Raw genomic sequence first — 72,089 nt, forward strand, 5'->3', positions numbered from 1 at the left:
GTGTGATGGTATATAAGGTATGTACTGTTTATGTCTCATTCAGCCTGATGATAGTGTAAATACACTGAAATGTTGCTGCACTTGGTGTGTGAAGGTATATAAGGTATGTACTGTTTATGTCTCATTCAGCCTGATGATAGTGTGAATACACTGAAACGTTGCTGCACGTGGTATGTGAAGGTATATAAGGTATGTACTGTTTATGTCTCATTCAGCCTGATGATAGTGTGAATACACTGAAATGTTGCTGCACGTGGTGTGTGATGGTATATAAGGTATGTACTGTTTATGTCTCATTCAGCCTGATGATAGTGTGAATATACTGAAACGTTGCTGCACCTGCTGTGTGTGAAGGTATATAAGGTATGTACTGTTTATTTCTCATTCAGCCTGATGATAGTGTGAATACACTGAAACGTTGCTGCACCTGGTGTGTGAAGGTATATAAGGTATGTACTGTTTATGTCTCATTCAGCCTGATGATAGTGTGAATACACTGAAACGTTGCTGCACCTGGTGTGTGATGGTATATAAGGTATGTACTGTTTATGTCTCATTCAGCCTGATGATAGTGTGAATACACTGAAATGTTGCTACACTTGGTGTGTGAAGGTATATAAGGTATGTACTGTTTATGTCTCATTCAGCCTGATGATAGTGTGAATACACTGAAACGTTGCTGCACCTGGTATGTGAAGGTATATAAGGTATGTACTGTTTATGTCTCATTCAGCCTGATGATAGTGTGAATACACTGAAACGTTGCTGCACCTGGTATGTGAAGGTATATAAGGTATGTACTGTTTATGTCTCATTCAGCCTGATGATAGTGAAACGTTGCTGCACCTGGTGTGTGAAGGTATATAAGGTATGTACTGTTTATGTCTCATTCAGCCTGATGATAGTGTGAATATACTGAAACGTTGCTGCACTTGGTGTGTGAAGGTATATAAGGTTTGTACTGTTTATGTCTCATTCAGCCTGATGATAGTGTGAATACACTGAAACTTTGTTGCACCTGCTGTGTGTGAAGGTATATAAGGTTTGTACTGTTTATGTCTCATTCAGCCTGATGATAGTGTGAATACACTGAAACGTTGCTGCACCTGGTGTGTGAAGGTATATACGGTATGTACTGTTTATGTCTCATTCAGCCTGATGATAGTGTGAATACACTGAAACGTTGCTGCACCTGCTGTGTGTGAAGGTATATAAGGTTTGTACTGTTTATGTCTCATTCAGCCTGATGATAGTGTGAATACACTGAAACTTTGTTGCACCTGCTGTGTGTGAAGGTATATAAGGTTTGTACTGTTTATGTCTCATTCAGCCTGATGATAGTGTAAATACACTGAAACGTTGCTGCACCTGGTGTGTGAAGGTATATACGGTATGTACTGTTTATGTCTCATTCAGCCTGATGATAGTGTGAATACACTGAAATGTTGCTACACCGGCTGTGTGTGAAGGTATATAAGGTTTGTACTGTTTATGTCTCATTCAGCCTGATGATAGTGTGAATACACTGAAACTTTGTTGCACCGGCTGTGTGTGAAGGTATATAAGGTTTGTACTGTTTATGTCTCATTCAGCCTGATGATAGTGTGAATACACTGAAACGTTGCTGCACCTGGTGTGTGAAGGTATATAAGGTTTGTACTGTTTATGTCTCATTCAGCCTGATGATAGTGTGAATACACTGAAACGTTGCTGCACCTGGTGTGTGAAGGTATATACGGTATGTACTGTTTATGTCTCATTCAGCCTGATGATAGTGTGAATACACTGAAACGTTGGTGGACTTTGGGCCTAATTCAGTCCTGGTCGCACTCAGGCTATTTTTAGCACTGCTGCGACCAGGTAATCGCCGCCTACAGGGGAGGGGGGATTCGCTGTGCAGGGCTGCGCTCACTTGTGCAGTCAGCTGCACAAACAAAAGGACTTACCCACCCGCTGCGATGAACCAGGACGGAGCTGACGCCAGGATCCCTCCCTGTAAACAGCCGGACACGCCTGCGTTCACATGGACACTCCCTAAAAACGGTCAGTTGACGCCCACAAATGGCCTCTTCCTGTCAATCTTCTAGCGATCGCCGGTGTGATCGCTTTCTTTGTTAGATCCGTCGCTCCCTGGCCACTTATGCGCAGGCGCACATTAGACCTGATCGCACCGCTGCAAAAAAAAAACATCAGCGTGCGATCAGGTGTAAGGGACCCCCTTTGTCTTATGTGGTTATTTTGCCAAGTGCCGCACCTTTGGTAACTATATATATATATATATATATATATATATATATATATACATATACTGTGAATTGGCAGCCCTGTAGTGTGATGTCCCAATACGTCTAATGGCTATAGTGGGATACATGTGATTTGGTGACACTGGCATGCAGACGTATGAGAAGAATAAACACGCTGCTTTAGCCGATGTCCCCATACACATGATCACTAACACAGCTTACACTAACATGATCACTAACACGGATCACTAACACAGCTTACAGTAACATTATCACTAACACAGCTTACACTAACATGATCACTAACACGGATCACTAACACAGCTTACACTAACATTATCACTAACACAGCTTACACTAACATTATCACTAACACAGCTTACACTAACATGGATCACTAACACAGCTTACACTAACATGATCACTAACACGGATCACTAACACAGCTTACACTAACATGATCACTAACACGGATCACTAACACAGCTTACACTAACATGATCACTAACACGGATCACTAACACAGCTTACACTAACATGATCTCTAACACGGATCACTAACACAGCTTACACTAACATTATCACTAACACATCTTACACTAACATGATCTCTAACACGGATCACTAACACAGCTTACACTAACATGTTCACTAACACAGCTTACACTAACATGATCACTAACACGGAACACTAACACAGCTTACACTAACATGATCACTAACACGGATAACTAACACAGCTTACACTAACATGATCACTAACACGGATCACTAACACAGCTTACACTAACATGATCTCTAACACAACTGACACTCAGCTGTATACACCATATAACACGGGTAACAATAAACACTGCCTGTACAAGTCAGGCGCTTTAATGAGCCCGTGGAGCAATCCATCCATTCAGACCGCTATGTGTTATTTATTAGCCATTACGTAAACCTGTGATGAAGACGAGCCATAGTTAGTCTTATTGGTGAGGTGAAATGTCTTCAATGTCGGCGAGGCTGCGGCAGGATAACAATTGCGCTGTATCAGGCCCAGTCTGAGCGGCCGTGAGGGCTGACGGGATGCCCCAACCTACTATACTTGCTGGCAATAAATCAATCAAAACTTAGGTCAGATTCCCAAATGTGTAAAACATCTGACAGTGTGTATCATGTGTACGACCGATGGATATACACTTTGGGGCTGACGCATAGGTGGCCTCAGAGAGATTTCTTGCAAGGCACGTGGCGCTAATTGCTGTAGTATTCCCTACACTTCGGCACCATTAGGTGATGCTGTTGTTAGTTTATTGCTAACCAGGCCTGGCCAACCTGTGGCTCTACAGCTGTTGTGAAACTACACATCCCAGCATGCCCTGCCAGAGGTTCAACATTCCCTAACAGCTAAACTGTTGCAGGGCATGCTGGGAATTGTAGTTTCACAACATCTGGAAAGCCACAGTTTGGCTAGGCCTGCTCTAAACCCTTTGATAAATTGACGCGTTTCGGGCCAGGAATGTGGACGACCTCCTCAGGTAGTCCTTATACCAGTCCTCATTGGTGGCATCAATAACTTTATCCTTTCCAGTCAGACACTGCTAAGTGCTTTGTACTTGTACGTTATGGGCTATATACAGAGACATACGTTTATTCCCCCCCAATGTATTCATTTTCACACCCCTATCACACTAGAGATTTACGGGCTGGCTTTCATATCTCACACATGCTATAAGAGACACACTGACGCAATTTAGTGTTTAATTCTCTGTTTATTCAGACACAAGTGTGGCCCTGGGTGACACCACAGGTGGTTATCAGTGACACCGGACACTCAGCTGCTCTCACAGAACAAGTTGTTGCAAGCCACCGTCAAAGAGGCCACCAGGATGACAAACTCCTGGAAGTCCACCTCTCCGTCCCCATTCTCATCCAGTTCCTTCATGATCTTGTCCACAGACGAAGCATCTTTCTGGGTCTGCAGGGGAAGATAGATGGTTAGACGACAACAACCGAACCGTCATTATCTACCTCTTCAGGTTACAGTGTACTGAGCCCCAAGCGTTCAGACATATAGTACCCATGGCTAGAAACAAGAGACAGACGTATCAGATCTGGATTCATGAGCTACAGCCGGAGCAATACTGAATTTTCCTATACATCAGTTGCTTCAAGTTCAAATCACCGGAATAACTCATTGTAGTATTTTTACATGAAATCGCCTGTTGAACACTCAGAGACGTTCTGTTGCTGCCATTTGACAGATTTTTAATAACATCTTTGTTAACAACACTGATATTGGTGAAAAGCAAACTGAACTGTAATGATTGTTTCCATGGTAAAAGGTGTTACAAGGGTGAGTCAGTTTTCCGCAAAATATATGGCAGCCGCAGAGTCTGATTCTGTATCTTTGACAGGCAATTTTGGGCAAATGATCTATTTAAATTATTAATAGTTACTCCAGTAAGTAGTAGTACTCAGCCTAACCATTATTTTTTTACAGATTTAGGGGTATATGCAATAGCGGGCGAATTGGCAAAAAAGGCGAATTCCGGGCCGTTTTCGCCTCCAAAAATCAATTCGCCTATGCAGTGCAGTCATTTTTCGCAAAAAAACGGCCCGTCAAAATTCGCCTTTTCTCAATTCGCCTTTTTCCGAATTCGCCTTTTCTGCAATGGTACAGATGCTGCAATTCGCCTCCAGCATATTCAATTCAAGTTTGGAAATTCGCCTGCAGTGCTTTTAGACAGCAAATTCGCGATTTTCACTCCGCCACACTTTGGAGGGTGAAAACAAATAAAAAAATTTTAAACATGTTTTTTTTGGTGTTTTTTTTTTTAGGAATAGCAGATCTATTTATATTAGAAGGGATTAGGTTTTTTTTTTTTTTTTGGGGGGAGGCACAAATATTATTTATATATTTTTTAAAATATTATTTTTATTTTTTTTATTTTTTTATTGCTGGAACGGTAAAATCAGAACAAAAAATGGCGTGGGGTCCCCCCTCCAAAGCATAACCAGCCTCGGGCTCATTGAGCTGGTCCTGGTTCTAAAAATGCGGGGAAAAAATTGACAGGGGATCCCCCGTATTTTTAAAACCAGCACCGGGCTCTGCGCCTGATGCTGGTGCCAAAAATACGGGGGACAAAACGAGTAGGGGTCCCCCGTATTTTAAACACCAGCATCGGGCTCCACTAGCTGGACAGATAATGCCACAGCCGGGGGTCACTTTTATGCCGTGCCCTGCGGCCGTGGCATCAAATATCCAACTAGTCACCCCTGGCCGGGGTACCCTGGGGGAGTGGGGACCCCTTCAATCAAGGGGTCCCCCCCCCCCAGCCACCCAAGGGCCAGGGGTGAAGCCCGAGGCTGTCCCCCCCCATCCAATGGGCTGCGGATGGGGGGGCTGATAGCCTTTGTGATAAAAAAAAAGATATTGTTTTTTCCATTAGTACTACAAGTCCCAGCAAGCCTCCCCCGCAAGCTGGTACTTGGAGAACCACAAGTACCAGCATGCGGGAGAAAAACGGGCCCGCTGGTACCTGTAGTACTACTGGGAAAAAAATACCCAAATAAAAACAGGACACACACACCTTGATAGTAAAACTTTATTTCATACGCCGACACACACATACTTACCTGTGTTGACACGCCGACTGCAACGATCTCCGACGATCCGAGGGTACCTGTCAAAAAATTATACTCACCTTCCAGCGTCCGTCCAGAGGTCCAGGTCCAGAGGTAAATCCACGTACTTTGTAAAATAAAAAAACGATCACCGAGCCATACCGGACTAGAAAGGGGTCCAATGTTTTCACATTACACTCCTTTCTCCCGAATGCCGGGACATCACGTGACTCCTGTCACTGATGTCCCTTCAGCCAATCAGGAAGCGCTACTGCCGTGGCGCTCACCTGATTGGCTGGACGCCGTCTGTACTCTGACAGCGCCTCGCAAAGCCGCTCCATTACTTTCAATGGTGGGAACTTAGCGGCTAGCGGTGGGGTCACCCGCCGGTCAGCCGCTGACCGGCGGGTGACCTCACCGCTAGCCGCTAAGTTCCCACCATTGAATATAATGGAGGGAGCAGTGCGATGCGCTGTCACAGCGAGCAGCCAATCAGGTGAGCGCAACGAAGTTGCGCTTCCTGATTGGCTTAGAGACCTGTCAGTGACAACTGTCACTGACAGATCTTAATCGTGGAAAGGTGTCCCATGTGTCAGCATGGGACACCTTTCAGTCCGTTTTTGGTGCGGGTAAATGCGTTTTCTTTTTTTGCCAAGTCCGTGGATTTATCTCTGGAGCCTGGTTAAGGTGAGTATATTGAACTTTGCTTTTCAGGTACCCCGGGATTCTACATGGAGAAGAGGACCGATGTCGGCGTGTGAACATAGGTAAGTATGTGTGTGTCGGCGTATGAAATAAAGTTTTACTATCAAGGTGTGTGTGTCCTGTTTTTATTTGGGTATTTTTTCCCCAGTAGTACTACAGGTACCAGCGGGCCCGTTTTTCTCCCGCATGCTGGTACTTGTGGTTCTCCAAGTACCAGCTTGCGGGGGAGGCTTGCTGGGACTTGTAGTACTAATGGAAAAAACAATATCTTTTTTTTTATCACAAAGGCTATCAGCCCCCCCATCCGCAGCCCATTGGATGGGGGGGGACAGCCTCGGGCTTCACCCCTGGCCCTTGGGTGGCTGGGGGGGGGGGACCCCTTGATTGAAGGGGTCCCCACTCCCCCAGGGTACCCCGGCCAGGGGTGACTAGTTGGATATTTGATGCCACGGCCGCAGGGCACGGCATAAAAGTGACCCCCCGGCTGTGGCATTATCTGTCCAGCTAGTGGAGCCCGATGCTGGTGTTTAAAATACGGGGGACCCCTACTCGTTTTGTCCCCCGTATTTTTGGCACCAGCATCAGGCGCAGAGCCCGGTGCTGGTTTTAAAAATACGGGGGATCCCTGGCCGATTTTTCCCCGCATTTTTAGAACCAGGACCAGCTCGATGAGCCCGAGGCTGGTTATGCTTTGGAGGGGGGACCCCACGCCATTTTTTTTTCGGGTTTTTCCCCGTTTTTTCCCGTTTTTAAAAATCGCGGCAAAATCCGCCAAATCGGCCGATTTTCGCCCGCGACCCTGGCGAATCCGTTTTTCATTGCATATGGTGAATTCCGGAAGCCACCTTCCGGAATTCACCTGGCGAATTTGGTCGAATTGAAAAAACGGCGATAATTGCCGCGATTTCGCCCGCTATTGCATATACCCCTTAACCTTTAATAATAGGATTTTACATTTGCAGGGAGAGTTAGATTTGGGTGGGTTATATTGTTTCTGTGCAGGGTAAATACTGGCTGCTTTATTTTTACACTGCAATTTAGATTTCAGTTTGAACACACCCCACCCAGATCTAATGGGCCCTACACACTGGCAGATAAAACAGAACGATATGAACATTCTCGTTCATAAATGAAAGAGAACGTGTTCATATCGTTCTGTGTGCAGGCACCAATGATTAACGATGCGCGGCTCCGCGCTCGTTAATCGTTGGTGCCCCGTCGCTTATGCATGCAGACCAATATGGACGAGATTGTCCATATTAGCGTGCAGTGCTATGGAGCCGGGTGACGGGGGGAGTAAAGAAACGTAACTCCCCCCGTCACCTCCCCCTCGCCGCCAGGTCGCCCGTCAGCCGTATCCGCCGTCGGGCAGCTCGGCGGCGGAACGGTATGTGTGTAGGGCCCATAACTCTCTCTGCACATGTTATATCTGCCCCACCTGCAGTACACATGGTTTTGCCCATTTGCTAACACATTTGCTGCTGCAATCAGATCTGAATTAGGCCCCAAGTCACCAAGTGTCAGTGTGCCATGGTCCAGGACCCCAAGTGTCAGTGTGCCATGGTCCAGGACCCCAAGTGTCAGTGTGCCATGGTCCAGGACCCCAAGTGTCAGTGTGCCATGGTCCAGGACCCCAAGTGTCAGTGTGCCATGGTCCAGGACCCCAAGTGTCAGTGTGCCATGGTCCAGGACCCCAAGTGTCAGTGTGCCATGGTCCAGGACCCCAAATGCAAGTGTTCTGTATCCTAGCTCCCTAAAGTTCTACTGTGCTATGTTATGGGACCCTAAGTGTCAGTGTGCCATGTTCTGAGACCCCAAATGTTAGTGTGCCATGTTCCGGGACCCCAAGTGCAAGTGTTGTGTATTCTAGCTCCCCAAAGTGCTACCGTGTCATGTTCTGAGACCCCAAGTGTCAGTGTACCATGTTCCAAGACCCCAAGTGTAAGTGTTTTGTATTCTATTTTCCAAAAGTGCTACGTTCTGGGAACCCAAGTATCAGTGTGGCATGTTCTGGGACCCCAAGTGCAAGTGTGCCATGTTCTGGGACCCCAAGTGTCAGTGTGCCATGTTCTGGGACCCCAAGTGTCAGTGTGCCATGTTCTGAGACCCCCAAGTGCAAGTGTTCCATATTCTAGCTCCCCAAAGTGCTACTGTGCCATGTTCTGGAAACACACGTTCTAGTGTGCTGTGTTCTGGGGCCCCAAGTGGTAGTGTTCCATGTTCTTTGGGCCTCAAGTGCTACTGTGCCATGTTCTGGGACCCCAAGTGTCAATGTGCCATATTTTGGACCTCAGGTTATACTGTGCCAAGTGCTAGTATGCTGTGGTCTGAAACCTCAAGTGCTACTGTTCTGTGTTTTGGACTCCGAGTTCTTGTGTGCCATTTTCGAGCTCCCTCAAGTGCTATCGTGCCATGTTCTGGGACCTCAAATGTGAGGGCTCAAGATTGAATTGTTAAGAAAACTGACACTAGAGAAACTCCCAAAAATAGTTCCCACATTCCAGCTTGTGGTCCAGACCTCCAATTTGGTCCTGACTGCTTTAGATGATGCACCATATATGTATTGTATATCACCCCACTGGCATACGTGTGCCCATGTACATGCAAGTGGTCCCTCACCTCCAGATACTCCCCCAGCTCGTTCTGCAGTAGATCTCTCAGCTCTCTCCTGCTCAGCTTGTGCTTATCTCCCTCCCGAGCTGAGTACGTGTGGAAGACAGAGATCAGTGTGTCCATGGCTCCTTCCAGCTGGGATGACATCTCTAGGTGGTTTGGTCAATAGGCAACAAAAGATGGAACCTTGAACTCTTATATCTAGTAAGAATAAGAAAGAGAAGATCAGATAGGCTCAAATGGCGATCACAATTCTGTACGCCTCCGACGATCGGAAATCATAAGTGAATTATCTCCCTGTATGTATACATCCGCACTGCCATCGTCACTAGTAACGGAACTTACACCCCCAGAGCCATGTGCCCAGGGTGACAGCACTGCTCACAGACCCCTAGTTATGGATCTGCACCTACTCCATGCTTGATGCAGAAGATGCAACTTAATATGTCATCCATTCTGCATATGGAGGACTCAAAGAAAGTCAGTTCTCTGGCTACATGGCCACGGGAGACTGCTCTTACATGTGAACACTCCATTGCCACCCTGTAACACACATTCACCCATTTGTTAGAAGCCTCTGAGATGCAAATACGCGCACAGATTGCTAATAATTACAATATGCAGCCACATTCAGACTTGCGGAGGTTAGAAAATAGGCAAGAGCACAAGATGAAGATGGTGGGATAGAGATGAGAAAGTTTTGGTATAAGATGGTTGGATAGAGATGGGAAGGTCTGGGTATTAGGAGGACGTGGTGAGATGGGAATGTTTCTGTATAAGGAGAACAGAGTAGAGATGGGACGGTCTCGGTATAAGATGGTGGGATAGAGATGAGAAAAGTCTCAGTATAAGATGTGGGATAGAGATGGGAAGGTGTTGGTATTAGGAGGATGGGGTGAGATGGAAATGTTTCTATACAAGAAGGATAAACTACAGATGGGAAGGTCTCGTGTGACAGAAATGGGACTGTCTCACTATAAGAGGGTGGGATAGAGATGGGAAAATCTTAGTATAAGAGGGTAGAACAGTGATGGGAAGATCTCGGTATAAGATGGTGAGACAGAGATGGGATTGTCTCAGTATAAGAGGATGGGACACTGATGGGAAGGTCTTGGTATAACATAGTGACACTGAGATGGGAAGATCTGGACATAAGGTGTTGGGATAGGGATGGGAAGGTCTCGGTGTAAGATAGTGGGATAGAGATGGGAAGGCCTTGCATAAGAAGGTGGAATAAAGATAAATCTCGGTATAAGATATAATGTCTCAGTACAAGGTCTCGGTATAAAATAGTGAGATAAAAATGGGAAGGTCTGGGTATAAGATGGTGGGACAGGGATGGGACTGTCTCAGTATAAGTGGATGGGACAGAGATGAGATGGTCTTGGTATAAGAGGGTGGGACAGAGATGAAAGGTCATGGTATAAAAATAGTGGTATTAGGATGGGAAGGTCTAGGTATAAGGTGGTGGGATAGGACTGAGAAGGTCTCTGTGTAAGATGGTGGGACAGAGATGGGAAGGTCTCGGTGAAAGATGATGGGACAGAGATGGGAAGGTCTGGGTATAAGGTGTTGGGATAGGCTTAGGAAGGTCTCGGTGTAAGATGGTGTGACAGAGATAGGAAGGTCTTGGTATAAGATGGTAGGATAGATTTGGGAAGGTCTGGGGTCTGGGTATAAGGTGTTGGGATAGGGTTAGGAAGGTGTCAGTGTAAGATGGTGGGACAGAGATGAGAAGGTCTTGGTATAAGATGGTAGGATAGAGTTGTGAAGGTCTGGGGTCTGGGTATAAGGTGTTGGGATAGGGATGAGACGGTCTCGGTGTAAGATGGTGGGACAGAGATGGGAAGGTCTTGGTATATGAGTGTGAGATAAAGATGGGAAGGTCTCAGTGGGAGATACAGTGAAGTTTGGTGTGATAAAGTATCTTACCAGGTATTACTGATATGTAGCCTCTCCAGGTTGTCTCCTCTCAGCGGCAGCGACAGTTCCCCCAGAACTGATGATAAATTCTGTCTCCCATCAGCTTATCAATGTTGGTCTCTTTTCCTCTCCTCCCCCTGCTATATCCATTACATCCCAAACAATGACACCTGTACCTCTCAGGTATCAATGTCCTGATTTACATAGCATCTCTGTAACATCACCTTGGAGACCACGAAACCAGACTCCGGATATGTGTTTGTCGGATGCAGAAAATAGGGATGCTGATTACATTCTGCAGTAAGTTATGTTTGCTAAATGATGTAGCCCATTACCTTTATAACAGTATCCTCCTGCTGTGAAGGTTTGGCCATCAGCCATTAATGGTCAACAACCATCTATGGTTTGCCACTGATAGGTGATGGTGACGGCACAGGGGGCATGAAGCTTAGCCCAATAGGTTCCAAAGAAATGGCCTAAATATGGACTCATCAACCCTTAGGCACAGAGGGGTCTATTCACGAAGCAATGATAAGAGTGGAGAAGTGAGCCAGTGGAGAAGTTGGCCATGACAACCAATCAGCTGCTCTGTATAATTTTATAGAATGCACTTGATAAATGTTACTTCAGTGCTGATTGGTTGCCATCGGCAACTTCTCCGCTGGCTCACTTCTCCAGACTTTTCACTGCTTCATGAATAGAACCCAGAGTCTTTGTGACACCACTAAAGTGTAAGCTTCGTGGTGCAGTGTGCCTCTAGATAGTAAGCTCATCGGGACCGGGTCTGCCATTAGATCACTATATAAGCTCAGTGCCTTGATATTCACCACTAGACTATATTGTGGGGAGGGGGCCTGGACTGCACACCCTGGCTTCTTATAATGGGATGTGCTACCTTGCTGGGACTTAGTTAATCGGTCGGGTCTGAATCCCTCCCTTAGTACTACAATATAGGAACAAGAGCGCAGGTGCACCATACACCATTAAAATGATAACTACAATCACGTCAGAGGTTCTTGGCATAAACTGGCCAATATATGAGCCTGCCCACCTACGTCATGGTGTATGGTGCACCTGCAGTCTTGTTCCTATAGTGTAGTACTAAGGGAGTGATTCACACCCGACCGCTGCTGTGCGTTTCCGCACAGGGGGCGATCAGCGATTAACTGCGCATGTGTATGCACCGCAATGCGCACGCGCGACTGCAAATAACAATAGCCATCGCCGGTCAGCGACAGGCTGGTGCGAAAATTGCACGGTGAATATGCACTCCCCTTGGGCGGCGACTATCTGAACGCAGGACAATTTTAGCAGCCCAGGGATCGGGTCTGAATTAGGCTGTAAGGGCACTGGATGATATCGATGGTCAATTTGGTCAATATGAGAGTACATACATCTATATCGTCCAACTTGACTGGCATGTATCAATGATCATCGTTGATGCATCCACACTGCATGGTCTGAACGATACCATTAGACTGTAAGCTCCTTGGGACAGTGTCTTGCAATATACCACTAGATTGTAAGCTGCTGTCTCTCTACCAGAGTGTAATCGCCTGTTAGGAGGAGGCCCCCTTTACATTACTAGATATAAATAAAGCCACGGTCTAACATCACATTTCTAGACTGTAAGCTCCTGGGGACAGCGTGCGGTATAATACAGCTTATAATGTCACAGGCAGCGCTTTGTGCTAGTGAGGCGTACCCTCGCCTTCGTCTTAGTCACCTGCACCTGAGCACAATACCTTTTGTTGCTGGTGAGTGAATAATTCATATTTAATCTAATGTACATTGTCTGCTGCATAATTAAAGGACACCAATACCCTTCTATACAGTGCACAGTGAGGGGCTGGCTCAGTGGTGCCCTCTGCTGCCACTACCCTGCATTGCACTGAGCTCCTGGAAAATCCCAGCAGCCAGCAATGAGTAAGGTTCCTGTTCCAGCTGAATGAAGAGGCTGCACTCAGTGCCTCACCCTCCCACAGAGACTCCCACATCCTGTTTCCAGCAGGCTGGGATGTGTGGTGCATGAGCCCCCACTGGTGTAAGTACAGGAATGTGCAGAGAAGCTGATTGTATGCCTAGAGATCCTCCCTATTTACTAACCCTGAATTCTCCTAACACGCATGACTTATCCGTGTCCCCTGTACCATGCACTCTGTATGACCGCTATCCTGCAGCTGTTTGCATACTTGCAGTGCGTGTACTATATAATGTATAATAACTCATATTATTGCGGTTACCTGGGCTTGTTTCATTAATGTGAGCACCTTTCCCAGCCCAGGTGACTGCAGTAGGGGGAGGGGCAGGTGTGTGGGTCTGCATTGTAGGTGTGGCCGGGTATACCTGAGGGCGCTTCCTGGACACTTAGCATGCCCCCCTCCCCGCACGTAGTAATACTACACTATGCTACTCTGGCTGTTGTGAGGTCAGCGTCCTCCCTCTGTTATAGCATTAACCCTTACCTGTACACTGCATCACTGCGGCCCTCCTGCGGCTATTCACTTACACATACAGACGTGTCCTCGTACATTACTGCAGCAGCCGCGCCACACAGCATATTTGGGCGCAATGTCCCGTGTGACTCTGCTACTGCTGGGCTTCTTTATTATTATTATTTTTTTTTTTGCATCTTGTTACCCGAATTGCGTCTTATTAATTTAATATGCGACACTTGTATATATGTGTGGGTCTGAATCTGTGTAGGAAGTGCTACGATGCAACGCCACAGATTTTTCTCGTGACAACTTGCGTTGTGCTTCACGTACAGACTGAGACGCACACAGATATACAAGCGTCGCACATCACATTAATCAGCGCAGTCTCCTGCGCCGCTACGTCACATTCTGGGTAAAAAGATGCTCTGTTGGTAGTAAGGGGCCTAATCGGTGGCATATCTCTAATGGGTGCAAGGTGTGCGGTGCGCAAGGGGCCCCTGGATCCACGGAGGGTCCACACTGCACGCCCTGCACCCATTTCGTGAACATTTACCCATCCAGAGTCCCGCCTCAGTGGCAGCAGCGCTGCACAAGTCGCCGTGAAAATAGTGCGGTGGCCATTTTCATGGCATGTGCAGTAGGAAAATCACTGGGAAAATGGCCGCCGTGCCATATTCTCAGAGTCCTGCGCATACCCACTAGTTTCTGGCCACATGACCAAGTCTTGTGATTGTCACTGCTGCTTGTAGACTGGTGAATGATACATATATGCTTAAATAGTAACAATGGCAGCAGTTCCCAAAGTTCCTAGGATTGCGGCGCCCATGTCTTGTCGCTTTTCTTACGACACCCCTAAGCCGCACGTTCCCTACTGAGATACTCTGCAAGAGTGACGAAAGTGGGAAAATTGCGCTTACCAGCATCCTTAGGGTCAGTTACGTGGTGGTGGTCACGATTGCGTTCCTGTTCGCCCACGTCCCGGCAGCTACTAGCGCTGGTTTGGCCTATCACACGCAGCAGAGGGGAGGGAATAAAAGGGAGAAATGTCAGATCAGGGGGCAGAAGGTGTGGTGCACGTGGACAGATGGGATGGGGGTACACAGAAGATATACACAAAAAGGGGGAGACAGAGAGACAGGTGCACATACAGAGAGACTAACACAAAGGTGGTGACAGACACACAGAGGGTGGGCAGAGACACAGTATGGGACAGACATCTAGTGGGGGGATACAGAAGACATACGTACACAAAAAGGGAGAGACAGGTGCACATACAGAGAGACTAACACAAAGGTGGTGACAGACACACAGAGGGTGGGCAGAGACACAGTATGGGACAGACATCTAGTGGGGGGATACAGAAGACATACGTACACAAAAAGGGAGAGACAGGTGCACATACACAGACTAACACAAAGGTGGTGACAGACACACAGAGGGTGGACAGAGACACAGTATTGGACAGACATCTAGTGGGGGGATACAGAAGACATACGTACACAAAAAGGGAGAGACAGGTGCACATACACAGACTAACACAAAGGTGAAGACAGACACACAGAGGGTGGGCAGAGACACAGTATTGGACAGACATCTAGTGGGGGGATACAGAAGACATACGTACACAAAAAGGGAGAGACAGGTGCACATACAGAGAGACTAACACAAAGGTGAAGACAGACACACAGAGGGTGGGCAGAGACACAGTATGGGACAGACATCTAGTGGGGGGATACAGAAGACATACGTACACAAAAAGGGAGAGACAGGTGCACATACACAGACTAACACAAAGGTGGTGACAGACACACAGAGGGAGGGCAGAGGCACAGTATTGGACAGACATCTAGTGGGGGGATACAGAAGACATACGTACACAAAAAGGGAGAGACAGGTGCACATACAGAGAGACTAACACAAAGGTGAAGACAGACACACAGAGGGTGGGCAGAGACACAGTATGGGACAGACATCTAGTGGGGGGATACAGAAGACATACGTACACAAAAAGGGAGAGACAGGTGCACATACACAGACTAACACAAAGGTGGTGACAGACACACAGAGGGTGGGCAGAGACACAGTATGGGACAGACATCTAGTGGGGGGATACAGAAGACATACGTACACAAAAAGGGAGAGACAGGTGCACATACAGAGAGACTAACACAAAGGTGAAGACAGACACACAGAGGGTGGGCAGAGACACAGTATGGGACAGACATCTAGTGGGGGGATACAGAAGACATACGTACACAAAAAGGGAGAGACAGGTGCACATACACAGACTAACACAAAGGTGGTGACAGACACACAGAGGGTGGGCAGAGACACAGTATTGGACAGACATCTAGTGGGGGGATACAGAAGACATACGTACACAAAAAGGGAGAGACAGGTGCACATACACAGACTAACACAAAGATGGCGACAGACACACAGAGGGTGGGCAGAGACACAGTATTGGACAGACATCTAGTGGGGGGATACAGAAGACATACGTACACAAAAAGGGAGAGACAGGTGCACATACACAGACTAACACAAAGATGGCGACAGACACACAGAGGGTGGGCAGAGACACAGTATGGGACAGACATCTAGTGGGGGGATACAGAAGACATACGTACACAAAAAGGGAGAGACAGGTGCACATACAGAGAGACTAACACAAAGGTGGTGACAGACACACAGAGGGTGGGCAGAGACACAGTATGGGACAGACATCTAGTGGGGGGATACAGAAGACATACGTACACAAAAAGGGAGAGACAGGTGCACATACAGAGAGACTAACACAAAGGTGGTGACAGACACACAGAGGGTGGGCAGAGACACAGTATGGGACAGACATCTAGTGGGGGGATACAGAAGACATACGTACACAAAAAGGGAGAGACAGGTGCACATACACACACTAACACAAAGGTGGCGACAGACACACAGAGGGTGGGCAGAGACAGTATTGGACAGACATCTAGTGGGGGGATACCCAGCATTATTTTGTGGTCTGCTTTATGCTGCCAGGAGCCCGGGGCTGTGTGGACGATGCCATGCAGAGGAGAAGGGGATGGGGAAAGGAACGTGTAAATGGCTGTGTGCTGCCTCTCTATGGCTAAAGGCAATGCATGACCCAGCCTACAAAGATTCCACCCATGTGCGGCACCCCAGAGCGTGCTCCAGGGCATAAGTAGAAAAGTGTGAGGGGCCTATGGACACCACCATGACCCTACACTATGGCTAACAATGGGTGACGGATGACATGGAGGATTGTTATTATGTGAAGGCCTATTTGGTATTAGGGCCTGGTGCTGCATGTCTCAGGACTATAGCTGGCCACAGGCACCTTCGCCCACCTAATATTCTTCTTCCCTGGGAAATATTTCTACATGATATTCTGTGGCTGGAATGCACAGGGTGACTGATGTGCTCTATAGATGTCAGCGTCATAGTACAGTGAGCAGTGAATGAGAGCCAGTGAGGCACTGTCATGTCTGAGGGGCGAGTGCTGGCTGCAGTAATTAGGGCGGGCCGGCCAGTTACAGCAGAACACTGGGGGGCTGTGTGGGTGCCAGGACTTGTGGGTGTGGTGGTCTCTGTACACAGCTGCTTCTGTGGCTCCAGAGGGATCAGCCTGAGCACAGCAGTCGGGGCGGCAGATCCATGTGAGCCAGTGTGCGAGCGGGTAATTCCTCCTCCTGTCATCTCTACTCTGTGTCTGGTCACTGTTACTCTCCGGTCACTATTACTGTCTCTGCTCACTGTTACTCTGTGTCTGCTCACTGTTACTCTGTGTCTGCTCACTGTTACTCTCTGGTCACTATTACTGTCTCTGCTCACTGTTACTCTGTGTCTGCTCACTGTTACTCTCTGGTCACTATTACTGTCTCTGCTCACTGTTACTCTGTGTCTGCTCACTGTTACTCTGTGTCTGCTCACTGTTACTCTCTGGTCACTATTACTGTTACTCTGTGTCTGCTCACTGTTACTCTCCGGTCACTATTACTGTCTCTGCTCACTGTTACTCTGTGTCTGCTCACTGTTACTCTGTGTCTGCTCACTGTTACTCTCCGGTCACTATTACTGTCTCTGCTCACTGTTACTCTGTGTCTGCTCACTGTTACTCTGTGTCTGCTCACTGTTACTCTCCGGTCACTATTACTGTCTCTGCTCACTGTTACTCTGTGTCTGCTCACTGTTACTCTCCGGTCACTATTACTGTCTCTGCTCACTGTTACTCTGTGTCTGCTCACTGTTACTCTGTGTCTGCTCACTGTTACTCTCTGGTCACTATTACTGTTACTCTGTGTCTGCTCACTGTTACTCTCCGGTCACTATTACTGTCTCTGCTCACTGTTACTCTGTGTCTGCTCACTGTTACTCTCCGGTCACTATTACTGTCTCTGCTCACTGTTACTCTCCGGTCACTATTACTGTCTCTGCTCACTGTTACTCTGTGTCTGCTCACTGTTACTCTGTGTCTGCTCACTGTTACTCTCTGGTCACTATTACTGTTACTCTGTGTCTGCTCACTGTTACTCTCCGGTCACTATTACTGTCTCTGCTCACTGTTACTCTGTGTCTGCTCACTGTTACTCTCCGGTCACTATTACTGTCTCTGCTCACTGTTACTCTGTGTCTGCTCACTGTTACTCTCCAGGCACTATTACTGTGTCTGCTCATTGTTACTTTGAGTCTGCTCACTGTTACTCTGTGTCTGCTCACTGTTACTCTCTGGTCACTGTGGCTGTCTCTGCTCACTGTTATTCTGTGTCTATTCACTGTTACTCTGTGTCTGCTCACTGTTACTCTCTGGTCACTATTACTGTCTCTGCTCACTGTTACTCTGTCTGCTCACTGTTACTCTCTGGTCACTGTTGCTGTCTCTGCTCACTGTTACTCTGTGTCTGCTCACTGTTACTCTGTGTCTGCTAACTGTTACTCTCCGGTCACTATTACTGTCTCTGCTCATTGTTACTTTGTGTCTGCTCACTGTTACTCTGTGTCTGCTCACTGTTACTCTCCAGTCACTATTACTGTCTCTGCTCACTGTTACTCTGTGTCTGCTCACTGTTACTCTGTCTGCTCACTGTTACTCTCTGGTCACTATTACTGTCTCTGCTCACTGTTACTCTGTGTCTGCTCACTGTTACTCTCCGGTCACTATTACTGCCTCTGCTCACTGTTACTCTGTGTCTGCTCACTGTTACTCTCCGGTCACTATTACTGACTCTGCTCACTGTTACTCTGTGTCTGCTTACTGTTACTCTGTTGTCTCTATTACTGTCTCTGCTCACTGTTACTCTGTGTCTGCTCACTGTTATTCTGTGTCTGCTCACTGTTACTCTCTGGTCACTATTACTGTTACTCTGTGTCTGCTCACTGTTACTCTCCGGTCACTATTACTGTCTCTGCTCACTGTTACTCTGTGTCTGCTCACTATTACTCTCCGGTCACTATTACTGTCTCTGCTCACTGTTACTCTGTGTCTGTTTACTGTTACTCTGACTCTGCAACTGTCTGGTCACTATTACTCTCTGTGCTCACTGTTACTCTCTGCTCACTATTACTGTCTCTGATCACTATTACTCTGGGGTCTGCGCGCTGTAACTCTGCTCACTATTACTGTCTCTGATCACTGTTACTGTCTCTGCTCACTGGTACTATCTCTGCTCACTATTACTCTCTTCTCCCTGTTACTCTCTGCACTCTATTACTGTCTCTGCTCACTGTTACACTCTGTTCACTGTTACTGTCTCTGCTCAATATTACTGTATTTGCTCACTGTTAATCTCTGCTCACTATTACTGTCTCTGCTCACTGTTACTCTGTCTGCTCACTATTACTGTCTCTTCTCCATGTTACCCGCTGCTCACTATTACTGTCTCTGCTCACTGTTACTCTGTGTCTGCTCACTATTACTGTCTCTGCGCACTATAACTCTGCACTCTATTACTGTCTCTTCTCCCTGTTACTCTCTGCTCACTATTACTGTCTCTGCTCACTGTTACTCTGTGTCTGCTCACTGTTACTGTCTCTGCTCACTATTAATTTGTGTCTATTCACTATTACAGTGTCTGCTCACTGTTACTCTGTTCACTGTTACTCTGTTTGCTCACTATTACTGCCTCTGCTAATTGTTACACTCTGCTCACTATTACTGTCTCTGCTTACTGTTACTGTCTGCTCACTGTTAATATGTGTCTGTTCACTATTACTGTCTCTGCTCACTATTACACTCTGCTCATTCTTACAGTCTCTCTGCTCACCATTACTCTCTCTGCTCACTATTACTGTCTCTGTTCACTGTAACTCTCTGCTCACTATAACTGTCAGTTCACTGTTACTGTGTCCACTCACTATTACTGTCTCTGCTCACTGTTACTCTCTGCTCACTATTATTGTCTCTGCTCAGTGTTAATCTGTGTCTGTTCACTAGTACTGTCTATGCTTACTGTTACCCTGTCTCTGCTCGCTGTTACCGTCTCTGCTCATTGTACCTTTCTGTCTATGCTCACTGTTTCTCTGTGTCTGCTCACTATTAGTCTATGCTCATCCTTACGATGTCTCTTTGCTCACCATTACTCTCTCTGCACACTATTACTGTATCTCGGCCACATTACTCTCTCTGCTCACCGTTACTCTCTGTTCACTTTTATGGTATCACTTTGTTCACTGTTACTCTGTTCTCCTGATTACTGTCTGCTCACCATTACTCTATTCTCACTCTTACGGTGTCTCTGCTCACCAATTGACTCTCTCTGCTCATTATAACTTAACCCTTCTGACCCCGCTCCATACGAGTTCATTAACCCTTCTCGCCCTGCTTTCCTCTCCCCTTCGCTGTTCCACTCTCTCCTAGCTTTCTGTGTGTCTTCCTCGCCTGTCTCTTTACCGATCACATAGACACAGGAACTCAGCAGGGTCTCGCCGGTTACTGTAGGTGTCTGTCCATACTCTGATTGCTCCCCCCATCCCCACAGGTCAATATGGCGGCTGCGCAGACTGAGGTGGAACGAGCCATTGTGACGGTGGTGAAGTGTTTCTTTGATCATGCATGCGAGGAGGGCAAGAAAGAGACTCTGAGTGTGGGGGAATTCAGCAAGCTGGTCTCCACAGAGCTCCCACACCTGATGAAGGTGAGTCATCATCATCATTTATGTATATGGCGGCACAGATACCGTGGAGCCGTACAGCCAAAGTACAAGAGCACAATACAGGGTAAACTAAACAAAGACGTGACAGGGACAAGAGATAGATCAGGCCCTGTGCATGGGAGCTTACAATCCATGGGAGAGGAGGAAGTGAGAGACAGAATAGAAGAGGAGGAAGCGAATGGCAGGGCTGGCAGAGGGGACTGTTAGGCCAGTAAGAAGAGGTGGGTTCTGACCCATCGTTTGAAAACTTTATGATTGAGGGATAGTCTGCTGGGACTGGAGGTGGAGGCAGCGCAGGAGAAGTCCTGGAGCTGGGAATGTGAGGAGTAATAAGATGCGACCTCACCAGGCAAGTGATTAAGGGGAGAGGAAGCCACTAAGGGAAAGGTTACAATAGTGGAAGTGGGAGAAGATAAGTGAGTGGACCAGGGAATAAGTTGCATTCTAGTGGGGAAGGTGTAGTCTGGGACTGGAGGTGGAGGCAGCACAGGGGAAGTCCTGGAGCTGGGAATGTGAGAAGTAATAAGATGCGACCTCACCAGGCAAGTGGTTAAGGGGAGTGGAAGCCAGTAAGGGAAAGGTTACAATAGTGGAAGTGGGAGAAGATAAGTGAGTGGACCAGGGAATAAGTTGCATTCTAGTGGGGAAGGTGTAGTCTGGGACTGGAGGTGGAGGCAGCGCAGGAGAAGTCCTGGAGCTGGGAATGTGAGAAGTAATAAGATGCGACCTCACCAGGCAAGTGGTTAAGGGGAGTGGAAGCCAGTAAGGGAAAGGTTACAATAGTGGAAGTGGGAGAAGATAAGTGAGTAGACCAGAGAATAAGTTGCATTCTAGTGAGGAAGGTGAAGTCTGGGACAGTCCCTGGAGATTACTATCGCCACCTTGGGGCAGGGCTGTGAACAGCATGGTGCATTATTTTCCTGTCCTGTCTGTCACATGTCCCTGGGATTTCTGACCAGTCTTTCCATCCCATAGGAAGTGTCCATAGAGGAGAAGATGAAAGAACTAGACATCAACCAGGATAATGAGTTGAAGTTTAATGAGTATTGGAGGCTAATTGGAGAGATGGCCAAGGGAGTTAAGAAAGAGGTCAAGGCCAAGAAGAAGTGACCCCGCCGTGGCCCAAAGAGGTCGACACATGACTCTCACTGTGGCCCTAAGAGGGCGACACAATTCATTTGGAAGAAAGTGATGTAATAATAAAGAGCCACCTCTTGTGCCTGACCATGTCCTTATTTGTATTATTACATGTGATAATATGGTTCCTATAGGAAATTAACGCTGGCCCGGTGTTCCCAGGTAAGACTGCACATGCACAGGTGGCAAGGGGGTAACTCCCCCCCTGTCCCCCGGTCCCCACCAAAAAAGGGGGCTCGGAGCTGTGTAATATTTGTAAATACTGGATGTCCTGCAAATGAATGAGCGTGGCTTCCTTCTCTGTATTATACCCAGCTATAATCAGCATGTAGTGGTGCCACTTACCAGCGCATGATGCAGCCTGCAATGATTAGCGCGTTGTACTATGCTACTGTATGCCATGTTGTAATGCACCACTGTACGCCATGCTGTACTACACCACTGTATGCCATGTTGTACTACATCACTGTATGCCATGTTGTACTACACCACTGTATGCCATGTTGTACTACACCACTGTACGCCATGTTGTACTATGCAACTGTATGCCATGTTGTACTACACCACTGTACGCCATGTTGTACTACGCAACTGTATGCCATGTTGTACTACACCACTGTACGCCATGTTGTACTACGCAACTGTATGCCATGTTGTACTACACCACTGTACGCCATGTTGTACTACACCACTGTATGCCATGTTGTACTACACCACTGTATGCCATGTTGTACTACACCACTGTATGCCATGTTGTACTACGCAACTGTATGCCATGTTGTACTACACCACTGTACGCCATGTTGTACTACGCCACCCCATGCCATGTTGTACTACGCAACTATACGCCATGTTGTACTATACCACTGTATGCCACGTTGTACTGCACCTCTGTACTCCATGCTGTACTACACCACTGTACGCCATGTTGTACTATGCCACTGTATACCATGTTGTACTACACCACTGTATGCCATGTTGTACTACGCCACAGTATGCCATGTTGTACTGTGCTACTGCATGCCACATATTATGATGCCACTGTATGCTACATTGTATTACGCCATTGTATGCCATGTTGTGCTACGCCACTGTATGTCATGTTGTACTACACCACTGTATGCCACATATTACACTACTGTACACCATGTTGTACTACACCACTGTATGTCACGTTGTACTACACCACTGTATGTCACGTTGTACTACACCACTGTATGCCACATATTACACTACTGTACGCCACTGAGCATGATGAGCTTCCCACGGCCTCAGTGACCAGCATATTACACCCCAGTAATCCCAATAACAGCGCTGCCGCACACTTCCGGAGGGGACTGACAATTCTATCCAACATAGCAAAAAAAGGATATATTTGTTTAAAGTGCGCTATAAATGTTATAAAGGCAGCCGTCACATATCCCAAAAGGGAACACCTTATCCCTAAATGTTAGAGCTGCCAGAAGAATAGATGAATATGTGCAAAAAGGCGCCTAAATAACAAAGATGAATAATATGTTTATGGATAAAAACATATATCTTTATTTATCACAATTAAGAGAAAAATACCATAAAAATAACAATAACAATAAAAAATACCATATAAAACAAAGTGTATACTATTGCACTGTCCCAAAATGTTTCTCACCCTCTTTTGGATTTGCGGTGGGCCGCTAAATCGCCCAGTGTGCTTTCACATCGCACACTGACCCGGTTCGACACGGCAATATGCCGTGTCGGTACCGGGTTATTTGTGCGATGTGAAAGGGGTATAAGAGGTCGGTGACACCGGCCCAGTTTCTACATTCTGGAGTTTCTTGCCAATAGCTCTGTATTTTATATACCAGAATCACCCAGACACACGTCCACATTACAGCAAGCCGGAGGCTGTCCTCCCCCGAGCATCACTAACGTCACATGGTGAGAACACGCTATGGAGGACACACAACATATTGTGGGAATTTCACCAGTGACGCAGACTTCTGGCAGCTTCTCAACACGCCGCATACGCCCATTCTTCATCAGGGAGCGCTTCCATGTCTTCCTCCCATTTGGGTCTTAATTTTACAAAACCATGTTGTGGAATTACACATCCCAGCGTGAACTGCTAGTTTTTGCATGACCCTACTGTGGCAGGACATGCTGGGATGTGTAGTTCTACAACAGCAGTAGGGCTGCTTCTTGAATGCCCCTGGTCTACATAATGAAACTTCTAGTCTTTGCTGCCCTCATGTGGTTATTACAGGGTTCTACACCCTCAGCCTTTACCCCTGTCACTCAAGTCTGACCTCTGTAAATCAGATATACCCCCCTCCCCCCAGGCCCTGTAGAGAGGTCAGAGGTTGCCGTGTCCCCATCAGAAGACTGGCCTATACCAATAACCGCAGTGTAGTGCCTGGGACACAATGGGGCAAATGCATCAATGCTAGGAGAGTGACCAACCAATCAGCTCCTAACTGCCATTTTTCAAACCCAGCCTGTAACATGACACAAAGGAGCTGATTAGCTGGTACTTTATCTCTCTCCCAGCATTGATGCATATGCCCCAATGTCCGGTTAATTCCAAATATCCAGAAGCAATTTTGTAATACCTGTCCTGGCTGGGGCATAGTGTCAGAACCAATCCCTATTGACTCTTGGGGGTTGCATTTACTGAAGTTGTATCAATTCCATATCGATGAAAATCAATCTTAACCGATGTTGGGTTTCAGGGGCTGAAACACACATTTACTAACAGGTGATTTTTTAATAGTATTTTTTAAATGTTAGTAAAAGTGTGTTTTAGCGCTGTTAGACTCTGTGGGCAGTCCCGCATTATTCATGGCACCGCGGCCCAGTGACATCATCAGGATTGTACGTGTGCAGTGTATCCCATCACCATGGTTACGTGGAGCGCTGAGTGATCAGTAGATTCTGTGGATCATGTAAGGAGGCGCCAGTTGGGCAGCTGAGCCCTTCAGAGTCTGATTTCACCCTTTGGCCTGTGCTGGTGATATTCTGCTGTAATCTAATTTATTCTGTTATATTGTATTCTGAGAAAGACTGCTGCATTCTTGTCTGGAAGCAGAGACGTTTTTTTGCGGCGTGCAAGGTCCCCCGCTGCGGCACTTTTGGTGGCTTCTGGCGCTCTCCCTCCTCTATTATTACTACTCTGCTTGGGGGCGGAGTTTCACTTAATATTTGCATTGTGACGTCACGATGCAAACGCGTAATTACACGAAACTCCGCCCCCGAGCGGAGTACTAATGATGGGGAGGAGGGGGAGCGCCAGGACTCCAGAGCAACTGGCGGGTGGGAGGAGGAGGAGGGAGATGCTAGAGGACGCTGTAAACACCCCTGACAACGAGCGCTAGTCAGTCCTGCAACTGGGATTACACAGCCCTGGCAACTGGCATTACACACAGCCCTGGCAATGATCATGACACCCGTCACAGAGCATGAAACCCCTGGTAACCAGCATGGATCCCAGAGCATGAAACCCCTGGCAACCAGCGTGGATCCCAGAGCATGAAACCCCTGGCAACCAGCATGGATCCCAGAGCATGAAACCCCTGGCAACCAGCATGGATCCCAGAGCATGAAACCCCTGGCAACCAGCATGGATCCCAGAGCACGAAACCCCTGGCAACCAGCATGGAACCCAGAGCGTGAAACCCCTGGCAACCAGCATGGATCCCAGAGCATGAAACCCCTGGCAACCAGCATGGATCCCAGAGCATGAAACCCCTGGCAACCAGCATGGATCCCAGAGCATGAAACCCCTGGCAACCAGCATGGATCCCAGAGCATGAAACCCCTGGCAACCAGCATGGATCCCAGAGCATGAAACCCCTGGCAACCAGCATGGATCCCAGAGCATGAAACCCCTGGCAACCAGTATGACACCCAGCGCGTGAAACCCTTGGCAACGAGCAGGTAATTTAAAAGTAATTAGACGCTTTACTGTAGGGCATAATGTATGACGGGCATTGCGGTGTGTGGCATAATACGGTGCAGGGGGCATTACTGTGGGGCCTAATATGGTTGAATTTATTTTCCCCTGTGGTGGCCGAGGTCTGTTGGTGCAGGGTCAAAAACTGGGGTGTAAGGTCGTCTTTTCAGGTGAGACCACCCCCATTCCAGCGAGACCACGCCCATTTTAGCGAGGCCATGCCTCCTTGCCGAGAGCATCATGCAAATTTTTTTTCTTTTATATTTAGGGGGGGGGGGGGGGGGCATTTTAAATCTCGCACTGGGAGCCAAATTGGCTAGAACAGCCCTGTCTGGAGCATGGCTCATAGGCTTCTATCCTGTTTCAAGTTTGGAACTATACTATATGGAGAAAAGTATAAAAATGTTAATGACTGAATTCAGGTTGCCGCAGGCGTATAACATCAAGCACCTAGCCGTGCCGTCTCCATGTGTGATACAGAATGGGTGGTTGTGAAGAGCTCAGTGACTTCCAGCGCGGCGCTGTGATAGGACGCCACCTTTATAATAAGACGGTTCATGACATTTCCTCCCTGCTGGATATTACACGGTCACCTGTGATATTATTAGACAGTGAAGTGTTTAGGAACAGCAGCAACTCAGCCTCGAAGCAGAAGACCACGTAAAATCACAGAGCAGGGTCAATGACTGCTAAGCACATGGTGCGTAAAAGTCGCCAACGCTCCGCTTTTTCCATAGCTGAAGAATTCCGACCTTCCGCTGGCATTAATGTGAGCACAAAAACTGTGCGGCCGGCGGGAGCTTAATTAATGAGATGGGTTTCCATGGCCGAGCAGCTGCATGCCAGCCTCACATCACCAAGTCCAATGCCAAGCGTCAGATGGAGCGGTGTAAAGCACACCGACACTGGACTGTGGAGCAGTGGGAACGTGTTCTGTGGAGTGGTATAAAGCACACCGACACTGGACTGTGGAGCAGTGGACACGTGTTCTGTGGAGTGGTGTAAAGCACACCGACACTGGACTGTGGAGCAGTGGACACGTGTTCTGTGGAGTGGTGTAAAGCACACAGACACTGGACTGTGGAGCAGTGGACACGTGTTCTGTGGAGTGGTGTAATGCACACCGACACTGGACTGTGGAGCAGTGGACACGTGTTCTGTGGAGCGGTGTAAAGCACACAGACACTGGACTGTGGAGCAGTGGGAACGTGTTCTGTGGAGTGGTGTAAAGCACACCGACACTGGACTGTGGAGCAGTGGACACGTGTTCTGTGGAGTGGTGTAAAGCACACCGACACTGGACTGTGGAGCAGTGGACACGTGTTCTGTGGAGTGGTGTAAAGCACACAGACACTGGACTGTGGAGCAGTGGGAACGTGTTCTGTGGAGTGGTGTAAAGCACACCGACACTGGACTGTGGAGCAGTGGACACGTGTTCTGTGGAGAGGTGTAAAGCACACCGACACTGGACTGTGGAGCAGTGGACATGTGTTCTGTGGAGAGGTGTATAGCACACCGACACTGGACTGTGGAGCAGTGGACACGTGTTCTGTGGAGAGGTGTAAAGCACACCGACACTGGACTGTGGAGCAGTGGACACGTGTTCTGTGGAGTAGTGTAAAGCACGCCGACACTGGACTGTGGAGCAGTGGACAGGTGTTCTGTGGAGAGGTGTAAAGCACACAGACACTGGACTGTGGAGCAGTGGGACACGTGTTCTGTGGAGTGGTGTAAAGCACACCGACACTGGACTGTGGAGCAGTGGACACGTGTTCTGTAGAGTGGTGTAAAGCACACAGACACTGGACTGTGGAGCAGTGGGAACGTCTTCTGTGGAGAGGTGTAAAGCACACAGACACTGGATTGTAGAGCAGTGGGACACGTGTTCTGTGGAGAGGTGTAAAGCACGCCGACACTGGACTGTGGAGCAGTGGACACGTGTTCTGTGGAGAGGTGTAAAGCACGCCGACACTGGACTGTGGAGCAGTGGACACGTGTTCTGTGGAGAGGTGTAAAGCACGCTGACACTGGACTGTGGAGCAGTGGACACGTGTTCTGTGGAGAGGTGTAAAGCACACAGACACTGGACTGTGGAGCAGTGGACACGTGTTCTGTGGAGTGGTGTAAAGCACACTGACACTGGACTGTGGAGCAGTGGACACGTGTTCTGTGGAGTGGTGTAAAGCACACAGACACTGGACTGTGGAGTAGTGAACACGTGTTCTGTGGAGAGGTGTAAAGCACACTGACACTGGACTGTGGAGCAGTGGGAACGTGTTCTGTGGAGAGGTGTAAAGCACACCGACACTGGACTGTGGAGCAGTGGACACGTGTTCTGTGGAGCGGTGTAAAGCACACCGACACTGGACTGTGGAGTAGTGAACACGTGTTCTGTGGAGAGGTTTAAAGCACGCTGACACTGGACTGTGGAGCAGTGGGAACGTGTTCTGTGGAGAGGTGTAAAGCACACCGACACTGGACTGTGGAGCAGTGGACACGTGTTCTGTGGAGCGGTGTAAAGCACACCGACACTGGACTGTGGAGTAGTGGACACGTGTTCTGTGGAGAGGTGTAAAGCACACAGACACTGGACTGTGGAGCAGTAGACACGTGTTCTGTGGAGAGGTGTAAAGCACACCGACACTGGACTGTGGAGCAGTGGACACGTGTTCTGTGGAGCGGTGTAAAGCACACCGACACTGGACTGTGGAGTAGTGAACACGTGTTCTGTGGAGAGGTTTAAAGCACGCTGACACTGGACTGTGGAGCAGTGGGAACGTGTTCTGTGGAGAGGTGTAAAGCACACCGACACTGGACTGTGGAGCAGTGGACACGTGTTCTGTGGAGCGGTGTAAAGCACACCGACACTGGACTGTGGAGTAGTGGACACGTGTTCTGTGGAGAGGTGTAAAGCACACAGACACTGGACTGTGGAGCAGTAGACACGTGTTCTGTGGATTGGTGTAAAGCACACCGACACTGGACTGTGGAGCAGTGGACACGTGTTCTGTGGAGCGGTGTAAAGCACACCGACACTGGACTGTGGAGCAGTGGACACGTGTTCTGTGGAGTGGTGTAAAGCACACCGACACTGGACTGTGGAGCAGTGGACACGTGTTCTGTGGAGAGGTGTAAAGCACACCGACACTGGACTGTGGAGCAGTGGACACGTGTTCTGTGGAGTGGTGTAAAGCACACCTACACTGGACTGTGGAGCAGTGGGAATGTGTTCTGTGGAGAGGTGTAAAGCACACCTACACTGGACTGTGGAGCAGTGGGAACGTGTTCTGTAGAGTGGTGTAAAGCACACATTGGACTGTGGAGCAGTGGACACGTGTTCTGTGGAGTGGTGTAAAGCACACCGACACTGGACTGTGGAGCAGTGGACACGTGTTCTGTGGAGTGGTGTAAAGCACACCTACACTGGACTGTGGAGCAGTGGGAATGTGTTCTGTGGAGAGGTGTAAAGCACACAGACACTGGATTGTGGAGCAGTGGGAACGTGTTCTGTGGAGAGGTATAAAGCACACCTACACTGGACTGTGGAGCAGTGGACACGTGTTCTGTGGAGAGGTATAAAGCACACCTACACTGGACTGTGGAACAGTGGGAATGTGTTCCGTGGAGAGGTGTAAAGCACACAGACACTGGATTGTGGAGCAGTGGGAACGTGTTCTGTGGAGAGGTATAAAGCACACCTACACTGGACAGGGGAGCAGTGGACACGTGTTCTGTGGAGAGGTGTAAAGCACACAGACACTGGATTGTGGAGCAGTGGGAACGTGTTCTGTGGAGAGGTATAAAGCACACCTACACTGGACTGTGGAGCAGTGGACACGTGTTCTGTGGAGAGGTATAAAGCACACCTACACTGGACTGTGGAACAGTGGGAATGTGTTCTGTGGAGAGGTGTAAAGCACACAGACACTGGATTGTGGAGCAGTGGGAACGTGTTCTGTGGAGAGGTGTAAAGCACACCTACACTGGACTGTGGAGCAGTAGACACGTGTTTTGTGGAGAGGTATAAAGCACACCTACACTGGACTGTGGAGCAGTGGACATGTGTTCTGTGGAGAGGTGTAAAGCACACAGACACTGGACTGTGGAGCAGTGGACACGTGTTCTGTGGAGAGGTGTAAAGCACACCGACACTGGACTGTGGAGCAGTGGACACGTGTTCTGTGGAGAGGTGTAAAGCACACCTACACTGGACTGTGGAGCAGTGGGACACGTGTTCTGTGGAGGGACGACTCATGCTTCTCTGTCTGACAGTCAGATAGGCGAGTCTGGGTTTGGCGGATGCCGGGAGAATGTTACCTACCTGACTGCATTGTGCCACCTGTGAAGTTTGGTGGAGGAGGGATAATGGTATGGACTGTCTCTCAGGGTTTGGGCTAGGCCCATTGTCTCCAGTGAAGGGCAATCTTACTGCGTCAGCATACCAAGACATTTTGGACAATTCTATACTTCCAACTCTGTGGCACCAGTTTGGGGAAGACCGTTATCTATTCCTACATGACTGTGCCCCAGTGCACAAAGCAAGGACTATAAAGACATGGTGGGGTGAGTTCAGTGTGGAAGAACCTGACTGGCCTGCACGGAGCCCTGACCTCAACCCCAACAAGAACCTTTGGAATGAACTGGAACGGAGATTGTGAGCCAGACCTTCTCATCCAACATCAGTGCCTGACCTCATAAATGCTCTACAGACTGAATGGGCCCAAATTCCCACAGAAACGCTCTAAAATCTTGTGGGAAGCTCTTATAGCTGCAAAAGGGGGACCAGCTCCATATTAATGAATACACCATCGGTCAAATACGCCTGGAATTTGGTAGAAATCGGTCATTTACTAAAAAGTGCAATTCACAAACACTGCCGACAATAGCCAAACACTGCCGTGAAAAAATACAAATCGTGAAAAAGTGCTAAAATAAAACAGACCTGCTTTTTTTTACCGTGTTCGGATAGGCACGCACGGATCCATGAGATCAGTGCATGTTTTTCAGTGGGAAGGGGTGGGAAAGTGTTAATTTTTCACAAAAAAAATGCGTGGGGTCCCCCCTCCTAAGCAAAACCAGCCTCGGGCTCTTTGAGCCGGTCCTGGTTGAAAAAATATGGAGAAAAAAGTGACAGGGGTTCCCCCATATTTAAACAACCAGCACCGGGCTCTGCGCCTGGTCCTGGTTCCAAAAATACAGGGGACAAAAAGCGTAGGGGTCCCCCGTATTTCTGAAACCAGCACCGGGCTCCACTAGCCAAATACGTAATGCCACAGCCGGGGGACACTTTTATATTGGTCCCTGCGGCCCTGGCATTACATACCCAACTAGTCACCCCTGGCCGGGGTACCCTGGAGGAGTGGGGACCCCTTCAATCAAGGGGTTCCCCCCCCCTCCAGCCACTCAAGGGCCAGGGGTGAAGCCCGAGGCTGTCCCCCCCATCCAAGGGCTGCGGATGGGGGGCTGATAGCCTTTTTGTCAAAATTTGAATATTGTTTAAAGTAGCAGTACTACAAGTCCCAGCAAGCCTCCCCCGCAAGCTGGTACTTGGAGAACCACTAGTACCAGCATGTGGAGGAAAACCGGGCCCACTGGTACCTGTAGTACTACTACTAAAAAAATACCCCAATAAAAACAGAAGACACACACCTTGAAAGTAAAAGTTTAATACATACATCCACACCTCCATACACACATACTTACCTATGTTCACACAAGGGTCGGTCCTCTTCTCCATGTAGAATCCATGGGGTACCTGTTGAAAAAATTATACTCACATAATACAGTGTAGTTCGGTCCTCTTCTGTTCTATTTGTAAACCACGTACTTTGCAAAATAAAAAAACGGATACACGACCACGCACTGAAAGGGGTCCCATGTTTTCACATGGAACCCCTTTCCCCGACTGCCAGGAACCCCCCCTGACTTCTGTCTAAGAGGGTTCTTTCAGCCAATCAGGGAGTGCCACGTTGTGGCACCCTCCTGATTGGCTGTGTGCTCCTGTAGTGTATGTCAGGCAGCACACAGCAGTGATACAATGTAGCGCCTATGCACTCCATTGTAATCAATGGTGGGAACTTTGTGGTCAGCGGTTGACCGAAAGTAACCTCACCGCTGACCACAACGTTCCCACCATTGGTTACAATGGAGCGCATAGGCGCTCCATTGTTTCTCTGCTTCACCCCTGGCCCTTGGGTGGCTGGAGGGGGGACCCCTAGATTTAAGGGGTTCCTACTCCTCCAGGGTACCCCGGCCAGGGATGACTAGTTGGGTATGTAATGCCAGGGCCGCCGGAACCACAATAAAAGTGTCCCCCAGCTGTGGCATTATGTACCTGGCTAGTGGAGCCCGGTGCTGGTTTCAGAAATACGGGGGACCCCTACGCTTTTTGTCCCCCGTATTAAAATAAATAAAGAACATTGTTTTAAACTTTATGTTGTGTGATTGCAGGTTTCTTTTAAATTCACTGATTAGAATCAAAGAACATAACTGGGTGTTTTTTTTCTAAATCATATACATATTTTTATTGGATCATAAAAACTGTATTTACAGATAGAGAACTGTGGCATTATTATTACAATGTGTTTCTTTACATTTTAAAATATGAGTTAACACAATGTACTATTATTACAAAACAAATATCATGGTACAAAATAATCACAAATTCTAAAGTAGATAAATACAAAATCAATATAAAATAGTTATACACTATAGATAACCACTGTGGTTCCTGAAACAGACCTACATCTCTTTTCCTAGTTAGTATGTAGCCATGCAGTGTTGTTAGGCCAGGGGAATTCAAAATATTTATACGTCTTTTTTAAGGGTTTGTAGCGGTGCTGGTTCTGTGACAGTGCCATCAGATCCGGCGTGTGTCTCTGCTTTTAAATGGTCTAGTTGTAGTCTATTTGCGACATTAACAACTACAGTGGACGGTATGTTTAATTCAGACATAGCACACATAAATTCATGCCAACCATTTGGTGTATTACGACTTAACACGCTATGGTTTTGCGTAATGCTTCTTATTAAATCCAGCATGTTGGCTCCTGGTACAGCTTGACCTTTATACAGAAATTCGCCTTTAGTATTCTAACTTGTGATGTGTTTAGAACGTGTCATTTTACTCAATAATATTTCACAGTTTTTCTTATACCGTGCATTAACACAGCTCAAAATTTAATTATAAACATTATCAGTATCAGCTGATTGTGCAGCGTTAATTGACTCATCATCAGCATTTGGACCGGGTGATAAAAGAGTTAAAGTTGAGAGTTCTCTATCAGACTGTTTACTCAACGCCAGATATCTCTGCAGTGCAGCTGTATATCATTTTGCCTTTTCATATTCTGATAAATTGTTATTCCGTAGTATATTGATGATTTCTGCATCTAGACCTTGTGTGGCTGTTTTACGTATGTCATTGCTGCTCGGTTTGTTGTGTAAATGATCTATCTGATGTTGAGGCACCAAAAACATTTTCTCAGCATATTCAATCAGCGATTAGTCAGAAGGCCGGATATTAATGGAATAGCAAAACCAAGCAGCAAACCAATAAATCCGCCCGATTGCTTCACCAAGCGCTTCTTTTTACCAATGGTGTATTTCTTATTACAAAGCACGCTTCTTTTTAAGGTACTTCAACTGTCGTTGTGACAACGGTATTTTACTTTTAAGCGTGTTAAGGGCTATCTCACAAATGACTGTCACCAGATCGTTTGAAGCATTAGATAAAATAGCATTTCTTTGGGTAGGTTTCGCCTTTATTAGCGTCTTTAAAAGCGCCCAATTACGGAGTAGCCGGGCTGACATGTTCACCGTTGATAGGCCTATGATGAATGACTAAAAGTTGTTCAATTATAGCTTTTTAGAACAGCGCTTTTTAATGACATAAGCAACCGGATCATCAGGTGGGAATAAACCGCTTCGTAAACGGTACTCATCTAGCATATTTGTTCTTAAATCAACCAGTAAATAGCCATAAGGTTTAGCTGTTGCATTTTCAAAAGCATCTAGAAAGAAATGACTTTTGTTCAGATACATTTATCTAGCCAGTGTTGACACCTGCAATTTATCCCGGGGTTTTTTGAACAGCACCATATATTTTGTGTTTAAATGTATCATCCTGCTCTTTTTACCTTGACAGAATACATTTTGTACAAGGTACATGATACTGAGATTTCTATGGTGTACATACTTTGTGAAAGCTTTCTCAATCTCAGAAATATTACTAGCCGATTCCATCAGATCATCAACAACTGCTAAATTAATCCTATCAGGAGGAAAAAGTTGGTCATCATTAAAAGTATCAGGTAACCCCTCTAAAAAACGAATACCTGGGAAATCACGTAGCAGCTGATCATACATAGACTACCAACAGCCATAAAACCAAACAATATTATCAGGCACGTGTGACAGGTATGTAGTGGCATTTTGCAGCAGCATTTTCACAAAATAACTTTTCCCTGAATTGGAGGGGCCTGCTAAAATACATGAGAAGGGGTGTTGCAACCAGATGTCCATCTTAATACCCAAATGGAAGTGTTGTGAAGTTATCTGTAAGTCTCCATTTAGTGTAAATGCACTTTGGCGTTTTCTGCAGCGTGCGCGTCTCAATCTGCCAGTACTTTTTAAACCGTACTATACCGGGTTGATGGATCACAATTTTTTTCTGATCTTCACCGTCAGGGTTTAAAGGATAATCTAAGACCAGATCTTTCAGACTGTCAAAGTTAACATGTTGCGCATTATCAACATTGAGCGTTATACTTTAACTTTTAAACAGGTCTTTCCATTGTTTAGGCGATAGCTGTATGATTTGGGGCCTGATGAGACAAACTCAGTTATATGTGTCGGCAGTTCGCTAGTCAGCGCACCTAGATAATCGCCCAATGGCGGATTCCAATCTCCGGGCCTGCTGACAAAAATCACAGAATCTTTATCATGGTAAAGACAACGCCCTTGTAATCTATCCAATAGATTGTACAATTCAATACGAGCATATGCCGTTGTCATTGCAGCAATGAAGATATTATTTCTTGATGACTTGGTTTAATGATCTTTGGTATATTTCCAATTCACCATAACTGTATCATCATCTGTGAAGTCTAAAGCAGACACATCACAGTGCTGTAAAAATGCATATTCAAAAGCTTGTCGGGGTCAGACACTAGACACGTATTGGACATGTTACTACGTTGACCAAACTTTCCCCACAAGGAGTTTAAAAACAATTTCGAAATTTGTCTTTTTGCAGGATTGATTTCTATGTGATCGGGTCTTAAATACACACCTTCATTTTTCTGATAGGCATCTATATACAAAAATGTTGTGGGGACTAGCCCCAAAGAAAAAAAGCAAATTATACTTACCGATAATTTCATTTCTTCAAGATACTTCATGGCAGCCATTACTCTGGGGGATTGTATCCATCCTCCTATAATTAGACAGGTTTGTTTTTTTTGCAGCAGCTAAGTACCGCCCACTCTGGGTATAAAGCGACCCTCCTCTTCCTCCTCCCTAGTCTTTTGAATGTCTCCTTACTGACACCTTCTGTGAAAAAAAACTTAAGGGAGGGAATATCATAGGCTGCCATGAAGTATCTTGAAGAAATGAAATTATCGGTAAGTATAATTTGCTTTTTTCTTCTGCGTTCCTTCATGGCAGCCATTACTCTGGGATATACCAACGCTCAATACAGGGAGGGTAACAAATTAGAAAGACCACGGTTTAATGCTGAATAGTAATAACTATTTATTCCAAAGCCCTTTCAAGGACTTGTTTCCCAAAGTGGGAGTCTCCAACATGCAGCACATAATGACTAGAGAACGTATGTATAGATGACCAGGTAGCTGCTGCGAATATGTCTCTTGCCGACACTTGAGCCTTCCTAGCCCAGGAAGCTGCCACCGCCCCTATAGAGAGTGTGCCTTTAGTCCTCCTGGAACCTCCCGATCACTTTCCTCATACACAAATGTTAGCAGTTCTCTAATCCATCTGGAAATGGTTTGCTTAGTAGGCATGTCACCTCTCTTTGGTCCTGAATGCAGCACAAACAGGTGTTTGGTCTTCCGAAACTCCTACACGCTCTCCAGATAAAATTAGATTGCTCAGGTTAAATCTAAATTGTGCATCCTTTCTTCCTCCCTGTTCTGTGGTTCCGGATAAAAGGACGGCAAGACAATTTCCTGACCCGAATGAAATTCTGAAGAATTTCTAGGTAAGAAAACTCGGATTAGTTCTAAGAACCACTCTATCCGGAAGGAAATTTAAATAAGGTTCTTCTGACCACAGGGCTTGTAGCTCACCAACTCTCCTGGTCGACATAATAGCCACTAGAAAAGCCACTTTCCATGTAAGAACTTTATTGAGATCTCCTGTATTGGCTCAAAGGGTGGCGCCATTAAGGCATCCAACACCAAATTCAGGTCCCATGGTGCAAGGATTAACCTAACTCTAGGGTGTATCCTCTTTATTGACCGACAAAACTTTTTTGTTAAATCGGCCTCCGACAACCTTCGGTCAAGGAACACGCTGAGTGCTGCTATTTGGACTTTGATAGTTGACACTGCCAGACCTCTCTCGAAGCCCTCGAACAGTAACTGTAACACGTGAGACGTATCTGCTTTCTGAGTGCCAAAATCTGAACTGGCCCAGGAAATAAAATTTCTCCAGACTCTATAATATGCACTTGAAGACCCCTTCTTCTTTGCCTGAATTAGCAAATCGAGGGCCTGCTCGGACAGGCCCTTTTTCCTAAGTAACTGCCGTTCAACTTCCATGTCGTCAAATGAAGCTGCTGAAGGTTCGGATGTAGCAGCGGCCCCTGGTGTAGCAGATCTCTCCTTAGATAGGTAGTCTCCAAGGTCCTTGTTCCGCCATCCTCATCACTGAGGGAAACCAAACTCTCTTTGGCCATAAGGGAAGAATTATTATGACTTGTTCCTTCTCTTCCCTGATCTTCTTTATTACACGGGCAATCATTGGAAACGGGGGAAACACATAAGCCAGTCTGAAATTCCATGGAAGAGAGAAGGCATCTACTCCCCCTGTTCCTGGTAGATGATAACGGGAAAAAACCAGGGACATCTTCACATTGATATGTGTGGCCATCAGGTCTACTTGAGGCTGTCCGAACCTTTGAACAATGTCCCAGAACATTGCCTCGTTTAATTCCCATTCTCCTGCTAGCACTTGTTGTCTGCTGAGGAAGTCTGCTACCAGATTTCTTTTGCCTGGAACATGCAGGGCTGACAAGGACCAAAGGTGGCTTTCCGCCCACTGAAGTATCCTTGACACTTTCACCATTAGTGCTTGACTCTTGATGCCTCCTTGCCGATTCAGATAGGCCACCACCGTTACATTGTCCGAAAACACTTTGAGATGGTTCCCACATAATTGATTCCGGAAAAATATTATCGCATTCCAAACTGCCCCAATTTCTCTGTGATTTGAAGATAGTCTCTTCTCTCTCTGATTCCATTGGCCTTGGCAACTTTGCTGCAGCAGATTTTCTCCCCAACCTACTGCGCTTGCGTCTATTGTTAACACTAGACACTGATGTCCAGCCAAAGACGTGCTTCTTTCTATCAGCTCCGCTTCCAACCACCAATCTAGGGACCGCCTTGTCTCTTGACGCAACCCTATATAGTTTAGAGAATAACCTTTTCAACTGAACCGGAGAATGTCCATCTGTAGTTCCTCATTCTCCATCTCGCCCAAGGGACTATATCTATGGTGGACGCCATCATTCCTAATAGACTCATCGCTTGACGTAACGTCACTGTGCTGCACCCTCTTACCAAAACTGCCAGCTCCTGTATTTTTCTGCATCTCTCTTCCGACAGACTTATTACATAGCTGCAAGTATCCAGTTGTACTCCCAGAAACTGATTTTTTTGTTCTGGTTCAAACTGGCTCTTCTCCCAGTTTATCAGCCAGCCATGATTCTGAAGAATCTGTAATGTCTTGTCCAATGCCACCATCACCTCTGCTTCCGATCCCTAACATATTAGCAGATCGTCCAGATATGACCAAATTGCCACCTGTTGATTTCTTATGACCAGCAGGAGTGATGTAAGGACTTTCGGACTTTAGACCAAACGGAAGGCAAGTAAACTGAAAATGCTTTCCGAGCACGCAGAATCTTAGATACTTTCTGTGATAACTGGCTACAGGTACCTGAAAATAAGCATCCTTTAGGTCTATGGACCCCATCAAATCTTTTCTCCTTACCCCTATCAGAATTGACTTTAGGGTTTCCATATAAAATTTTCTTGTTTTTACGAATCTGTTTAGGCGTCTGAGGTCTAGAATAGTTCTGAACTCCCCAGGGTTTTTTTTTTTTATTAGGAATATTCTTGAGTAGAATCTGCTTCTTATCTGGAACTTTGGGACAACCTCCACTGCCTTTGCTCTGATCAATTTCTTTAAACTGTCCCTTAGGGCTTCTAATTCTGGAGCCAGAGAAGGTGTTTCTGATACCAGAAAATTGTTGTCATCTGGAACTACCGAAAACTCTATTCTGTAACCATTGGCTATGACATCCAACACCCACGTATCTTGAATTGACTCTCTCCAATGACTGCTAAATTCCCGAAGTCTGCCCCCTACTGGAATGGAGTCCAGAACTCCACAATAGTTATTGTCTGCGACCTCTTCTGTAGGACTGACGAAAGGATTGACGATTTGTCCCTGACGAATACCTGCCAATGTAACCATGACCTGGCCTATATCTCCTGGCCTCTTTAAATTGTTGCCTGGAGTAGGGAACAGGAAATCTATTCCTTCTATCTTGAGGTTATTTTGCTGATTTACCTCCTGATATTTTCTGTATAATGGCTTACAATTTATTGCCAAATAACAATGATCCTTCAAATGGTAAAGACACCAGTCTATTCTTGGAAAGGATATCTGCTGCCCACGGTCTAAGCCACAGAGCTCTCCTTGCCATTATTCCTGCTGCCATAGACTTTGCAGCAAAATTTAGAACATCTAAGGATGCCTCACACAGATATTTTACTCCTTTCATATAAAATTTTTTCAACAGACATTACCTTGACATTTTCTCCTCTAAGTCTGTAGACATTGCTGACCCCAGACTCTTAATGCTCTGGATACTGAAGCAACTGCTACACCTGACTTTAATGACACCGCTGAGGAAATATGTAGCTTTTTTAGGGCACTTTCCACCCGTTTATCCATACCGTCCCTTAGAACTGCACCATCCTCCAACAAAATAGTAGTCTTTGAAACTACCTCAGCAACTGCAGCATCAATTTTAGGTACCATACACCAGTTTCAAACCTGCTCATCCTCAATAGCAAACATACGGTCAGTCTTTTTAATATTACCAAGCCTTTTATCAACATTTTGCCACTCTTAACTGACAATGTCTTTAATGCTTTGTGAACTAGAAACTCCTAGTTTTTTTTTTTTTTTTTTTTTTTTGAACACTCTGCAAACAGTACATCTTCTAGTGATGAGCACCGAAAATTTTTCGGGTTTTGTGTTTTGGTTTTGGGTTCGGTTCCGCGGCCGTGTTTTGGGTTCGAACGCGTTTTGGCAAAACCTCACCAAATTTTTTTTGTCGGATTCGGGTGTGTTTTGGATTCGGGTGTTTTTTTCAAAAAACCCTAAAAAAACAGCTTAAATCATAGAATTTGGGGTTCATTTTGATCCCAAAGTATTATTAACCTCAATAACCATAATTTCCACTCATTTTCAGTCTATTCTGAACACCTCACACCTCACAATATTATTTTTAGTCCTAAAATTTGCACCGAGGTCGCTGGATGGCTAAGCTAAGCGACCCAAGTGGCCGACACAAACACCTGGCCCATCTAGGAGTGGCACTGCAGTGTCACGCAGGATGGCCCTTCCAAAAAACACTCCCCAAACAGCACATGACGCAAAGAAAAAAAGAGGCGCAATGAGGTAGCTGTGTGAGTAAGCTAAGCGACCCTAGTGGCCGACACAAACACCTGGCCCATCTAGGAGTGGCACTGCAGTGTCACGCAGGATGGCCCTTCCAAAAAACACTCCCCAAACAGCACATGACGCAAAGAAAAAAAGAGGCGCAATGAGGTAGCTGTGTGAGTAAGCTAAGCGACCCTAGTGGCCGACACAAACACCTGGCCCATCTAGGAGTGGCACTGCAGTGTCACGCAGGATGGCCCTTCCAAAAAACACTCCCCAAACAGCACATGACGCAACGAAAAAAAGAGGCGCAATGAGGTAGCTGTGTGAGTAAGCTAAGCGACCCTAGTGGCCGACACAAACACCTGGCCCATCTAGGAGAGGCACTGCAGTGTCACGCAGGATGGCCCTTCCAAAAAACACTCCCCAAACAGCAGCACATGACGCAAAGAAGAAAAAAAAAGAGGCGCAATGAGGTAGCTGTGTGAGTAAGCTAAGCGACCCTAGTGGCTGACACAAACACCTGGCCCATCTAGGAGTGGCACTGCAGTGTCACGCAGGATGGCCCTTCCAAAAAACACTCCCCAAACAGCAGCACATGACGCAAAGAAGAAAAAAAAGAGGCGCAATGAGGTAGCTGTGTGAGTAAGCTAAGCGACCCTAGTGGCCGACACAAACACCTGGCCCATCTAGGAGTGGCACTGCAGTGTCACGCAGGATGGCCCTTCCAAAAAACACCCCCCAAAACAGCACATGACTATTGATTTATGGAATCTTATTTATGAATATTAATATTCAATATAACATATATGGTTATTAATATATGGATATATTTAAATTAATATGCGTTATCATATATATCTGCAAATATATTATGTCAGGCTTACAAATTAATTGGCTGATAAATATATGCAGTCCTTATATATATATGACTTATGAAATTATGAAGTTAAGATTCCTTAAAGAGAGTTCAAGCTTGAATATTACCGCTCTTTTTATATGATTCTTTATTTACAGGCAGATCAAATCGTACAGAATAAGATATACACAGTAGTGATATATATACTAATTATAATTATATTAAGCTATGCTATGTTTCCTTCGTTACATAACATAAAACAACATGACATAAGTTTCACAAACAGTTTCAATTATTATCATATTTATACTTGCAAGTTAAAGATTGCCATCCCAAGAATCATTCCTTCTGCATGTTCTCCATGACTTCTCCTCCTGACTGACTTCCTTCCTTCTCCTTCTTCTTCTCCCTCTCCCTCTTCCTTCTAACTCCTAACTACAAGTCTGGTCCGTTTATCTCATATTTTACCAATTCAAACTATCATATTCTCATAGTTTCCAATGGAATAGGTAATTATAGGTTTGTCAGATTCCAAGGTGTAATAAAACAAACATTGAACTGGGCTGTCGTGTCCTGTTCACAGAGGCATGGTGTCATAAAAGTGTGGTGTCCACACTGCCTTAAGCAAGTATAGTATTGTAAAATCTGGAATGTCTTTTCATCCAAAGTTCTGTTGTATTGACAAGTTTTCCTGGGGTCGGTTACACAATGTTTTATCAATGGATGTGATCTCTTTTCATAGTAGTTAATTTATGCTCCCTAGCTTTTAACCTTCACTGGACATTAGACAAACCAGTAGATTCTGATCTACTGTAAGCACACCTGTGAATTCCAATGACCAACAGAGCTCTGTCACATACCTATTATCATTTATGGCCTAATACCTTTTCTCTACAATGACTCTTGATCTTACTGTAACCTCTCTGGCCTTATTTATGACTAGAGCAGAATAAACCTGTTCCCTACACTATTTTTTACCATCTTGCAGTAAAACACAAATATACAGTATATCTATATAAACACACACACAAACCTAATTTCTTAAATCAGCTAAACATTACCTCATACATTCAAACTTATTTCATATCTATTCCTTACTATATATATCCAGTATACTGTCCACTATGGTAACATCGCCTATTTATAATGAATTATATTTTGATTCAGACAACATCTTATGGCCTAATATTATACTAAGTGCGGACAATTACCTATAAGGCAACAGTCGCCCCCTTGTGGCCATGAGAAATTATTTTGATTGGCCACACATTAAACTAGCGTAGTTGCTTCCAAATACATTTCAAAATATTCTTCAAAACATAACTTTTGTTGTAACCATAATATATACCATAAGTGTAATAATAATAACCATTATGATTTTTAAAAATCTCTAAAAATTCTTAGCTTACCTAACCTTATTCTACTTTTTAACTAAAGCAGACCAAGACTGAGGTTTTTATTCAGTATTCATGAGGAAAACTAATTTCTACAGACATTTGGAATACCATAGCCCAATTGTAGACCTTTTTTCTGTATCTGGATCAGTACATTTGGACATTTTTGCTGTTCTTGGCTGTAGCAATTTACTGGGATAAGACTGTCATCTGCGTGGTTTGCTTGCAATTGGAGACGCCTTGCGTCTGCATTATGGAGGCAGTTGAAGTAGAATTCTTCATAGCAGCTGCTCCTTTGCTTGCCATTTCGCTGTTTGACGCAGAGGGCTGTGTATTTTGCGTACTATGATCTTGAGTTTGCAACTCAGTACTTGTGATGACCCTCGGTAATGGTCTTTATACAGTATTTAGCAGTTCTGTTTCCTTTGCGTTTATCCAATACCGCAGTTGTGACCAGTGTCCATATTGCTTTGCACAAAACAGGTTGTGATTTTGAATAGAACAGTCATATATGAACCAGTCTTTCTTTCTTTCTTTGCTTGTTAATAGTAGGTCTTAATTGTCTTCGGGCAATAGTACCACAAATGGCTGTGAGTAGTACACCTACTCTGTTCTGTATTTCCTCACTGAATAAATTACCATGCAGTCTTAAGTCTCCTTATTCTACCTTGAACCTATTTATACATCTCAATCTTAAATAAACTTATACCAGTTTAACCCATATAAAGGCGTTTTCTATCCTACCTATATTTTGACTAATAATTATTTAAAATGCTTTTGATGTGTATATAGTAACATCCTATCAATACAATAAATGAATATAATTTTGCTTCAAACAGATATTAAATATCATTTAGGAATGGCTTTAAATATATCTAATTCCATCCAATATTATTTTATATGCAGCCATGTGCATATACAGTTGACCCTGTTACGCTACAAATAATTCCCTTTGACTTGTTACAGTCTTTATTAAGAGAATTATTCATCCCACTTAATAATCTTGTCCCAATTTGTTATAACGCGGTATACCATCCTGTATTAGATATTTAATTACTTTTGAAGCTTTTACGAAGGAAGCATAGGTAGTATCTACTGTGTAATATATAAAAAAAAACATAAAATATTTACAAGGTATATAATACAATGATATAAAATATATATCAGACAAATGTTTACATATATGTGATTAAGGTATATGAAGGGATGAGACAGTTCTGTATAATCACAGTGATGAGATGTGCTGTACACTGTTTTGGGAGTGTACATGTAGTTTGAAAGACAAGTAATGATTACTTGTGATGAAAAGGTTAATGAAAACATTCCCCTTTCTTGTGAAACTGGAAAACTCCTTGAGGATTTGTCCATATATCAGTCTTTAGGGATGCTATGTAGATTTTGCTGGATAGCAGCGATGAAAGGGTTAATGAAGACCTTTTCCCTTGTAAATTGGAGTCTTTTTGGAGTCTTGCACCATTCTGTATACAGGTTGCCAGGATTACTATGAATCAAACAAAAATACATACAATGAATATCACAGATATTTATACAGTGATTTAACATAGCTTGCTATGCATTCTGTCCTATCTGCTGCATGTTATCAGGTACAGAATTTACAAATGTGTCTTTAAAGATTGAAGAACAAACAAACAATTGTTTCTGGCCTGTGCCAATCTTTCCTGTCACATTGTGTGTCAATGACAGCACAATTGTCGCTGCAGATATGATGCTGGTTTAATTTGGAAACTGTGGCTGTTTGAACATCAAAGCAAACAATGGCTACATTGGATCTAACAAGTAAAGGAATGATACTACCGTATTCACTTGTGACCATACTCCCTTGTGATGCAGCCTGGTCCCAGACTGTCTCCAACCATAGCGTTTGCTGCTTGGCATGGCTTCTTGGTCTTGAAGCATCTTGTATTTCCTGAAAAATATTCTTGTGGGGAGAGAAACTTGTTAGACTTTGCCAAATATGTATTGCAGGTCCCAGGTCTTTCTGTCTTTCCACACATGTAATAAAATGGTTATGGCACCAGGGCATAAAAACACTTTCATCCTGGTGATCCTTTTTGTCATTGTTAATTGGTGTGTGGTTTGCAGAATGACACTCTGCATGTGGTCTCTCTGAGAGCATGCAAACATTTGCACCATCACTAGATTTCTTTGAGTGTTGTGTGGGGGTTACAAAAGTTTGGGAACTTTGTTTGTAAACATGCATTCCTGAATTAATTTCATGGATTTTCCCTTTAAACATGTTTCCAGGTGAATACATTTCCAGGTTTGCAACTCTGGTTGCCATGGGAGTTTTCACCATGGGGAACTTCTTCACCCCTGTGTGCACTGTACTGCAGCTATCAGTGTTTAAATCTGCTGACAATTCACCTTTGCCTAAGGGCATAACAAATTCTTCATTTACATTGGGAACTCTGAGAGTGTATTCAGCAGAATACTCATAATCTGAGTTACAATGATCTTCCCCCTTACTAGAAACAGTATAGGGGACATCTCCTATTGCTGCTACCTCCTTTACATTAATGTGCTGTCTGATGATAGACACATCCGGCACATTGCTACTTTCTTCATTTACCAAAGAGGCTGTTCTGCTGGTGGTCTGTGTGACCATAGCAGACTCTGTGTGCTGCACATGGACAATGCTGTCCTGAGTCTCACCTACATCTACAATATTCTCCCTTGTACTTTCTTTTATCTCCTCCTGAGAGGTCATGACAGTTTGCTTACAATCTGCCAGGCTTTTTGCTTCTGCCCCAAACTTTTTCTGTTTATTTTTCTGTTTAAGGGACTTAAATAATGAATGCATTTTTGCATTAATGGTCAGGCACGCCTTACGAAGACGTGAACCTGATCCTTCTTTACATTTCTGTTTGGCTTCTAAAGCCGCAGTTCTGCGCATTTTTCCTAATGCTGCTGCAACTTTTTGCATATTTAACATTACAATGCTAAATTTATATATTCTTTGTTTTTAGTACTGAAGGTATCCTCTCCTTAAGATTGACCGGTGTCTTAAGGTTAAACTCTAATACCTGGTACATTTATACATTTATTTGGAAATACTAATTTCCACTGTGCACATTTTCTATTCTAGGCCTTTAAATTCTTTATTCTCATTTGTAACCTATTCCACTGTGATCTTGTACTTTGCCAGCAGGCTTATAGCCATTGGTGCTGCTTCCTAATAGATATTATGTTAGTTAAAATAACGTATATTGCACTAACACATTTATCCTAGGTTATACAGAATACAAAATTGACATTACACAATGGTAATAAATTTTCATAGATACATCCCCACCGTGATTCTGCAGATTTGGTAGCCAGCTTATAGCATTTGCTACTCCTCATAAATATTATAAATCAGATAATCAGATTCAGTAATAACAAGTCCCTTCGTGGTCGCCAATATTGATTTATGGAATCTTATTTATGAATATTAATATTCAATATAACATATATGGTTATTAATATATGGATATATTTAAATTAATATGCGTTATCATATATATCTGCAAATATATTATGTCAGGCTTACAAATTAATTGGCTGATAAATATATGCAGTCCTTATATATATATGACTTATGAAATTATGAAGTTAAGATTCCTTAAAGAGAGTTCAAGCTTGAATATTACCGCTCTTTTTATATGATTCTTTATTTACAGGCAGATCAAATCGTACAGAATAAGATATACACAGTAGTGATATATATACTAATTATAATTATATTAAGCTATGCTATGTTTCCTTCGTTACATAACATAAAACAACATGACATAAGTTTCACAAACAGTTTCAATTATTATCATATTTATACTTGCAAGTTAAAGATTGCCATCCCAAGAATCATTCCTTCTGCATGTTCTCCATGACTTCTCCTCCTGACTGACTTCCTTCCTTCTCCTTCTTCTTCTCCCTCTCCCTCTTCCTTCTAACTCCTAACTACAAGTCTGGTCCGTTTATCTCATATTTTACCAATTCAAACTATCATATTCTCATAGTTTCCAATGGAATAGGTAATTATAGGTTTGTCAGATTCCAAGGTGTAATAAAACAAACATTGAACTGGGCTGTCGTGTCCTGTTCACAGAGGCATGGTGTCATAAAAGTGTGGTGTCCACACTGCCTTAAGCAAGTATAGTATTGTAAAATCTGGAATGTCTTTTCATCCAAAGTTCTGTTGTATTGACAAGTTTTCCTGGGGTCGGTTACACAATGTTTTATCAATGGATGTGATCTCTTTTCATAGTAGTTAATTTATGCTCCCTAGCTTTTAACCTTCACTGGACATTAGACAAACCAGTAGATTCTGATCTACTGTAAGCACACCTGTGAATTCCAATGACCAACAGAGCTCTGTCACATACCTATTATCATTTATGGCCTAATACCTTTTCTCTACAATGACTCTTGATCTTACTGTAACCTCTCTGGCCTTATTTATGACTAGAGCAGAATAAACCTGTTCCCTACACTATTTTTTACCATCTTGCAGTAAAACACAAATATACAGTATATCTATATAAACACACACACAAACCTAATTTCTTAAATCAGCTAAACATTACCTCATACATTCAAACTTATTTCATATCTATTCCTTACTATATATATCCAGTATACTGTCCACTATGGTAACATCGCCTATTTATAATGAATTATATTTTGATTCAGACAACATCTTATGGCCTAATATTATACTAAGTGCGGACAATTACCTATAAGGCAACAATGACGCAAATAAAAATGAAAGAAAAAAGAGGTGCAAGATGGAATTGTCCTTGGGCCCCCTCCCACCCACCCTTATGTTGTATAAACAGGACATGCACACTTTAACCAACCCATCATTTCAGTGACAGGGTCTGCCACACGACTGTGACTGAAATGACGGGTTGGTTTGGACCCCCACCAAAAAAGAAGCAATTAATCTCTCCTTGCACAAACTGGCTCTACAGAGGCAAGATGTCCACCTCATCATCATCCTCCGATATATCACCGTGTACATCCCCCTCCTCACAGATTATCAATTCGTCCCCACTGGAATCCACCATCTCAGCTCCCTGTGTACTTTGTGGAGGCAATTGCTGCTGGTCAATGTCTCCACGGAGGAATTGATTATAATTCATTTTAATGAACATCATCTTCTCCACATTTTCTGGATGTAACCTCGTACGCCGATTGCTGACAAGGTGAGCGGCGGCACTAAACACTCTTTCGGAGTACACACTTGTGGGAGGGCAACTTAGGTAGAATAAAGCCAGTTTGTGCAAGGGCCTCCAAATTGCCTCTTTTTCCTGCCAGTATAAGTACGGACTGTCTGACGTGCCTACTTGGATGCGGTCACTCATATAATCCTCCACCATTCTTTCAATGGGGAGAGAATCATATGCAGTGACAGTAGACGACATGTCCGTAATCGTTGTCAGGTCCTTCAGTCCGGACCAGATGTCAGCATCAGCAGTCGCTCCAGACTGCCCTGCATCACCGCCAGCGGGTGGGCTCGGAATTCTGAGCCTTTTCCTCGCACCCACAGTTGCGGGAGAATGTGAAGGAGGAGATGTTGACAGGTCGCGTTCCGCTTGACTTGACAATTTTGTCACCAGCAGTTCTTTGAACCCCAGCAGACTTGTGTCTGCCGGAAAGAGAGATCCAAGGTAGGTTTTAAATCTAGGATCGAGCACGGTGGCCAAAATGTAGTGCTCTGATTTCAACAGATTGACCACCCGTGAATCCTTGTTAAGCGAATTAAGGGCTCCATCCACAAGTCCCACATGCCTAGCGGAATCGCTCTGTGTTAGCTCCTCCTTCAATGTCTCCAGCTTCTTCTGCAAAAGCCTGATGAGGGGAATGACCTGACTCAGGCTGGCAGTGTCTGAACTGACTTCACGTGTGGCAAGTTCAAAAGGTTGCAGAACCTTGCACAACGTTGAAATCATTCTCCACTGCGCTTGAGACAGGTGCATTCCACCTCCTATATCGTGCTCAGTTGTATAGGCTTGAATGGCCTTTTGCTGCTCCTCCAACCTCTGAAGCATATAGAGGGTTGAATTCCACCTCGTTACCACTTCTTGCTTCAGATGATGGCAGGGCAGGTTCAGGCGTTTTTGGTGGTGCTCCAGTCTTCTGTACGTGGTGCCTGTACGCCAAAAGTGTCCCGCAATTCTTCTGGCCACCGACAGCATCTCTTGCACGCCCCTCTCGTTTTTTAAATAATTCTGCACCACCAAATTCAAGGTATGTGCAAAACATGGGACATGCTGGAATTTGCCCATATTTAATGCACACACAATATTGCTGGCGTTGTCCGATGCCACAAATCCACAGGAGAGTCCAATTGGGGTAAGCCATTCTGCGATGATCTTCCTCAGTTGCCGTAAGAGGGTTTTTAGCTGTGTGCGTATTCTGGAAAGCGGTGATACAAAGCGTAGCCTGCCTAGGAAAGAGTTGGCGTTTGCGAGATGCTGCTACTGGTGCCGCCGCTGCTGTTCTTGCGGCGGGAGTCCATACATCTACCCAGTGGGCTGTCACAGTCATATAGTCCTGAGCCTGCCCTGCTCCACTTGTCCACATGTCCGTGGTTAAGTGGACATTGGGTACAACTGCATTTTTTAGGACACTGGTGAGTCTTTTTCTGAGGTCTGTGTACATTTTCGGTATTGCCTGCCTAGAGAAATGGAACCTAGATGGTATTTGGTACCGGGGACACAGTACCTCCAACAAGTCTCTAGTTGCCTCTGCAGTAATGATGGATACCGGAACCACGTTTCTCACCGCCCAGGATGCCAAGGCCTCAGTTATCCGCTTTGCAGCAGGATGACTGCTGTGATATTTCATCTTCCTCGCAAAGGACTGTTGGACAGTCAATTGCTTGGTGGAAGTAGTAAAAGTGGTCTTACGAGTACGACTTCCCCTCTGGGATGACCATCGACTCCCAGCAGCAACAACAGCAGCGCCAGCAGCAGTAGGCGTTACACGCAAGGATGCATCGGAGGAATCCCAGGCAGGAGAGGACTCGTCAGAATTGCCAGTGACATGGCCTGCAGGACTATTGGCATTCCTGGGGAAGGAGGAAATTGACACTGAGGGAGTTGGTGGGGTGGTTTGCGTGAGCTTGGTTACAAGAGGAAGGGATTTACTGGTCAGTGGACTGCTTCCGCTGTCGCCCAAAGTTTTTGAACTTGTCACTGACTTATGATGAATGCGCTGCAGGTGACGTATAAGGGAGGATGTTCCGAGGTGGTTAACGTCCTTACCCCTACTTATTACAGCTTGACAAAGGCAACACACGGCTTGACAAATGTTGTCCGCATTTCTGTTGAAATACTTCCACACCGAAGAGCTGATTTTTTTGGTATTTTCACCAGGCATGTCAATGGCCCTATTCCTCCCACGGACAACAGGTGTCTCCCCGGGTGCCTGACTTAAACAAACCACCTCACCATCAGAATCCTCCTGGTCAATTTCCTCCCCAGCGCCAGCAACACCCATATCCTCCTCATCCTGGTGTACTTCAACACTGACATCTTCAATCTGACTATCAGGAACTGGACTGCGGGTGCTCCTTCCAGCACTTGCAGGGGGCGTGCAAATGGTGGAAGGCGCATGCTCTTCACGTCCAGTGTTGGGAAGGTCAGGCATCGCAAACGACACAATTGGACTCTCCTTGTGGATTTGTGATTTCGAAGAACGCACAGTTCTTTGCTGTGCTTTTGCCAGCTTGAGTCTTTTCATTTTTCTAGCGAGAGGATGAGTGCTTCCATCCTCATGTGAAGCTGAACCACTAGCCATGAACATAGGCCAGGGCCTCAGCCGTTCCTTGCCACTCCGTGTGGTAAATGGCATATTGGCAAGTTTACGCTTCTCCTCTGACAATTTTATTTTAGATTTTTGAGTCCTTTTTTTACTGATATTTGGTGTTTTGGATTTTACATGCTCTGTACTATGACATTGGGCATCGGCCTTGGCAGACGACGTTGCTGGCATTTCATCGTCTCGGCCATGACTAGTGGTAGCAGCTTCAGCACGAGGTGGAAGTCGATCTTGATCTTTCCCTATTTTTGGAACCTCAACATTTTTGTTCTCCATATTTTAATAGGCACAACTAAAAGGCACCTCAGGTAAACAATGGAGATGGATGGATACTAGTATACTTATGGATGGAAGAGCGACTGCCGACACAGAGGTAGCTACAGCCGTGGACTACCGTACTGCGTCTGCTGCTAATATAGACTGGATGATAATGATATAAAAAATATATATATATATCACTACTGCAGCCGGACAGGTATATATTATATAATGACGGACCTGCTGGACACTGTCAGCAGCACTGCAGACTCCTAAAGTAAGCTACTAGTAGTATCAAGAAGATAGAAAAAAACAAAAAACACCACAGGTAGGTGGTATACAATTATGGATGGACGAGCGACTGCCGACACAGAGGTAGCTACAGCCGTGGACTACCGTACTGCGTCTGCTGCTAATATAGACTGGATGATAATGATATAAAAAATATATATATATCACTACTGCAGCCGGACAGGTATATATTATATAATTAATGACGGACCTGCTGGACACTGTCAGCAGAATGCGTTTATAGAATAAAAACACCACACGACGAGTGTTTAACTTTTTCAGGCAGACAATCACAATATACTGGTGGTCAGACAGTGGTCACTGGTCAGTCACACTGGCAGTGGCACTCTGGCAGCAAAAGTGTACACTGTTAAATAATATGTACTCCTGCTATAACTGCTCCCCAGTCTCCCCCACAATTAAGCTGTGTGAGCACTGAGCACTCAGCACAGTCAGATATACATAGATGATGCAGCACACTGAGGCTGAGCACAGATATGGTATACTGTTACTGTGTCACTGTGTATCGGTTTTTTTCAGGCAGAGAACGGATTATATTAAATAATAATATAATAAAAAAACTGCACTGGTGGTCACTGGTCAGTCACTAGTAAACTCTGCACTCTCTGAGTACTCCTAAGCTCCAGTAAATCAAGTGTCTCACTCTCACTCTCTCTCTTCTAATCTAAATGGAGAGGATGCCAGCCACGTCCTCTCCCTATGAATCTCAATGCACGTGTGAAAATGGCGGTGACGCGCGGCTCCTTATATAGAATCCGAGTCTCGCGATAGAATCCGAGCCTCGCGAGAATCCGACAGCGGGATGATGACGTTCGGGCGCGCTCGGGTTAGCCGAGCAAGGCAGGAAGATCCGAGTCTGCCTCGGATCCGTGTAAAAAGGCTGAAGTTCGGGGGGGTTCGGATTCCGAGGAACCGAACCCGCTCATCACTAACATCTTCATCACCACATTTTCCTTCAGGCTCTTTATAATTCATAGTCTTATAAATATTCTTTAACAGACTGTCCACCAATTCAAATGTGAATTTCCTATCCTCCTCCTGATACTCGTCATCATAACTACAATCATGTGAGACTCAATCCTCCACTGAATCAATGCTAGTCAAAGACCTAGACCTTTTACTTCCCTGCAACTCAGACAGCTGCTGCTTGGTAACAAATGAGCTCTTCATTCACTCTTTCAGATTCTGTATTTGTCTGGACTGATTAGAGTCACTGGCCTCATTTCTAGTGCAATCTTCACAGAATTTAGTATTCTGCACAGAAGAGAAGATTTTATCACAGGCAGCACACTGAATTTCCTTGTGCTTCTTTTTAGTTTTATACATCCTCTTCTTAGTTGGAGGCACACTATAATACTGGTATCATAACCTACTCTAACACTATATAATATAATATAATATAATATAATATAATATAATATAACATATATATATGCCCTCTATGAGGACTTACCTCTTTAGGGCAACAGTTGGCTTTGGGGAAGAAGGCTCCTCCATGATATTGCTGCTGGTATGCACAGGAACCTGCCCAGCCATTCAGGGAGACACTGCAGTCTGAATCTCTGTGTGCAGTGCCATTTTTTTTTTTTTTTTTAAACAGAACCTTATCATAGAGCTGCAGCACTTGTGCAGAGCTTCCCTCTAATCCTCCAGGGATGCCTGCCACCCAGCACTTCCACCCGCCAGCCGCCACTGTCGAGCGCTCCCTTCCGCCCGCCAGTGCGTCCCTTCCCCTAGCCGCACTTCCACCCACACCACGGAATGGGGAGAACGCAAGCACAGGGGAAAAGTGGTATGTGCACTATGATGCGGCGATGCAAAGAGGCCTCTATACAAAAGCAGGCTGCGGGCAGACACCTTAAGCTGTTTAGTGGGGACTCACTCATACCGCCCCTGGCACACTTTGCCACTCTTCCCAGGGAGCCACCCTCTTCCAGTATAAAGCAATAACCGCAAACTGGGAATATTAGAGGTAAGCCTAAAAAATAAAAAAATAAAAACAAAAATAAAACAACAAACACTACTCTGCTCTAATAGGAGACAGGAAAAAAGACTAGGGAGGAGCAAGAGGAGGGTCGCTTTATACCCAGAGTGGGCGGTACTTAGCTGCTGAAAAAAAAAAAAAAACTACCTGTCTAATTATAGGAGGATGGATACAATCCCCAGAGTAATGGCTGCCATGAAGGAACGCAGAAGAAAGTATTATATTACTTATGGACGACGAGTGCACTGACGACACAGAGGTAGGTACAGCCGTGGCCTACCGTACTGCTTATATATCTAATATACTGTATAACGGACCTGGTGGACACTGTCAGCAGACTGCTAAACTAGTATGAAGAAAAAAAAAGCCACCACAGGTATACAATGTAGATGGATGGATAGTATAGTATTATATTACTTATGGACGACGAGTGCACTGATGACACAGAGGTAGGTACAGCCGTGGCCTACCGTACTGCTTATATATATAATATACTGTATATAACGGACCTGGTGGACACTGTCAGCAGACTGCTAAACTACTATGAAGAAAAAAAAAGCCACCACAGGTATACAATGTAGATGGATGGATAGTATAGTATTATAGTACTTATGGACGACGAGTGCACTGACGACACAGAGGTAGGTACAGCCAGGGCCTACCGTACTGCTAGATATATATAATATACTGTATAATATAATAATGGACCTGGTGGACACTGTCAGCAGACTGCTAAACTAGTATGAAGAAAAAAAAAGCCACCACAGGTATGTAGATGGATGGATAGTATAGTATTATATTACTTATGGACGACGAGTGCACTTACGACACAGAGGTAGGTACAGCCGTGGCCTACCGTACTGCTATATATATATAAAATAAATATAAAAATCCACAAAAGAAGCCGCTTCTCACTTTCATTTAGATTGAATGCTGGTGCTCGGTCAGTGCCTGGCACATGTCACTTTTGAAATAGACACTGCGGTGTGCAGTGTTTGGCACTATGACACTTTATTCATTCCTATGAAGAAGATGGTCGAAACAGCTGTCGGAATGTTAAGTATCTATTGATTTACTCCATTTGCTGCTATCAAACATGTGTGCCATATGCTTGCTATTCTTCAAAATTTCTGTTTTATTCTACAAACAGTAAAAAGCACTTTTTTCAACTAAGCAGTGTGCTGGTTTATCTGGGTATAAACCCTTTTGTGGTTATTCTTGGAACTTTTTATAAAATAAATATAATATACTGTATAATAAATAATAACGGACCTGGTGGACACTGTCAGCAGACTGCTAAACTAGTATGAAGAAAAAAAAAGCCACCACAGGAGTGTTTTTCAGGCAGACAAACGTATACTGGACTGGTGGTCACTGTCAGCAAAACTGTGCACTGTACTCCTGCTATAACTGCTCCCCAGTCCCCACAATTAGGCAGTGTGAGCAGTGCACTCAGCACAGATATATCATGCAGCAGTGCAGCACACTGAGTGAGCACAGATATGGTGGAGCGTTTTTTTCAGGCAGAGAAACAAACAAAGGATTAAACTCACTGGTGGTATAATCAATTCAAAACCCTGCACTGTACTCCCTAACAGCTGCTCCCCGTCCCCAATCCTCCCCACAATTATAAGTCACTCAGTCTTTATACTCAGTATTTTTCTACTATAACGGAGAGGACGCCAGCCACGTCCTCTCCCTATCAATCTCAATGCACGTGTGAAAATGGCGGCGACGCACGGCTCCTTATATAGAATCCGAATCTCGCGAGAATCCGACAGCGGGATGATGACGTTCGGGCGCGCTCGGGTTAACCGAGCAAGGCGGGAGGATCCGAGTCGTTCGGACCCGTGAAAAAAAAGGTGAAGTTCGGGCGGGTTCGGATCCCGAGGATCCGAACCCGCTCATCACTAGTAATGACTACACCTGTGCACCAGCTAGGTGGTCTGGAAAATGTGAACTGTTGGTAGATCTCGAGGACTGGTTTGGCCAGCTCTGCACTACATGATATGCCCCCCAGCAGTGCCAGCTACACGTGACATGCCCCCCAGCAGTGCCAGCTACACGTGACATACCCCCCAGCAGTGCCAGCTACACGTGACATACCCCCCAGCAGTGCCAGCTACACGTGACATGCCCCCCAGCAGTGCCAGATACATAAATGGCCACACAGTGCAGATATGCCCCCAGTGCCAGATACATAAATGCCCCCACAATGCCAGATACATAAGTGCCCCCACAATGCCAGATACATAAGTGCCCACACAGTGCCAGATACATAAGTGCCCCCACAGTGCCAGATACATAAGTGCCCCCACACTGCCAGGTACATAAGTGCCCCCACACTGCCAGGTACATAAGTGCCCCCACAGTGCCAGATATATAATGCCCCCACAGTGCAGCTATGCCCCCACAGTGCCAGATATATAATGCCCCCACAGTGCAGATATGCCCCCACAGTGCCAGATATATAATGCCCCCACAGTGCAGATATGCCCCCACAGTGCCAGATACATAAATGCCCCCAGTGCCACAAAACATAAATGCCCCCACAGTGCAGATATGCCCCCACAGTGCCAGAAACATAAATGCCCCCAGTGCCAGAAACATAAATGCCCCCACAGTGCAGATATCCCCCACAGTGCCAGATACACAAATGCCCCCCGTGCACAAAACATAAATGCCCCCACAGTGCAGATATGCCCCCACAGTGCCAGATACATAAATGCCCCCCGTGCCACAAAACATAAATGCCCCCACAATGCAGATATGCCCTTACAGTGCCAGATACATAAATGCCCCCAGTGCCACAAAACATAAATGCCCCCACAGTGCAGATATGCCCCCACAGTGCCAGATACACAAATGCCCCCAGTGCCAGAAACATAAATGCCCCCACAGTGCAGATATACCCCCACAGTGCCAGATACATAAATGCCCCCCGTGCACAAAACATAAATGCCCCCACAGTGCAGATATGCCCCCACAGTGCCAGATACATAAATGCCCCCCGTGCCACAAAACATAAATGCCCCCACAATGCAGATATGCCCTTACAGTGCCAGATAAATAAATGCCCCCAGTGCCACAAAACATAAATGCCCCCACAGTGCAGATATGCCCCCACAGTGCCAGATACATAAATGCCCCCAGTGCCAGAAACATAAATGCCCCCACAGTGCAGATATGCCCCCACAGTGTCAGATACATAAATGCCCCCAGTGCCACAAAACATAAATGCCCCCACAGTGCAGATATGCCCTTACAGTGCCAGATACATAAATGCCCCCAGTGCCAGAAACATAAATGCCCCCACAATGCAGATATGCCCCCACAGTGTCAGATACATAAATGCCCCCAGTGCCACAAAACATAAATGCCCCCACAGTGCAGATATGCCCTTACAGTGCCAGATACATAAATGCCCCCAGTGCCAGAAACATAAATGCCCCCACAATGCAGATATGCCCCCACAGTGCCATAAACATAAACGCCCTCACAGTGCAGATATGCCCCCACAGTGCCAGAAACATAAACGCCCTCACAGTGCAGATATGCCCCCACAGTGCCAGAAACATAAATGCCCCCACAGTGCCAGAAACATAAACGCCCTCACAGTGCAGATATGCCCCCACAGTGTCAGAATTTCACTTACATGTCACTGCGGTGCTGGGAGCCAGGAGGGGGAGTACTGCTGTGGGCGCGGGCGGGTGGGCGGACGGATGAATACTTCTGTATGCGCGCTATGCGCGCTGCGCAGCGCCGGCGTCTAACATCAGACGCCGGCGCCGCACAGCGCGCAGCATAGCGCGCACACAAGCGGCCGGGACACTGATTGAAGGCTGGCTCCAGGCAGGAATATGGCGGCCGCAGCGTGCGGCGCCCTATAAGAGTGGCGCCCCGCGCGGCCGCTCTAGTCGAACATGCCTGGAGCCGGCCCTGCTCCCTATACAGATATTCCCATCCCTAGTCCGTGCTCCTTATACAAAGACATTCCCATCCCTAGTCCGTGCTCCTTATACAAAGACATTCCCATCCCTAGTCCGTGCTCCTTATACAAAGACATTCCCATCCCTAGTCTGTCCTCCTTATACAGAGACCTTCCCATCCCTATACCATCCTCCTTATACAGAGACCTTCCCATCCCTAGTCCGTCCTCCTTATACAGAGACATTCCCATCTGTAGTCCATCCACCTTATACAGAGACCTTCCCATCTCTGCCCCATCCTCCTTATACAGAGACCTTCCCATCTCTGTCCCATCCTCCTTATACAGAGACCTTCCCATCTCTATCCCATCCTCCTTATACAGAGACCTTCCCATCTCTGTCCCATCCTCTTTATACAGAGACCTTCTCATCTCTGTCCCATCCTCCTTATACAGAGACCTTCCCATCTCAGTCCCATCCTCCTTATACAGAGACCTTCCCATCTCTGTCCCATCCTCCTTATACAGAGACCTTCCCATCTCTGTCCCATCCTCCTTATACAGAGACCTTCCCATCTCAGTCCCAATCTCCTTATACAGAGACCTCCCCATCCCTAGTCCGTCCTCCTTATACAGAGACCTTCCCATCTCTATCACATCCTGCTTATACAGAGACCTTCCCATCTCAGTCCTGTCCTCCTTATACAGAGACCTTCCCATCTCTGGTCCATCCTCCTTATACAGAGACCTTCCCATCTCTATCACATCCTCCTTATACAGAGACCTTCCCATCTCTATCACATCCACCTTATACAGAGACCTCATTATCTCATTCCCTTCTCCTTATACAGAGACCTTCCCATCTCTGTCCCATCCTCCTTATACAGAGACCTTCCCATCTCAGTCCCATCCTCCTTATACAGAGACCTTCCCATCTCTGTCCCATCCTCCTTATACAGAGACCTTCCCATCTCTGTCCCATCCACCTTATACAGAGACCTTCCCATCTCTGTCCCATCCTCCTTATACAGAGACCTTCCCATCTCTGTCCCATCCTCCTTATACAGAGACCTTCCCATCTCTCTGTCCCATCCACCTTATACAGAGACCTTCCCATCTCTGTCTCATCCTCCTTATACAGAGACCTTCCCATTTCTGGTCCGCCCTCCTTATACAGAGACCTTCCCATCTCTGTCCCATCCTCCTTATACAGAGACCTTCCCATCTCTGGTCCATCCACCTTATACAGAGACCTTCCCATCTCAGTCCCATCCTCCTTATACAGAGACCTTCCCATCTCTGTCCCATCCTCCTTATACAGAGACCTTCCCATCTCTGTCCCATCCTCCTTATACAGAGACCTTCCCATCTCTCTGTCCCATCCACCTTATACAGAGACCTTCCCATTTCTGGTCCGCCCTCCTTATACAGAGACCTTCCCATCTCTGTCCCATCCTCCTTATACAGAGACCTTCCCATCTCTGGTCCATCCACCTTATACAGAGACCTTCCCATCTCTATTCCATCCACCTTATACAGAGACCTTCCCATCTCTGTCCCATCCTCCTTATACAGAGCCCTTCCCATCTCTGGTCCATCCACCTTATACAGAGACCTTCCCATCTCTATTCCATCCACCTTATACAGAGACCTTCCCATCTCTGTCCCATCCTCCTTATACAGAGACCTTCCCATCTCAGTCCCATCCTCCTTATACAGAGACCTTCCCATCTCTGTCCCAATCTCCTTATACAGAGACCTTCCCATCTCTCTGACCCATCCTCCTTATACAGAGTCCTTCCCATCTCTGTCCCATCCTCCTTATACAGAGACCTTCCCATCTCTGTTCCATGCTCCTTATACAGAGACCTTCCCATCTCTGTCCCATCCTCCTTATACAGAGACCTTCCCATCTCTGTCCCATCCTCCTTATATAGAGACCTTCCCACCTCTGTCCCATACTCCTTATATAGAGACCTTCCCACCTTTATCCCATACTCTACCTTCTGACCCCAGACCCATTCTATCTTTGTGTTGCTCTTTGAGGTCCTTCTGCATCTACTCATATTCACGTCTAGATATTGAGCTCACGTCATTTTGCTGACAATCTACCGACCTATCTAGAGATGCTGAACCATGCGAGATTCAACATCTTGATTGCTATATACTTGTCTCACCTGAGCATTTTTAAGAATGGTTGTGACACGCTGACCAGGGAGGAGCTGGATACCCTACTGGAGATTAACAACTTGGCAGCAACGGTGAGGCACCACTTGTATGGGCATGAAGACTTAGGGTATAGGCGGGCAGTCATATAATGCAGTGGCCAAGAAATTAAGGGGGACATCTACTAAGCAGTGATAAGAGTGGAGAAGTGAGCCAGTGTATTATTGTATAGTATGCAAATTATAGATGTTACTTCAGTGCTGATTGGTTGCCATGGGCACTTCTGCACTGGCTCACTTCTCCACTCTTATCACTGCAGGGTAAATGTCTCCCTAAGTATCCAGGTGCTTAGACAAATGGGTCTACAAACTCTAAGACACCAGCAGGAAACAAGGAAGAGCCACGCACCAACACCAAGTGCAGACATGCAGCAATGCTGACCACTGTATGTGACACTGGGGGGACATTTACTAAGATGGGACTTTTATTTAACATGAGATGTTGCCTATAGCAACCAATCGCATTCCAGGTATTATCTTCTAGAAGGTGCTAGATAAATGAGAAGTCAAATCTGATTGGTTGCTATGGGCAACATCCCATCCCAAATAGAGCTCCCATCTTAGTAAATGTATCCCTAAGTGTGTAGAGTAATACAATGTATATTTATGACAAGTATAAAGGGGGAGGTGTATCAAACCTTAGCGAGAGATAAAGTGAAGTTGCTCATAGTAACCAAACACCTGATAACTGTCATTTTATAGACTGTGCTAGATAAATGATCGCTAGACTCTGGTTGCTAGGGGCAATTTCTCCACCTTATCTCTCTCCAATGCTTGACACATCTCCCCCATAATATTCTTAATTTATAATCACAATTCATTATAATATATGGCTCCAGGGAGTCACATGAAAACCATAATTAGTGTCTAATAATAGAAGTATTATACACACCAAGTACTGACACAGCTCCGATGACCAGGCTGAAGCATGTATACATATCGCAGTATGATACGAGATTCTGAATGCTGCACGGGGGGTAATACAGTACGTGGTTTTATATCCCCCCATAGATTGGGTCATCATACATTCACCTTCTGAAGAAGCCACATATAACGAGGAACATCGTTAAGGTGTAAATCCAGGTGACTCTTCTCCCCCGTAGGCGTCGCTGCCACGGTGTACCCAGGCGCTTGGACCCGATCCGGGAAACAACGACTGCTGTCAGCAATTATTTGGGGCAGGACCCCGGCAACTTCCATCACGCCATTCAATACCAGCGACCGCTGTGGGGTTGCTTTTGCTAGGAGGAATGTGTGTGTACCTAGTACTCCTTCCTGAGTATTTGTTGTCACTGGACGACATCCAGATTATAGGGGAATATAACACAACGTACGGGTGTCTTGTTTGCTCTTATTCCACATACAGAAATCTAAATGATTTAGCAGTCTGGATTATGGGGGTAATTCAGATCTTATTGCAGCAGCAAATTTGTTATCAGTTGGGCAAAACCTTGTACACTGCAGGGGAGGCAGATGTAACATGTGCAGAGAGAGAGTTAGATTTGGGTGGGTTATATTGTTTCTGTGCAGGGTAAATACTGGCTGCTATGTTTTTACACTGCAATTTAGATTTCACTTTGAACACACCCCACCCAAATCTAACTCTCTCTGCACATGTTACATCTGGCCCCCCCTGCAGTGCACATGGGGGGTAATTCCAAGTTGATCGCAGCAGGTCATTTTTTAGCAGTTGGGCAAAACCATGTGCACTGTAGGGGGGGCAGATATAACATGTGCAGAGAGAGTTAGATTTGGGTGGGGTGTGTTCAAAATGAAATCTAAATTGCAGTTTAAAAATAAAGCAGCCAGTATTTACCCTGTACAGAAACAAAATAACCCACCCAAATCTAACTCTCTCTGCACATGTTACATCTGCCCCCCCCCCCCCCCCCCTGCAGTGCACATGGTTTTGCCCAACTGCTAACAAATTTGCTGCTGCGATCAACTCTGAATTACCCCCTATGTGTTCATTCTTCGGCCTGGTCATTATCATGTTACTAATAGTCGTTGTGTATAATTATTGTACTATTACCCATTTAAATATACTTTTCTGGTGACTTCTTATTTCCGGGAACTGTTTTTTTTTTTTTTTTAATGAACATAATTTTGCGATAATAAAGTAAGAATATGACATATACTGCTCATTACTATACATTAATATACATTTTACCCCTCACCTCTTACTGTACCCAGGACAGTGGTGCCTCAGCTGCAAATCCACACTCCAACATCTCGTTCTATAAATTCTGTCATTTTTCAAACACAGCCCGTAACATGACAGTCAGGAGCTGATTGGCTGATTGTTATCATGTGAATTGGACTTATATTATAAAGTAGCCCCAACCCACTGTACATCGGCCATCTATATGAAGGTTTCTGTGTCTATACATTATATAAAATGATCACTAAACATCGATAACTTTAGCTGGTGCATAAGCCATACAGTATGTAATATGTAGAATGCGGCATTATGGGTCAGGGGCTGCTAGAATATAGATTTTTGGTTTTACCCACAGAAACATTGAACATTTCTTTCCCAAGTACAATAATTGGGCTGAACAGTATAAGGAGCCCAAGTATCGGACAATTTTGAGGCTATGTTCCTGAGAAAACATTCGTTTTTGGGAGCTAGCCACAAATATTATGTATCCCAGCAGTGGAAGAAGGATCTCCGCTACTGGCTGCGTTCCCTCCATTTCCATCCGCAACCGCATCCCCGATAGCTTTAGGAGCCCCTGTCCCTGCCTGTGCCGGGTGATAAATGCAACCGATGTGATCGCACTATGCAATGCGATTTGTGCTGCATATTAGCGCCAAGGTTTGCATTGCAAAAGCGATCATTAGTAAATGGGCCCCATAGTTACTAAAAGAGCTCCCTAGAATTAAAGTAGAATATTTACCTAAAATTGTCTGTTGAAGACACAGAAACTCACTACTGCTGCTGCTGCCATTTGACAGTTTATGAAAAATGTAATCTTTAGTGACCTATGTTACCATGGAAACAACCGATATTGGCCCTCATTCCGAGTTGTTCGCTCTTTATTTTTTGTCGCAACGGAGCGATTAGTCGTTAATGCGCATGCGCAATGTACGCAGTGCGACTGCGCCAAGTAAATTTGCTATGCAGTTAGGTATTTTACTCACGGCATTACAAGTTTTTTTCTTCGTTCTGGTGATCGGAATGTGATTGACAGGAAGTGGGTGTTTCTGGGCGGAAACAGGCCGTTTTATGGGTGTGTGCGAAAAAAAGCTACCGTTTCTGGGAAAAACGCAGGAGTGTCTGGGCGAACGCTGGGTGTGTTTGTGACGTCAAACCAGGAACGACAAGCACTGAACTGATCGCAGATGCCGAGTAAGTGTGGAGCTACTCAGAAACTGCTAAGAAGTGTCTATTCGCAATTTTGCTAATCTTTCGGTCGCAATTTTGATAAGCTAAGATTCACTCCCAGTAGGCGGCGGCTTAGCGTGTGCAATGCTGCTAAAAGCAGCTTGCGAGCGAACAACTCGGAATGAGGGCCATTGTCCAATGTGTTTCCATGCTGAGATTATAATATGTAACAAAGGTTGAGTTTATCCAAATGACCTATCACATGGCAGCTACAGAGCCTGAGAGAGTTCAACAGGTTATTTCAGGAGTTATTACGGTAAATTGAAGCACCTGCTAAAAACTCATTTGTGAGTTTCTTATGAGTTCCAGCTTGATTCCTTTCACTCCTCAGGACATACTTGGGGGGTATTTACTATCAGTACTCAGGGAACAACGGTCTGTTTACACAAACAGAATTTAAATGTCATTTTGACTATAGTTTAGCAAATGCCTGAGGAGTGGCTGTGGCTCTTCTGTCCTTTCAGTGTCGCTCTGGTTGTATCACAACGTATCTATTCTACCCCGGGTCCTGTGTGTGGCACAGCTGGCATCTTAGTGGCAGCGTAGAGGTGTAATCTGCGGAGGTATATAATTATCTACTCTACCCCGGGTCCTGTGTGTGGCACAGCTGGCATCTTAGTGGGCAGCGTAGAGGTGTAATCTGTGGAGGTATATAATTATCTATTCTACCCCGGGTCCTGTGTGTGGCACAGCTGGCATTTTAGTGGGCAGCGTAGAGGTGTAATCTGCGGAGGTATATAATTATCTATTCTACCCCGGGTCCTGTGTGTGGCACAGCTGGCATCTTAGTGGGCAGCGCAGAGGTGTAATCTGCGGAGGTATATAATTATCTATTCTACCCCGGGTCCTGTGTGTGGCACAGCTGGCATCTTAGTGGGCAGCGTAGAGGTGTAATCTGCGGAGGTATATAATTATCTATTCTACCCCGGGTCCTGTGTGTGGCACAGCTGGCATCTTAGTGGACAGTGTAGAGGTGTAATCTGCGGAGGTATATAATTATCTATTCTACCCCGGGTCCTATGTGTGGCACAGCTGGCATCTCAGTGGCAGCGTAGAGGTGTAATCTGCAGAGGTATATAATTATCTATTCTACCCCGGGTCCTGTGTGTGGCACAGCTGGCATGTCAGTGGCAGCGTAGAGGTGTAATCTGCGGAGGTATATAATTATCTATTCTACCCCGGGTCCTGTGTGTGGCACAGCTGGCATCTTAGTGGGCAGCGTAGAGGTGTAATCTGCGGAGGTATATAATTATCTATTCTACCCCGGGTCCTGTGTGTGGCACAGCTGGCATCTCAGTGGCAGTTTAGAGGTGTAATCTGCGGAGGTATATAATTATCTATTCTACCCCGGGTCCTGTGTGTGGCACAGCTGGCATCTCAGTGGCAGCGTAGAGGTGTAATCTGCGGAGGTATATAATTATCTATTCTACCCCGGGTCCTGTGTGTGGCACAGCTGGCATCTCAGTGGGCAGTGTAGAGGGGTAATCTGTGGAGGTATATAATTATCTACTCTGCCCCGGGTCCTGTGTGTGGCACAGCTGGCATCTCAGCGGGCAGCGTAGAGGTGTAATCTGCGGAGGTATATAATTACCTATTCTACCCCGGGTCCTGTGTGTGGCACAGCTGGCATCTCAGTGGGCAGCGTAGAGGTGTAATCTGCGGAGGTATATAATTATCTATTCTACCCCGGGTCCTGTGTGTGGCACAGCTGGCATCTCAGTGGGCAGCGTAGAGGTGTAATCTGCGGAGGTATATAATTATCTATTCTACCCCGGGTCCTGTGTGTGGCACAGCTGGCATCTCAGTGGGCAGTGTAGAGGGGTAATCTGTGGAGGTATATAATTATCTACTCTGCCCCGGGTCCTGTGTGTGGCACAGCTGGCATCTCAGTGGCAGCGTAGAGGTGTAATCTGCGGAGGTATATAATTATCTATTCTACCCCGGGTCCTGTGTGTGGCACAGCTGGCATCTCAGTGGGCAGTGTAGAGGTGTAATCTGTGGAGGTATATAATTATCTACTCTGCCCCGGGTCCTGTGTGTGGCACAGCTGGCATGTCAGTGGCAGTGTAGAGGGGTAATCTGCGGAGGTATATAATTAAGCTCACCCTGGTGTTATCTTCTGTCTCACTTCCTTTCTAAACCAGATTGATCCTTCGGAGGGGGACAAGGTCTTTAAGGAACTGGATCAGAATGGAGATGGAGAAATCAGCTTGAAGGAGTTTACTAATGTGTTTAAAGAGCTTGAAGAATATTTTAGCATTGTTCAGAAGGAAATTTTTAAACGCTCCGGCGAGTACCGGTGGGGTCATCTGGAGCCACAACGGTGTCTGAATAAACAGAGAATTTAAACGTTTAAGTCTGTCGTGTTTCTTCTATTTATCAATGAATGAAAATTGTTCCACGTGAAACCTATGAAAATCAGGGTGTATATAACTAGTGTGACAGGGGTGTGATAATGAGCACTCAGATGTGCGGATCATGCGTGTACCATGCATAGGGCCTGGGTAAGAGGTGGACGTAACAGCCCCCGCAGCTGCGTCTATTGGCAGTCACCCGTCTGCGACTCTACTTAGATGTCGCTACAAACTCCTGCGCTGTGATCATCTGTGCCGCGGAATGTGCGAGCACCGACTGTCAGCCTCCGTACACGCCGTAATACCGACTGGTGCATCCTTACACGGAGCTAACTATCGCATTATGGCAGGCGCAGTTTCTCTGTCCGAGTATGGCCTCCTATCTAAACGGTGAAGTCTTCGGTGGACTTGTAAGGGAAACATATGACAACAATGGGTTAATCGCACCTGAAATAGTCACCGACCAGGTAAAAGTGATTCTGCTGCCGCCATTGAGTACTGGTGTAAGAATAACTCTGAGAAAGAGCTCGCCCACCCACTCACCCTTGTCCCGCTATAGCACGATGATAGCATTAACCAAATGAGGGAGCATCGAATACACTCATTTGTAATTGGCAAAAATCCACAAAGTGAAAATCTACAGGTCTCAAAAATGATCCCAACATCAGATGTCTTCAGCATTGTAAGCTAGGTTCTTCTTGTTGGTCGTTTGGCTGCTGGGTTCCTGGTGCCCCCTATAAGTCACACACCTGGGGAGTAGGACCAGTGTGCCCCCCCATGGAAGTTCAGTTACTAGGGGGAAGAAATGAGACCCTGGAATAACCTGTGGAAGGTAGAGCTGGTGAGGAGCATCAGTAGCATACTGTACAGGGTGCACTACATGTGCCTTCCACCATACAAGGGGCGCTGAGAGGGGTTGGGCCGCGTACAGGTTCCCTGGGCCTGAGTCAGTCACAGAGGTAGAGCAACGCCCCCATTTCTGTACCCACATTCTTCATAATACCCATTATGCCCTCATGATTGGCCAGGCTCCCTCACTGGCACCGGGGGCCGCCTGAGGCCTCAGCGGCCCTGCCAAAGCCATGTTATGGCATGCACAGGCACTAAAAGTAGGGTCTCAGTCCTTGCACATTCGGCCAGATGGATATACACCAGGGAAGGAGTTTGTAGACCATTCACATAAACGCCCATAAGGGTGACCATCAATAGCCGGTTTATCTGCTGAATGACATTTTTCAAAGTTATTTCAGCTTGTGAATTTAAAGGGTCAATAATATCACATATAAAGCACAGCTGGTTCTGATGGAGAATAATAGGTATTGTGCCATATGTCCTTCCCCGTGGGAGTTTTCACCAAGCAATTCTCCAGTCACACTGTCGGTATACAGCCTTCTATGGCGGCGTTACGTTGGGCAGGGGTCGGTTGCTGTGGACGCGTTTCACTGAGACGCGTTTCACTACAGCTGTATCAGGGCATATAGCATATCCGTATAGAGACACAGTATTACACATAGGTGGAAAGTAATATATATATATATATATAACTATGAAGATAAATAAATTGAAGCAGTGCTCGGTACTACATTTGTCATTATCACTTTCTAACCTTTCAAACTTTATTCAGCTTATAACGAAGCATCCCAATTATTTCTCAATGCTTAATCAATGAAATAAAGTAATACTGTTTTTAACTTTTTTTTTTATTGTCGAGGCAACAGTAAAATACATAAAACCGTTTGCAAAATAATCACATTAGCAGAACTGAAACACCTGCATAATGCAAATAACAACAGACAGTTATAGGAACGTGTATAATGTACACATGGGTGAAACGCGTGATGAGCGAAGGCTTCATACACAGATGCAGGAATCAGATACCACAGGACAAGTGGCCAAAAACAAAGAGAAGTGAGCGCGGGTGCGGCCCAGGAGGAGGGGCATATATGGTGCAAAGCCATTCAGAGAGTCCAGGTCACTGCGATCGGGGTTGCAGTGACATCGCAGCATAAGCACAGTGCAGCCCCCAGCGCATGTACAGCCATTAAAATATCTGTCAAATGCGACCAATCTGGTGCTACGTAGATTGGGGACTAAATTGTGACCAATTGGGGATTGCGTACTGGGCTGAAACAGCCCCTTAGACACATCCACAGCGGGCCCCGTCCATTGGGTTCTAGTTTCATTCCGCAAAGTATGGTGGAAACAGGTGCAGATGTCACACTCACCAGATGGGGGCGCTATTTGTTTGCTAGCACTGATCGCAGCAGCAAATTTGTTAGCAGTTGGGCAAAACTATGGGGGTCATTCAGACCTGATCGCACGCTAGGTTTTTTCTCTGCGCTGCGATCAGGTCAGAACTGCGCATGCGTATGCACCGCATTGCACAGGCACGTTGCACGGGTACAACGCGGATCATTGCTGAGCGATGGATTTAGTGAAGAATCCATTCGCACTGCTGATAACAAGGAGATTGACAGGAAGAAGGCATTTGTGGGTGTCAACTGACCGTTTTCAGGGAGTGGTTAGAAAAACGCAGGCGTGTCCAAGCGTCTGACGTCAATTCCGGGCACAAACAGGCTGAAGTGATCGCAGCGGCTGAGTAAGTTCTGGGCAACTCAGAAACTGCACAAAACTTTTTTGTAGCGCTCGGCTGCACAAAGCAAAAATACACTCCCCTATAGGTGGCGACTATCTGATCGCAGCGCTGCAAAAAGTAGCTAGCGAGCGATCAGGTCTGAATTAGGCTCCTCTTCCCTTACCCAGGATCAGACTGGCCCATAGGGGTACAGGGGAAACCCCCAGGGGGGCCACCTCCTCCTCTCTGATCCTCCAGATTGTACACTTCAGTCTTACATAATACATATTGTCTGTGCATCATTTAGCTCTGTTCAGTGTGTTGTCTGCTCACAACCAGAGTGTGAGAACTACTGTTACTAATTGTTACAGATTGCTGAAACAAGAGAAAAGCTGCATCTGACAAATCATTTACACTATGGGGGGAATTCAGACCTGATCGCAGCAGCAACTTTGTTAGCAGTTGGGCAAAACCATGGGGGTCATTCCGAGTTGATCGCTCGTTATTTTTTTGTCGCAACGGAGCGATTAGTCGCTAATACGCATGCGCAATGTCCGCAGTGCGACTGCACCAAGTAAATTTGCTATGCAGTTAGGTATTTTACTCACGGCATTACGAGGTTTTTTCTTCGTTCTGGTGATCGTAATGTGATTGACAGGAAGTGGGTGTTTCTAGGCGGAAACTGGCCGTTTTATGGGAGTGTGTGAAAAAACGCTACCGTTTCTGGGAAAAACGCGTGAGTGGCTGGAGAAACGGAGGAGTGTCTGGGCGAACGCTGGGTGTGTTTGTGACGTCAAACCAGGAACGACAAGCACTAAACTGATCGCAGATGCCGAGTAAGTCTGGAGCTACTCAGAAACTGCTAAGAGGTGTGTAGTCGCAATTTTGAGAATCTTTCGTTCGCAATTTTAATATGCTAAGATTCACTCCCAGTAGGCGGTGGCTTAGCGTGTGCAAAGCTGCTAAAAGCAGCTTGCGAGCGAACAACTCGGAATGACCCCCCACGTGCAGTGCAGGTGGGGCAGATGTAACACGTGCAGAGAGAGTTAGATTTGGGTGGGTTATTTTGTTTCTGTGCAGGGTAAATACTGGCTGCTGCATTTTTACACTGCAATTTAGATTTCAGTTTGAACACCCCCTACCCAAATCTAACTCTCTCTGCACATGTTACATCTGCTCCCCCCCCCCCCCCCTGCAGTGCACATGGTTTTGCCCATCTGCTAACAAAGTTGCTGCTACGATCAGGTCTGAATGACCCCCATAGTGTCTGTGGTCCTGTAGGCTCTTTGTACATCACCGTATGCTCGTTGGAATAAATAACTAGAGTTCCGTCACATCTGGCGTCGGTTCCCCTTTGTTGTATCTGTAATAGGTCACAATGAAGCTTCCGTTGTCTTATGTATCTAGCAGTTCCGTAGCCTAGAAAGTCAGGTAGGCGTGTGCGCACAAACATGAATTAGATCACCAGTGTGCTGAGATTTACATTGCCTCTGATTTCTCCATACAGAAGACAATTAATCTGACCACACAGCCGGTCTAAAGTACCGGTTCTCTCAGCGTCCTAGGCAACACTTCACCCTTCCCCCCTCCTGCACAGGGCCATCTTGATGCATAGACACACTGGGCAGCTGACCAGGGCCTCACATTTCTAGGGGCCTCCGAGCAGGGGCGGATGGTGGTCACAGAATCAGAGCGGCGAGGCAGCATTATCTACCTACCTCCCAGCCCACAGCCAGACAGTGAATGTCTGACAGCAAGCTGATTGGTAGATAGCTGGAGCTATCCACCAACTAGAGTGCCGCATTCTCTACCTGCCTCCCAGCCTGCAGCCAGACAGTGAATGGCTGACAGCAAGCTGATCGGTAGATGGCTGGAGCTATCCACCAACCAGAGTGCAGCATTCTCTACCTGCCTCCCAGCCTGCAGCCAGACAGTGAATGGCTGACAGCAAGCTGATCGGTAGATGGCTGGAGCTATCCACCAACCAGAGTGCAGCATTCTCTACCTGCCTCCCAGCCTGCAGCTAGACAGTGAATGGCTGACAGCAAGCTAATTGGTAGATGGCTGGAGCTATCCAGTAACTAGAGTGCAGCATTCTCTACCTGCCTCCCAGCCTGCAGCTAGACAGTGAATGGCTGACAGCAAGCTAATTGGTAGATGTCTGGAGCTATCCACCAACTAGAGTGCAGCCAGACAATGAATGACTGTCAGCATGTTGATTAGTGGATTGCTAGAGCCAGTGGTGTAACTAGAAATTTTTCTCCCGCAAGCCAAAAAATCTATCGCCCCCCCCCCCCCCCTACCACCCATAATTGGCACTAGTAAAGGGACAGCGGCGCGCGGCGCCAAAAAGGGTGTGTGGCTTCGTTGAAATGAGCGTGGCTTCGCGTAAAGGGGCATGGTATTGCAGGAAAAGACTACCTTATACCCCAGTTTTGCAACCTGCACGCCCAGACGTTGGCCACCACTGGAAAGAAAAATAATCCTGATTCATGCCCCTTACATTATTTGTCATTTTTCCTCCTTATAGTAATGCCCAGTATACATTATGCCACATACTGCAAAGGCCCTCAGACATTATGCCACACACAATAATGCACATGACACAATATGCACACACTGTAATGCCCCCGACACATTATGACAGGAATCGCAATGCCCGTTATACATTATGCCACATACTGCAATGGCCCTTAGACATTATGCCACACACAATAATGCCCATTACACAATATGCACACACCGTAATGTCCCTGAGACATTATGCCACACACTGTAATGCCTGTGACACATTATGACACACACCGTCATGCCTGTGACACATTATGACACACACCGCAATGCCCGTTATACATTATGCTACACACTGCAATGCCCCTGATACATTATAGCACATACAATGTCTGTGACACAGTATGACACACACCACAATGATCCTGAGACATTATACCACATACCACAATGCCCGTGATATAGTATACAACACACCGTAATGCCTGACACATTATGACACACACCGCAATGTCCGTGATACATTATGCCAAACACTGCAGTGACCCTGAGACATTATACCACATACCACACAATGCCCGTGATATAGTATACCACACACCGTAATGCCCATTACACATTAAGTTCTACAGTAAGGCTTCCAATTACTTTTAAATTACCTGCTCGTTGCCAGGGGTTTCATGCTCTTGGTTCCATGCACGGTGCCAGGGGTTTTCATGCTCAGGGTGTCATGCTCGTTGCCAGGGGTTTCATGCACTGGGTGTCATGCTCGTTGCTAGGGGGTAGTGCTTGTTGCTAGGGCCGTGCTCCCAGTGCCACATATGCCCCCAGTGCCAGATATTCCCCCACAGTGCCAGGTATATGCACCCAGTGCCAGATATTCCCCCACAGTGCCAGGTATATGCCCCAAGTGCCAGATATTCCCCCACAGTGCCACATATGCCCGCTCAGTGCCTGCTCCCCCCAGTGCCAAATATTCCCCCACAGTGCCAGGTATATGCCCCCCAGTGCCAGATATTCCCCCACAGTGCCAGGTATATGCCCCCAGTGCCAGATATTCCCCCACAGTGCCAGGTATATGCCCCCAGTGCCAGATCTTCCCCCACAGTGCCAGGTATATGCCCCCAGTACCAGATCTTCCCCCACAGTGCCAGGTATATGCCCCCAGTGCCAGATCTTCCCCCACAGTGCCAGGTATATGCCCCCAGTGCCAGGTATATGCCCCCCCCCAGTGCCAGATATTGCCCCACAGTGCCTGCTTCCCCCCCAGTGCCAGATATTCCCCCCCAGTGCCAGGTATATGCCCCCAGTGCCAGATCTTCCCCCACAGTGCCAGGTATATGCCCCCAGTGCCAGGTATATGCCCCCCCCCCCAGTGCCAGATATTCCCCCACAGTGCCTGCTTCCCCCCCAGTGCCCGATATTCCCCCCAGTGCCAGGTATATGCCCCCAGTGCCAGATATTCCCCCCCAGTGCCAGGTATATGCCCCCAGTGCCAGATATTCCCCCACGGTGCCAGGTATATGCCCCCAGTGCCAGGTATATGCCCCCCCAGTGCCAGATATTCCCCCCCAGTGCCAGGTATATGCCCCCAGTGCCAGATATTCCCCCCCAGTGCCAGATATCCCCCCCCCCAGTGCCAGGTATATGCCCCCCCAGTGCCAGGTATATGCCCCCCCAGTGCCAGGTATATGCCCCCAGTGCCAGGTATATGCCCCCCCAGTGCCAGGTATATGCCCCCCCAGTGCCAGGTATATGCCCCCCCAGTGCCAGGTATATGCCCCCAGTGCCAGGTATATGCCCCCCCAGTGCCTGCTTCCCCCCCTCCCTCCCTTGTGTTGGAGGGACACGGAGCGCATAGCGCGCCTCTCCAGTGTCCCTCCTGGCTCTCCCCTGGCCGGTCTAATAAAGGAAGTGCCGGTTCATGAGCCAATCAGAGCTCACGAACGGCACTTCCTTTATTAGACCGGCCGGGGGAGAGCCAGGAGGGACACAGGGGGGCGCGTGATGTGCGCTCCGTGTCCCTCCAACACAGGAGGCAGCAGCGGAGGGAAGGAGGGAGAGGAGACCGCAGATTGACATGCGGACGCTCGTCCGCATGTCAATCTGTGCAAAGTCAGTGGCGCCCCCGCAGCCCCTCGCCCCCAAGCCACCGCGAGGACTGCGGGGGCAGTAGTTACGCCACTGGCTAGAGCTATCCACCAACCAGAGTGCAGCATTCTCTACCTGCCTCCCAGTCTGCAGCCAGACAGTAAATGTTTGTCAGCAAGCTGATTGGTGGATGGCTGGAGCTATCCACCAACCAGAGTGCAGCATTCTCTACCTGCCTCCCAGTCTGCAGCCAGACAGTGAATGGCTGTCAGCATGTTGATTAGTGGATTGCTGGAGTTATCCACCAATCAGAGTGCTAACAGCCAGTCACTGTATGGCAGCATGTGGAGAGATGGTGCTGGACTGCAGGAGCGGCATGTTAGGATTTTTATTATTTAAATTTATTCCCATGAATGGGTGGAAAGGGGCCCCAGTGCATTGCCGTGAAGACGGCCCTGCTCCTGCACCCATTACCAGCCCCCCGCGCTCTTCTCTTGGTGGGTAAACTTGCAGTCCAGCTGCATCAATGTGCCATGCTGACAGGGGCGGCACCAGAACTTATGACAGGTACAGGCCAGTCACTTCAGAGTCCTCCTTATCTATGTGGTGGTTTCTCTGCAATGGGGAAAATGTTCTCGACCGGGCAGAAGGTGACTTCAGTCAGTATTCACTATACACGTAGGAGGTCACATGGTCCGGAAGACGCCTGC

The 72,089-nt window shown here is 46.2% G+C and overlaps 2 protein-coding genes across 5 annotated transcripts; one reads left to right on the forward strand and one right to left on the reverse strand.

Moving 5' to 3' along the window:
• Positions 1 to 3,980: 3,980 nt before the first annotated feature.
• On the reverse strand, positions 3,981 to 51,905 carry S100A1 (S100 calcium binding protein A1). Of its 2 annotated transcripts, XM_063946711.1 has the most exons (4): positions 51,777 to 51,905; positions 14,452 to 14,538; positions 9,180 to 9,374; positions 3,981 to 4,206 (listed from the first exon to the last, which is right to left on the reverse strand). In XM_063946711.1, the coding sequence occupies exons 3-4, from the start codon at positions 9,318 to 9,320 to the stop codon at positions 4,063 to 4,065; spliced, it is 285 nt and encodes a 94-aa protein (XP_063802781.1). In that variant the 5' UTR covers positions 9,321 to 9,374; positions 14,452 to 14,538; positions 51,777 to 51,905; the 3' UTR covers positions 3,981 to 4,062. The 2 variants fall into 2 exon arrangements, with proteins under 2 accessions (XP_063802781.1, XP_063802782.1); XM_063946712.1 differs by lacking the exons at positions 14,452 to 14,538; positions 51,777 to 51,905 and adding an exon at positions 11,106 to 11,211.
• S100A13 (S100 calcium binding protein A13) lies at positions 13,029 to 21,915 on the forward strand. Of its 3 annotated transcripts, none has more exons than XM_063946709.1 (3): positions 13,029 to 13,140; positions 20,518 to 20,673; positions 21,667 to 21,915. In XM_063946709.1, exons 2-3 carry the CDS (start codon positions 20,524 to 20,526, stop codon positions 21,799 to 21,801), a joined length of 285 nt encoding a protein of 94 aa, XP_063802779.1. In that variant the 5' UTR covers positions 13,029 to 13,140; positions 20,518 to 20,523; the 3' UTR covers positions 21,802 to 21,915. The 3 variants fall into 3 exon arrangements, with proteins under 3 accessions (XP_063802779.1, XP_063802778.1, XP_063802780.1); XM_063946708.1 differs by lacking the exon at positions 13,029 to 13,140 and adding an exon at positions 17,115 to 17,219; XM_063946710.1 differs by lacking the exon at positions 13,029 to 13,140 and adding an exon at positions 17,123 to 17,199.
• Positions 51,906 to 72,089: the final 20,184 nt, after the last annotated feature.

Source organism: Pseudophryne corroboree, chromosome 12, assembly GCF_028390025.1.
Source record: "Pseudophryne corroboree isolate aPseCor3 chromosome 12, aPseCor3.hap2, whole genome shotgun sequence".
Classification (NCBI taxonomy): domain Eukaryota; kingdom Metazoa; phylum Chordata; class Amphibia; order Anura; family Myobatrachidae; genus Pseudophryne; species Pseudophryne corroboree.

Bases quoted from the DNA above. Each gene is read 5' to 3' on its own strand.
- S100A13 (XM_063946709.1), top strand. From the start codon at position 20,524: ATGGCGGCTGCGCAGACTGAGGTGGAACGAGCCATTGTGACGGTGGTG. The intron at 20,674-21,666 runs GTGAGTCATCAT...TCCATCCCATAG, and splicing joins AGCTCCCACACCTGATGAAG to GAAGTGTCCATAGAGGAGAA.
- S100A1 (XM_063946711.1), bottom strand. From the start codon at position 9,320: ATGTCATCCCAGCTGGAAGGAGCCATGGACACACTGATCTCTGTCTTC. The intron at 4,207-9,179 runs GTGAGGGACCAC...CTTCCCCTGCAG, and splicing joins AGCTGGGGGAGTATCTGGAG to ACCCAGAAAGATGCTTCGTC.